At 41.0% G+C, this 72,089-nt stretch overlaps 1 protein-coding gene across 2 annotated transcripts; it reads right to left on the bottom strand.

Moving 5' to 3' along the window:
- Nucleotides 1-23,496: 23,496 nt before the first annotated feature.
- On the bottom strand, nucleotides 23,497-70,207 carry LOC124795043 (peptidyl-prolyl cis-trans isomerase-like 3). Of its 2 annotated transcripts, none has more exons than XM_047258827.1 (5): nucleotides 70,013-70,207; nucleotides 69,835-69,909; nucleotides 49,446-49,607; nucleotides 23,798-23,832; nucleotides 23,497-23,696 (listed from the first exon to the last, which is right to left on the bottom strand). In XM_047258827.1, exons 1-5 carry the CDS (start codon nucleotides 70,013-70,015, stop codon nucleotides 23,570-23,572), a joined length of 402 nt encoding a protein of 133 aa, XP_047114783.1. In that variant the 5' UTR covers nucleotides 70,016-70,207; the 3' UTR covers nucleotides 23,497-23,569. The 2 variants fall into 2 exon arrangements, with proteins under 2 accessions (XP_047114783.1, XP_047114782.1); XM_047258826.1 differs by having other exon boundaries at nucleotides 23,798-23,916; nucleotides 70,013-70,204.
- Nucleotides 70,208-72,089: the final 1,882 nt, after the last annotated feature.

Below are 72,089 nucleotides of genomic sequence, written 5' to 3'. Positions count from 1 at the left end.
TCTTTATTATTACATTCAGAGTGTCTATGCTTACCACAACAAATGGTTCTTGGTTCTGTAAATATTTATGAATCTGCCACATCTCAATGAATCATTGAAGAGTAATACTTTGCCATGTGCCTTAAATTTTTTCAAGTTCTGTTTAAGTTCACATGCACCTCTTACCTGTATTTGATATATTTTAAGGTCCCACTATGTCCATTTAACACTCTTCACATATTACCATAGCTGTCTCATGATTTCTAAAGACATGTTTGGCTTGTGTGTACTTATCATTCTGACGGGATGGACACTTTTCCATATACTGCTCTGTATCATGCTTCCTTCTGTGCCATTGTTTGTAGGGTTTAATTATCTCAGACATCCTACACATGCCTTGGCACTCTCTCGAAGGATAATCATGCTTTACTTTTAATATATCCTCCTTCTCTTGGAAACTAATTCCCTTGTCACTGTTTGCTTCCATTCCTACCTTTGGGTTTGCTTACACTTGTTGCAAATTCAGGGGAGGGGAGCAGGAGGGGGGGGGGGGAGGGGGGGGGGGCTGTGTTACTCTCTACACCTTCTATCGTTATAGGGCTCTCCTCCGTTCCTGTATTGTTACTTTTTCAGGCCATCTGTTTCTCGTGGGTATGGTTCGACCACATTCTAAGTGTATCCACATTACTGGTCAAACTGCCTGCTTTGCAGATTAACTGGTAATCATATGTGGGTCATTTCAAGAGCCCTGCACACTGCGCACGCACGACCTTTATAGTGGTGTGATGGTCATATGTGTGTGTGCTGGTTTGCATGGCTCTGCTGTGAGTGATTTGGTTTTAAAGTGGAAGCTGAAAACAAGGCAGGTCACATTACTCGTAGTGACCAGCATTCTTACATCAAAATCAAATCCCTATGTGGAAAGAGCCCAATGGAAATTTACACTTTGAGGGAGGTGTGTGGGAATAGTGTAGTGGATTGTAGCTAGTATTACAGTGGTCTGCTTGTTTCCATAATGGTCACGTAATCACTATGGACAACCCAAGAAGTGAAAGACCATCTCCTGCAGCAGACTGCATCAACTACAATGGACTGCAGCTCTCAGGTTATTGTTAATGAAATTCTGAGAGAGGATCAATGACAAATTTGAAGGAAATGCATATGAGGCCAGAATGCCTTTCACTTCAGTTTACAGAATCATAACTGAGAAGTTAAAGATGAGAAAATTTGCTACGATATGGGTTCCGCATGATCTGAGGGAAGTGCGGAAAACAGGTTGCAGAATAATTGCTTCAATGTTATTGAACAAAAGAAGAATTTTTGCACTTAATAAAACCTGGATACAAGATTTTGAGCCAGAACTGAAGTTTCAGTTGTCACAATGGAAAAGTTCCCACTACACACCTGAAAAAATTCTGCCACCAACAATCAAAAATGAAACTGAAGATGATCTCTGCATATGACATGAATGGAGTCATATCTACAAATAAAGTGCCCCAGTAGACGTATATAACAGGTGTGTTCTACAAGACATTTATCTGCAAAATGTTTTGTACCTGAAATAAGGCCTGACATGCTTGTGATTGGTGTCCTCACTTTGCACAACAATGCGAGACCACATATTGCCCTACCAGTGAGAGAAAATTTTGATAAATATGAACTGCAAATACTTCTCCATCCACCATAAAGTCCTGGTATGAGCCTACCAGATTTTGATTTGTTCCCCAAAATGAAGGAACAACTTTGTGGAAAAAATTTTCATTCAACTGATGGAGCTTCCAGTGAGGTGACCCGAGTAATCAGACAGTTGCAAAAATGTTGGCAAGCTGTCATTAGGAAGAGTGGAAATTATATTGAAGGCCTGTAAAGGTTTTTTGTAAAATAAATTATTGTCTTCAATTCTGTTTTACAGTATGCAGAACTTTTGAATTGAACCTTGAATTCTTCAAGGTTGTCTCCGTTTTAGGTGTCTCGAACTTCGATCCTTCACACTAAAAATCTGTTTTAACGGACTGCACTAGCCATTCCTTTTCTGTCATATTGTTGTTCAAGTCAGCTTTATTCAACAACTGAATTGCATACACAACTGGCACGTCTTCAAGAACTTTCCTTGTGCCAAGACTGCTCAGAGTGCTTTGTTAGATGTGTCGGTCATCATCATGAATGGTTCCTCATAGCCAAAGTACTGAAGTACTGGAGGAATAATCAATATCTCCCTCAGTTTCAAAAGCTCCATTTGCCTTTTAACTCATTTTTATTTCACTCTTTTCTTTAATAGTTCATTAAGTTGCTTAACAATTTTTCTACACTTCCCTGTGTATCTATGATAATATACATTTCAGTTAATTTGTTGTTTTCAGCAGAGGGAAGAACTTTACCTTTACCACTTCTGATGAGATTACCTTGTCTGTAATGGACTGAACTATGAAGATAACTTTTTCTTTAGGAATTCACTCTTACCCGGTTTCAGCTTTACATTATGCTCCCGCAACCATTCAAGGATTTCCTGAAGCCTCTCATATGCTCCTACAGTTTCTTCCACAGCACACTACACACTTTAGAAAAGCAAAACATTTTATTCCTTGCCAAAACTGTGTTCATGAACCGCTGAAAACATCCTGAGGCTCCCTTCAGTCCCATTAGTGTGGGCAATTAGGAATGAATGCAGATTTCTTTCTGTCTTTATCTGTTAATATCTGATGGCATTACTTTGCTTGTCCTATTTAGTCCAAAATATCAGATATATTCAGTAGTGGAAATGCACCACCTACAGCAATATCATCATTTAATTGCCTGTATTCCACTACAACTCTCCATTTCTTTTGCCACTGGAATATCTTTTCCAGAACCAACAATAACAGCAGTGTGCTCCAGAACTACAGTATCCTATGCTTCACTAGAGACATATATGACAAACTGTCACTTAGTAGAACAAATGCATCTCCACATTCAGTGAAAACCCACATGTAAATGTAAATGCCACTTGGGGATTACACGTTAGGCCTGTTCCACTAGGTTGACTGCTGCCTACAAGGCGATATGAAGAGCAATCTATGATAGCAGAACATGTGATCAGCTTGTCGTCAATTCCTCCATCCATTATTGCCAGTAGACGAATCCTGGTGATGCTGTTGCTTCTTTATTCACGCAGCTGCTCATCTGGTCTCAAGGCTGAGTTAACTCCACTCCAGACGTCCCTGCCTCAGAAAAAGTTCTTTCTCTAGTGACCATGTGATTGACAGGATGTTAAACTTTACTCTTCCTTCCTTTTTCAGAGAAATCTGAGGTAGTACCGGGAATGGAACCTAGGTCCTTCAGCAGTGAAGATAACAACGCTAACCATTAGGCTACAGAGCAGTCAACCGAACCAACACAATTGCACTTTTCTCTTCTTCATTTAAATGACTAATTCGCTTGATTCCTACTGGCTCTCTTTCCCTCTCTCTCTCTTCCTTCTATGGCACCTTTAGTGCCTTTTACTTTGCAGACTTTCACTAGTTGTTCTGTTCCTTCCATCACTAACCTGACCCTCTTTATCTGAATTTCATCCTCAAAGACCACTGCACTGACTACACCTTTCATTTTGGATGCTACGAACTGACTCTGGTTATGTACACCCTATGTACAGGGTGATTATCATTAAAGTTAAACTTTCAAACCACTGTATAAATAACACCACTAGTCAGAATGATGTCAAATTCCAATGGAATATTATTTGAAAAAGGGGAAAAAGTATGGCAGAATTAAAAAAAAAAAAAAAGTGTGAAAATTGATCAATAGATGGCGCTCTATGTGTCAGAATATGTAAATGGAAACACCTGTCATGCACACGAACCACTGAAGTTGGTATAAACACGCCGCATACACAGCTTTTCCTCCTTTCATGTCTGCGATGTTCACCATGACTGTCTCAATGCAGGATCACCCTCTGCTTGTAAAGCTGTGTTACAAGAATGATGACTGTGCACATATTGCTCTGCAGAAGTTCCAGACACTGAAGGGTTTGAAAAAAGGCGTTGGTCCGATGACTGCTGTGGGTCTGGAGAAAATGATTCACAAATTTGAAAAGATGGGTTCTTTTGGTGTGCAACCTGGTAGAGGGAGAAAACAAATTGATTTGACATCAGTGAAAGCAGTGGTCACAGCAAGGCAGGAGGAGATGAGTGGTGGTGTGCAAGTGTGCAGTGCACAGAGAATTGCCCAAACATTGCACCTACCTATGAGCACAGTGCGTAAAATCCTACGAAATGTCCTCCTTTGCTGTCCATTCAAAATTACCCATGTGCACGAGTTGCTTCCTGTTGACCTGCCAGCAAGAGAGACCTTTGCTTTAGAATTTCTTGCTCGCATGGAAGTGGACAATGATTGGCTGTGGAAGATTTTGTGGACAGATGAAGCCCACTTCCATTTGACAGGATAAGCCAATTCACAGAATTGTTGAATATGGGCAACGGAAAATCCACACGCAAATCAACCAGTACCACTTCATCCTGAAAAGGTCACTGTGTGGTGCTGGTTTATGGCATCATTTATCATAGCGCCATACTTTTCCAAAGAGACAGGGCTTCTGGTCCTGTTACCTGTACTATCACTCATAAGCACTATGAGTGTCTTTTGTGCAACCATGTCATTCCAGCTCTTCAACAGCGTGGATGGTATCATTTTTATGCAACATGGAACAACTCCGCACATTGAAAGTCCACTTAAGCAGCTGCTGAAGTGCCATTTCAGAAATGCTAGAATTATCAGGCACTATTTCCCTACAGTCTGGTCATCCCAATCACCGGATCTTAATATGTGTGACTTCTGGCTATGGGGCTATCTGAAAGATGTTGTGTTCACTGTTCTGACTGCAAACTTAGCTGCATTGGAGGCAAGCACTGCGCAACACTTCTGAACGTGACCCTGGAAACACTTTGATCAGTTGTGGAACACGTTGTTTCTCAATTTCAACTTGTTGCAGTAAACAGTGGACAGCATATTGAACATGTCTTGCGCCAGTAACACGGAAATTAATACAGTAGAGCATCGATTATGCGAAGTAATTGGGGGACGTGGGTGTTCAGAAAACTGGTTTGTTCGGATAATCGAACTGTACATGTTTATTTGCCAAAAAGAAATACTGTACAGTAAATTTATTCATAAAAACAGGCATCTCTTTCAGTATTACAAAGTAACATACAAAGGCAACTTCAGTAGGAATATATAGCATGTGGCACAGTTTAAAAACAAAAATATATACATTACATACGCATTTTGCATGAACAATACACACAGTATACAAAATTAACGTTTAAAAAAATCTTTTATTTTGGTCTGTCTAAGCAAGCCTACACGCTTACGAGCAGCTAAGTCACGTACTTTTTTCATTACAGATATCTGAAACTGGTCACTTTCATCTTGGGCTTCAAACCATCGCAAGGCAGTATCTAAACAAGTGAACGCCTCAGAAGCTGTTTTATATCCATAATTGTCGACTTCCCCACCTTGTACTCATTGGATAAAGTGGTTGCAGATTCACCTTCTTCTAACCTTTTAATAACCTTGTACTTGTCCCTCATACAAAGGACAACACATTTACGTTTAAGCATTTTGTATCGTCAAGTTCACTTCTTCACGCAGCAGCACACAAGTGGTCGTTACAGAGCACAGAAGGTGACTGTTTGCACCATGAGAAGCTCTTCTTGGGGGCGCGCAATCCTTCAAACTGCGCGGAGTGGCACGCCTCAACTCTAAGCTGGCGCAGCTGTTACTGTGAACGGTTTTGATACTGCCTCTACTTCTACTGCCAGTGCCAAGCTGACAGAAGTGTGCTGATTGTTGAAACACAGCGACTGGCGGCTTGGCCTGTCAGCAGCGCCTTGTGAAGGCCCCATTAGAAGCAATGTTCTGCCAGCGGTGGCCCAGTGCGGCGACTACTGTGGGAAACTTGGTCTGGGAGTGAGGGCGATGATGGACGGTAGGGTGGGAGAGTAACAGGTGCGAGCGAGTACACAGTTCGGTTAAGTGGTCGTTCGGTTAACCGACGTTCGGATAATCGGCGCTCTACTGTAATCCAATCTGATTTTGATTGATGCTTTTTATGCAGTTTTTGGCATCAGGACAATTAAAAACCAATGTGATCGATGCTTTTTATGAGGTTTGTGGCCTCAGGACAATTAAAAACTGATTTTTCCCCATGTGATGTGATACGACCTTGTCATGGTGGATGGGCTTACATAACTAACAGTATCACACCTGAACACCCATGTGCACTGAGTAGTACAGTTTGTTTAGTGTCAAATGTATACCTTACACATCGTTGTATGATTCATTTGTCATTTGCAGTTGACCACTATCAAATTATGATGCTTACAGAACCATTTATTGCTGCATTTTGTAACTATTTATTGTTCTTCTGCCATACGTTTTCCCTTCTCCAGTAATATTCCATTGCAATTTGATGTCATTCTGACCAGTGGTGTTACTTTTACACCGATTTGAAAGTTTAACTTTAATTATAATCACCCTATACACTCTCCCTTTCACTGCCCAGTACATGATTGTCCACTTTTAATAACATTACCTTTTTCTCTTGTGGTTCAATCTGCCTGTCAAATTGCCTTCTGCTTTGTTTACTCTAACATTAAAAGTAACAGGAATATTTGTTCTCTTTCGCAAGCATAGCTGTGCCTGTGACTTTTGAGTGCTTCCTTCATTCTACACAATATGTTGTTAACACGTCTTTCACTGTGGCACAGCCTATTACTCAGACTGTGGGTGTAATTAATGAAACAATGCCCAATTAAAAAATGTGCAGCTTTGTCACATCTTTAATTTTGTGATTCTTTTCATTTCAGCTTGGCACTGAAATCCTTATTTCTCTAAATGTGTGTCATGCACCTTTGTTGCAGTCCTTTGTGTAGTGCTCTGCTTGCTTACATTTAAAGCACATAAGATGTTTTATCCTCATACACAGCCACTGTGACTTATTAGTGTATACTGGGAGCATCTCCTTGCCTGTAAACATTCAGTCTCCCTGCAGTTCCCTTTGGAAATGATGAGATCAATATCAGTCAGCTCCATTAATCCAACTTACCTCTCTGCATCTGTGACCTTTCTCATCACACCAATAACAAAAATTTCAAAACTCTCTGGCTGTCATTGAACGAACTCAGCCCTCTAGCTTATTGCTTCAACAGTTACTGGCGACATGACATGGTATGTACAACATTTAATATCTCATGTATCTCTGATCACTCTTACTGTCTCATTTGGAAGCCCAAGTTCTATTCACAGGACTATTCTGCTTTCACTCGTTGACATTAACACAACTTTTTCATGTAGTGCTATTTCTAGTACAGCTGACAACTCAGTCTCATCTCCTTGGCTTCTCACAGCTGTTTGGACTCTATCATTACATACTTATATCTGAAACAGGCTCTACCTAGATAATGAACTAACAGAACTGCCCCTTTGAAAACATTGACTGCCTCACACTTAGTAATGGGTGTTTCACCACTAAACCAGGCCATGTTCATGGCGTCATGTGTAAGGTTCTGCTGTGATAATTGGCAGCCACATGGCATCAGGTATGCGGTGCTACTGTCAGACACATTTAGCAGTCTATGTGTTAGTTTCCCCACCTGTTACTCTATTAACAGCTTCTCTATAAATCTCTCTGCAACTTGTTACAGTCAGATCCCCTTGCCTGGCTTGGAACATTTAACATGCATACTAATTTTTTCCCGAAGGCATGCAGATTTATTGTATGGATAAATGATGAGGGTGTCCTCTTGGGTAAAATATTCCGGAGGTAAAATAGTCCCCCATTCGGATCTCTGGGCGGGGACTACTCAGGAGGACGTCGTTATCAGGAGAAAGAAAACTGGCGTTCTACGGATCCGAGCGTGGAATGTCAAATCCCTTAATCGAGCAGGTAGGTTAGAAAATTTAAAAAGGGAAATGGATAGGTTAAAGTTAGATATAGTGGCAATTAGTGAAGTTCGGTGGCAGGAGGAACCAGACTTTTGTTCAGGTGAATATAGGGTTATAAATACAAAATCAAATAGTGGTAATGCAGTAGTAGGTTTAATAATGAATAAAGCAATAGGAATGCGGGTAAGCTACTACAAACAGCACAGCGAATGCATTGTTGTGGCCAAGATGGACACAAAGCCCATGCCTACGACACTAGTACAAGTCTATATGCCTACTAGCTCTGCAGATGACGAAGAAATTGAAGAAATGTATGATGAGATATAAGAAATTATTCAGATAGTGAAGGGAGACGAAAATTTAATAGTCATGGGTGACTGGAATTCGATACTAGGAAAAGGAAGAGAAGGAAATGTAGTAGGTGAATATCGATTGGAGTTAAGAAATGAAAGAGGAAGCCGACTGGTGGAATTTTGCACAGAGCACAACTTAATCATAGCTAACACTTGGTTTAAGAATCACGAAAGAAGGTTGTATACATGGAAGAAGCCTGGAGATACTGACAGGTTTCAGATTGATTATATAACGGTAAGACAGAGATTTAGAAATCAGGTTTTACATTGTAAGACATTTCCAGGGACAGATGTGGACTCTGACCACAATCTATTGGTTATAAACTGCAGATTGAAACTGAAGAAACTGCAAAAAGGTGGGAATCTAAGGAGATGGGACCTGGATAAACTGACTAAACCAGAGGTTGAACAGAGTTTCAGGGAGAGCATAAGGGAACAATTGACAGGAATGGGGGAAAGAAATACAGTAGAAGAAGAATGGGTAGCTCTGAGGGATGAAGTAGTGAAGGCAGCAGAGCATCAAGTAGGTAAAAAGAAGAGGGCTATTAGAAATCCTTGGGTAACAGAAGAAATATTGAATTTAATTGATGAAAGGAGAAAATATGAAAATGCAGTAAATGAAGCAGGCAAAAAGGAATACAAATGTCTCAAAAATGAGATTGACAGGAAATGCAAAATGGCTAAGTAGGGATGGCTAGAGTACAAATGTAAGGATGTAGAGGCTTGTCTCACTAGGGGTAAGATAGATACTGCCTACAGGAAAATTAAAGAGGCCTTTGGAGAGAAGAGAACCACTTGTATGAATATCAAGAGCTCAGATGGCAACCCAGTTCTGAGCAAAGAAAGGAAGGCAGAAAGGTGGAAGAAGTATATAGAGGGTTTATACAAGGGCGATGTACTTGAGGACAATATTATGGAAATGGAAGAGGATGTAGATGAAGATGAAATGGGAGATAAGATACTGCGTGAAGAGTTTGACAGAGCACTGAAAGACCTGAGTCGAAACAAGGCCCCGGGAGTAGACAACATTCCATTAGAACTACTGATGGCCTTGGGAGAGCCAGTCCTGACAAAACTCTACCATCTGGTGAGCAACATGTATGAGACAGGCGAAATACCCACAGACTTCAAGAAGAATATAATAATTCCAATCCCAAAGAAAGCAGGTGTTGACAGATGTGAAAATTACAGAACTATCAGTTTAATAAGTCACAGCTGCAAAATACTAACGCAAATTCTTTACAGTCGAATGGAAAAACTGGTAGAAGCGGACCTCGGGGAGGATCAGTTTGGATTCCGTAGAAATGTTGGAACACGTGAGGCAATACTAACCTTACGACTTATCTTAGAAGAAAGATTAAGAAAAGGCAAACCTACGTTTCTAGCATTTGTAGACTTAGAGAAAGCTTTTGACAACGTTAAGTGGAATACTCTCTTTCAAATTCTGAAGGTGGCAGGGGTAAAATACAGGGAGCGAAAGGCTATTTACAATTTGTACAGAAACCAGATGGCAGTTATAAGAGTCACGGGGTATGAAAGAGAAGCAGTGGTTGGGAAGGGAGTGAGACAGGGTTGTAGCCTCTCCCCGATGTTGTTCAATCTGTATATTGAGCAAGCAGTAAAAGAAACAAAAGAAAAATTCAGAGTAGGTATTAAGATCCATGGAGAAGAAATAAAAACTTTGAGGTTTGCCGATGACATTGTAATTCTGTCAGAGACAAGCAAAGGACTTGGAAGAGCAGTTGAACGGAATGGACAGTGTCATGAAAGGAGGATATAAGATGAACATCAACAAAAGCAAAACAATGATAATTGAATGTAGTCGAATTAAGTCGGGCGATGATCAGGGAATTAGATTGGGAAATGAGACACTTAAAGTAGTAAAGGAGTTTTGCTATTTGGGGGAGCAAAATAACTGATGATGGTCGAAGTAGAGAGGATATCAAATGTAGACTGGCAATGACAAGCAAAGCGTTTCTGAAGAAGAGAAATTTGTTAACATCGAGTATTGATTTAAGTGTCAGGAATTCGTTTCTGAAAGTATTTGCATGGAGTGTAGCCATGTATAGAAGTGAAACATGGACGATAAATAGTTTGGACAAGAAGAAAATAGAAGCTTTCGAAATGTGGTGCTACAGAAGAATGCTGAAGATTAGATGGATAGATCACATAACTAATGAGGAGGTACTGAATAGAATTGGGGAGAAGAGGAGTTTGTGGCGCAACATGACTAGAAGAAGGGATCGGTTGGTAGGACATGTTCTGAGGCATCAAGGGATCACCAATTTAGTATTGGAGGGCAGAGTGGAGGGTAAAAATCGTAGAGGGAGACCAAGAGATGAATACACTAAGCAGATTCAGAAGGATGTAGGCTGCAGTAGGTACTGGGAGATGATGAAGCTTGCACAGGATAGAGTAGCATGGAGAGCTGCATCAAACCAGTCTCAGGACTGAAGACCACAACAACAACAACAACTAATTGATTATTCTGTTTCTGGAATAATTTTTCTCAAGGACTGCTTAAAGTTCCTGTCCTTTCCTGTGCTTTATGAATTTGATCAAAATTCCATGTGCCATCAGCTTCAGTAGGTTGAATGTAGAATCAACATTCTAACAAATTCGCTGCGATACATATTCCTATTGAAAACAGATTTCACTATGATACACAACAAATTAAGCTTGTTTATGGATCCATTAAAAGTGTTACCCACATCCTTCATCACAAAAGTGTACATGAATTTGTAACTTTCACATTTTGTAAAGGATTTCATATTATTATTATTATTACTACTACTATTATTATTACTATTATTACAGATCAACTATATCCAACAAGTAAAATGGTGGTATAACTGTTGTCATTTAAAGTTAATTGATTCAGTGGATACCAGGATATGAAAATATTGTAATTTCATTACGGTGCAAAAAATGTGTGTGTAAACTGAAATCTAAGAACCAACATACAATCTGTTCATTATTCCAAGAAGTAAGTAGTTTAGTTTAAATGTTTGTAATTGAAAAGTTATTAATTAATTAAGATACAATTTCAGCCCACCAACAATTTTTGTACCTTGTAATATTTCAAAATTTTGTTCTGATAATACCGTGACAAAAATTTCTTCGCAAACTGTGATGTTCCAAGACTTTCATATTTTGATTTTTAAAGGAAATATTCAGAGTTTCAACTTCTGTTAAATAAACTATATGTGGTGGTTCTCTTAGACGGCAGGGAATTTTTACTAAACATGGGGGTATGGTATGATCAGTATTTCGGAATGTAGTGCATTTAGTTTCTGTAGAACACAAAGATACAAAACATTGGTACATGAAGTAAATGATTCTAAAAGTTGGGATGGTCACCCTTACAATTTATTTCTTTTGTATCAATAATTATTGTAGGGATTCTACTGTAAATCATCAAAAACCATGATGTGAGGAACACCCGCCAAAAGGCAAGATTATAAATAGCTGGGAGAAGTGAATAGCACTCAAGTTGCAAATGAGTAAGAGTCAGAATGCAGTAAGAGCATGGACTAAAACCTGTGCGAAGTGTACCACACAGATATACTGTCTGAATTGTTGATAACTATGTTAATGCAATAACAATGGCAGGCAAGCAAAATTATGTACTTAACCTTTCAACTGTGCACTGATATGTAAATGAGCTGTGAACAATTATTATGGTGTTTGTATTAAGAGATTGTGTTAGCGATTAACCTCTGTCATCATCAAGGATTGTGGGAATACACTGCCCATAAAAACAAATGCTATGTGCGTTTATTAATACGCCCCCCCCCCCCTTCCCCCCAATTTCATATTTCAATGCTCTTCCACTTTTGAGAACTACGGATTCACAGCTCATGGCCAACCAAGAGGTGTAGAAACTTGACACACTACAAATGAGATTGTTCCAAGTTTACAACATGTGTTCACTATTAACATTCCCTCTTGTGACAAGCAGTGATACACTGGAGGATGTCACCACATAGCACTATTATTCGATATTCTTATTGCAGCTGCAGCAAAAAATGCAGTTAAGGTAATGAAGTCCAATTCCTCTGAGTGTTGGAGCAACCTGGCCTATTCAGGGCTGCTACATGTCAGGACAGGTGAGAGGCAGGGTGCAGGTGAAGGCTGATTTACAATGGGATGCCAAATGAAACAGTGGCAGCATTGTTGTTGTTGTTGTTGTTGTTGTTGTTGTTGCGGCGGCGGCGATGGTGGTGGTGGTGGTCTTCAATCCAGAGACTGGTTTGATGCAGCTCTCCATGCTACTCTGTCCTGTGCAAGATTCTTCATCTCCAAGTGCCTACTGCAACCTACATCCTTCTGAATCTGCTTAGTGTATTCATCTCTTGGTCTCCCTTCTAGATTTTTACCCTCCAATTCTAAATTGGTGATCCCTCGATGCCTCAGAACATGTTCTACCAACCAATCCCATCTTCTAGTCAAGTTGTGCTACAAATTCCTCTTCTCCCCAACTCGCTTCAGTACCTCCTCATTAGTTGCATGATGTACCCATCTAATCTACAGCATTCTTATGTAGCACCACATTTCAAAAGCTTCTATTCTCTTCTTGTCCAAACTATTTATTATCCTTGTTTCACTTCCATACATGGCTACACTCCATGCAGTTACTTTCAGAAAAGACTTCCTGACACTTAAATCTATACTCGATGTCAACAAATTTCTCTTCAGAAATGTTTTCCTTGTCATTGCCTGTCTACATTTTACAACCTCTCTACTTCGACCATCATCAGTTATTTTGCACCCCAAATAGTAAAAATGATCTACTACTTTAAGTGTTTTGTTTCCTAAACTAATTCCCTCAGCATCACCTGATTTAATTCGACTACATTCCATTATCCTCATTTTGCTTTTGTTGATATTCATCTTATATCCTCCTTTCAAGACACCGTCTATTCCTTTAAGCTGTTTTTCCAGGTCCATTGCCATCTCTGACAGAATTACAATGTCATCGGCGAACCTCAAAGTTTTTATTTCTTCTCCATGGATTTTAATACCTACTCCGAATTTTTCTTTTTTTTTTCCTTTACTGCTTGCTCAATAAATAGATTGAATAACATCAGGGACAGGCCACAACCCTGTCTCACTCCCTTCCCAACCATTGCTTCTCTTTCATACCCCGTGACTCTTATAACTGCCATCTGGTTTCTGTGCAAATTGTAAATAGCATTTTGATCCCTGTATTTGACCCCAGCCACCTTCAGAATTTGAAAGAGAGTATTCCAGTTACCATTTTCGAAAGCTTCCTCTAATTCTACAAATGCTAGAAACATAGGTTTTCCTTTCCTTAATCTACTTTCTAAGATAAGTTGTAGGGTTAGTATTGCCTCATGTGTTCCAACATTTCTATGGAATCCAAACTGATCTTCCCCAAGGTCGGCTTCTAACAGTTTTTCCATTCTTCTGTGAAGAATTCGTGTCAGTATTTTGCAGCCGTTACTTATTAAACTGATAGTTCGGTAATTTTCACACCTGTCAACACCTGCTTTCTTTGGGATTGGAATTATTATACTCTTCTTGAAGTCTGAGGATATTTTGCCTGTCTCATGTACCTTGCTTACCTAATGGTAGAGTTTTGACATAGCTGGCTCTCCCAAGGTTATCAGCTGTTCTAATGGAATGTTGTCTACTCCTAGGGCCTTGTTTTGACTTAGGTCTTTCAGTGCTCTGTCAAATTCTTCACACAGTATCATATCTCCTATTTTGTCTTCATCTATGTCCTCTTCCATTTCCATAATATTTCCCTCAAGTACACTGCCCTTGTATAGGCCCTTTCACCTTTCTGCCTTCCCTTCTTTGCTTAGAACTGGTTTTCTGAGTTCTTCATATTCATACAAACAGTTCTATTATCTCCGAAGGTCTCTTTGATTTTCCTGTATGCAGTATTTATCTTACATTTGACCTCTAGCCATCGCTGCTTTGCCATTTTGCATTTGCTGTCACTCTCATTTTTGAGACGTTTGTACTCCTTTTCGCTTGCTTAATTTACAACATTTTTATATTTTCTCCTTTCATCAATTAAATTCAATGTCTCTTCTGTTACCCAAGGATTTCCACTAGCTCTCGTCTTTTTACCTACTTGATCCTCTGCTGCCTTCACTATTAAGTCTCTCAAAGCTACCTGTTCTTCTTCTACTGTATTTCTTTCCCCCATTCTTGTCAATCGTTCCCTAATGCTCTCTCTGAAACTCACTACAACCTCTGGTTCTTTCAGTTTATCCAGGTCCCATCTCCTTAAATTCCCACCTTTTTGCAGTTTCTTCAGTTTTAATCTACAGTTCATAACCAAAAGATTGTGGTCAGTGTCCACCTCTGCCCCTGGAAATGTCTTACAATTTAAAACCTGGTTCCTGAATCTCTGTCTTGTTGTGTTGTTGTTGTTGTTGTGGTCTTCAGTCCTGAGACTGGTTTGATGCAGCTCTCCATGCTACTCTATCCTGTGCAAGCTTCTTCATCTCCCAGTACCTACTGCAACCTACATCCTTCTGAATCTGCTTAGTGTATTGATCTCTTGGTCTCCCTCTACGATTTTTACCCTCCACGCTGCCCTCCAATGCTAAATTTGTGATCTCTTGATGCCTCAAAACATGTCCTACCAACCAATCCCTTCTTCTAGTCAAGTTGTGCCACAAACTTCTCTTCTCCCCAATCCTATTCAATACCTCCTCATTAGTTACGTGATCTACCCACCTTATCTTCAGCATTCTTCCGTAGCACCACATTTCGAAAGCTTCTATTCTCTTCTTGTCCAAACTGGTTATCGTCCATGTTTCACTTCCATACATGGCTACACTCCATACAAATACTTTCAGAAACGACTTCCTGACACTTAAATCTATACTCGATGTTAACAAATTTCTCTTCTTCAGAAACGATTTCCTTGCCATTGCCAGTCTACATTTGATATCCTCTCTACTTCGACCATCATCAGTTATTTTACTCCCTAAATAGCAAAACTCCTTTACTACTTTAAGTGTCTCATTTCCTAATCTAATCCCCTCAGCATCACCCGATTTAATTTGACTACATTCCATTATCCTCGTTTTGCTTTTGTTGATGTTCATCTTATATCCTCCTTTCAAGACACTGTCCATTCCGTTCAACTGCTCTTCCAAGTCCTTTGCTGTCTCTGACAGAATTACAATGTCATTGGCAAACCTCAAAGTTTTTACTTCTTCTCCATGAATTTTAATACCTACTCCGAATTTTTCGTTTGTTTCCTTTACTGCTTGCTCAATATACAGATTGAATAACATCAGGGACAGGCCACAACCCTGTCTCACTCCCTTCCCAACCACTGCTTCTCTTTCATACCCCGTGACTCTTATAACTGCCATCTGGTTTCTGTACAAATTGTAAATAGCCTTTCGCTCCCTGTATTTTACCCCTGCCACCTTCAGAATTTGAAAGAGAGTATTCCACTTAACGTTGTCAAAAGCTTTCTCTAAGTCTACAAATGCTAGAAACGTAGGTTTGCCTTTTCTTAATCTTTCTTCTAAGATAAGTCGTAAGGTTAGTATTGCCTCACGTGTTCCAACATTTCTACGGAATCCAAACTGATCCTCCCCGAGGTCCGCTTCTACCAGTTTTTCCATTCGACTGTAAAGAATTTGCGTTAGTATTTTGCAGCTGTGACTTATTAAACTGATAGTTCTGTAATTTTCACATCTGTCAACACCTGCTTTCTTTGGGATTGGAATTATTATATTCTTCTTGAAGTCTGTGGGTATTTCGCCTGTCTCATACATGTTGCTCACCAGATGGTAGAGTTTTGTCAGGACTGGCTCTCCCAAGGCCATCAGTAGTTCTAATGGAATGTTGTCTACTCCCGGGGCCTTGTTTCGACTCAGGTCTTTCAGTGCTCTGTCAAACTCTTCACGCAGTATCTTATCTCCCATTTCATCTTCATCTACATCCTCTTCCATTTCCATAATATTGTCCTCAAGTACATCGCCCTTGTATAAACCCTCTATATACTTCTTCCACCTTTCTGCCTTCCTTTCTTTGCTCAGAACTGGGTTGCCATCTGAGCTCTTGATATTCATACAAGTGGTTCTCTTCTCTCCAAAGGCCTCTTTAATTTTCCTGTAGGCAGTATCTATCTTACCCCTAGTGAGACAAGCCTCTACATCCTTACATTTGTACTCTAGCCATCCCTACTTAGCCATTTTGCATTTCCTGTCAATCTCATTTTTGAGACATTTGTATTCCTTTTTGCCTGCTTCATTTACTGCATTTTCATATTTTCTCCTTTCATCAATTAAATTCAATATTTCTTCTGTTACCCAAGGATTTCTAATAGCCCTCTTCTTTTTACCTACTTGATGCTCTGCTGCCTTCACTACTTCATCCCTCAGAGCTACCCATTCTTCTTCTACTGTATTTCTTTCCCCCATTCCTGTCAATTGTTCCCTTATGCTCTCCCTGAAACGCTCTACAACCTCTGGTTCTTTCAGTTTATCCAAGTCCCATCTCCTTAAATTCCCGCCTTTTTGCAGTTTCTTCAGTTTCAATCTGCAGTTCATAACCAATAGATTGTGGTCAGAATCCACATCTGCCCCTGGAAATGTCTTACAATTTAAAACCTGGTTTCTAAATCTCTGTCTTACCATTATGTAATCTATCTGATACCTTTTAGTATCTCCAGGATTCTTCCAGGTATACAACCTTCTTTCATGATTCTTGAACCAAGTGTTAGCTATGATTAAGTTATGCTCTGTGCAAAATTCTACAAGGCGGCTTCCTCTTTCATTTCTTCCCCCAAATCCATATTCACCTACTATGTTTCCTTCTCTCCCTTTTGCTACTGACGAATTCCAGTCACCCACGACTATTAAATTTTCGTCTCCCTTCACTACCTGAATAATTTCTTTTATCTCGTCATACATTTCATCAATTTCTTCATCATCTGCAGAGCTAGTTGGCATATAAACTTGCACTACTGTAGTAGGCATGGGCTTTGTGTCTATCTTGGCCACAATAATGAGTTCACTATGCTGTTTGTAGTAGCTAACCTGCACTCCTATTTTTTTATTCGTTATTACACTTACTCCTGCATTACCCTTATTTGATTTTGTATTTATAACCCTGTAATCACCTGACCAAAAGTCTTGTTCCTCCTGCCACCGAACTTCACTAAATCCCACTATATCTAACTTTAACCTATACATTTCCCTTTTTAATTTTTCTAACCTACCTGCCCGATTAAGGGATCTGACATTCCACACTCCGATCCGTAGAATGGCAGTTTTCTTTCTCCTGATAACTACGTCCTCTTGAGTAGTCCCCGCCCGGAGATCCGAATGGGGGACTATTTTACCTCCGGAATATTTTACCCAAGAGGACGCCATCATCATTTAATCATACAGTAAAGCTGCATGTCCTCGGGAAAAATTACGGCTGTAGTTTCCCCTTGCTTTCAGCCATTCGCAGTACCAGCACAGCAAGGCCGTTTTGGTTAATGTTACAAGGCCAGATCAGTCAATCATCCAGACTGTTGCCCCTACAACTACTGAAAAGGCTGCTGCCCCTCTTCAGGAACCACATGTTTGTCTGGCGTCTCAACAGATACCCCTCCGTTGTGGTTGCACCTACGGTACGGCCATCTGTATCGCTGAGGCACGCAAGCCTCCCCACCAACGGCAAGGTCCATGGTTCATGGGGGGATCTCTGTCTTACCAATATATAATCTATCTGAAACCTTCCAGTGTCTCCAGGCCTCTTCCACGTATACAACCTTATTTCATGATTCTTAAACCAAGTGTTAGCTATGATCAAGTTATGCTCTGTGAAAAATTCTACTAGGGTGCAGGTGAGGGCTGATTTACAATGGGGTGCACAATGAAACAGTGGCAGCATTAATAAGTGTATTTCCATTGGTAATGTACAGTATTACAGCCGACTTCAAGGCTGTCCAGTCCACATGCCAGTGCAACCAATTGCAGAATTTACTGATACCCTTGGTGGTGCCCATGATGTGTTTACCCTAGGTCATGGGCAGCTACCTCCGCGGTGCCATGTGTCTTGTGAGCCAGGGATAAACCAGGAGTACGGCCCATTCAGGGCCTCCAGAGTTTGGCAGGCTACACATCCCTGCGTCATGCACTTGGGTGCAATAGCTGACACTAGACGTTTGACGCCGAGCAGCAAGTTCCCAGTCACCCATAAGGGATTGACCAGGACGGTGGCTGATGACATCTAGGTAGCTAGGAGGCTGAAACAGCATGCCTTCCTCAGTTGGACTGTAGACAACTTGCAGTCCGTCGGCCAAAGTGTCTCAGAGGATGGAGGGTGGCTACACACAGCCACTTGAAATGGTGAAGTTCCCCAAATCCAGCAGCTGCAACAATATTGGTGTGGCATACCTCAAGCCAGAACCTGACAAATTCGTCAGCGCCCAGTCAGCCAGCAGATCTTCACTACCCAAGTGTTAGTCACGGTGCCTCTGGAACTCAACAGGCTGTCGTTCTTTACACTTCCAATATAGTCCTACGTGGGATGAGTGGATCTGTTCCATATTCCTTGTCTCATCAGCTTTTCCTAGCTCTGCATCGAGTACACCTCAGTCATATTTGCAATGTGTGATTTTACAGCAGCACGCAAGTGCTCCAAGTTACAAGAAGTTACTTCAACCTTGATCTCATAGCATTGGGAGGTTTAGGTGTTCTACGTGCTTCACCCACGACTGGTGTCACAAACTGGTCCAGTCTGAGGGTTTGACATAATGTCAACATTGCTGCCCAGTGGCCTACTTGATTAGCACTTCAGTAGAGCTAGCATTTATTGCCTTGGCAGGGGCCAGAAAAATTTTACAATTTGTGCGCCAAACTTTTTCATTGCATAGCACACCTCCCCTCTATCAAAAGATTTGTCCTGAATCTTCCAAGGTAAGTCCTTTACTACATTTATTACTGTGCTGATGGGAACACCTGGCCTGCACGATGAGCTGTCCCCCAAGGGTCATTCCATGTAATCTCACAGGTGGTGACAAGGTGACCATTTCAGAATTTAGTCATATATGGCACATGGATACAGTACAATGAGTTCCAGGAACATGATATAACCATGCATTTTCAGTCACTGCTACTTTCTAATGAAGAGAATTCCAACAGACAAAAATGGGAGCACTGCTGCTATGGAAGCTCATAAAAATGCCTTGTGGGAACAGCTGCAGGTCAGACAGAATGTGGCTTTCATTTACCATGAGATTGGATACACAAGGCGTATTTCCCTGGCATCAACTGGATTTAAAGATGTTGAGATTAACTGCATGCCTACTGCTAATCACAATTTCTTTCAGGCCCAATAGGAATGGTGCTGTTTGGGGGCCCTTCTCCAATGTTATATGTAAAATGGACATCCCATCCTTACGCAGACGCAGTCCACAGCTGTATAAACTTGACAATAAATGCTATGAAGAAAAATCATACCTCTCACCTTTAAGTGAACTAATTTCATTTTTGCACCAAGATATCAAGAAAAACATAGTTATATGCAAGGTAAAAGAATTTTAAAAATACATTTTCCTTCTTTATATTTGAATTTGTTTATGAAACTGTTCTTTGCAGAGTTTTTATACCTGTATATACCAGTACACATTTAAAAAGTTATTATTGTCTCTCACTATTGCTTGCACCTTTTCTGTTTCACTGAAGTTATCTTTTTAAGTTATAGTGAGTGAGGGATGACTGTGCACCGAAGCTGACTAATTCATTCCACAGAAAAGACAATTAGTAAATGCATTGCGAAAAATGATTGGTAACTGTTTTCACCTCTCACCTGTTTACTGTTTTGACCACAGGTCAACCACAAATATTTTAGAAACAATTTTTCCAGGAATACAAATGGTAGACACACATACACACACGCGCACACTCATGCAAATGCAACTTGCACACACATCTGCAGTCTCAGAGAACTGAAAACACACTCAGTTTCAGTTCTGCCAAAAGCTATAATTGTGCGAATCTTTTTGTTGTGCCTATCGCGACTCAGCATCTCCGCTATATGGTGAGTAGCAACTTTCCTTCTCTGGTATTGTTACATTCTTGGAAAATGATTCGCGTACTGTCATTATATCATACCTGCACTAGTAACATACAGAGGAGAGAGCTCTCAACTGATGTCCATTTGCCTTGAAATATTCTGTAGCTCTTCAACTGGAACATCATGTGCATTGTATTTCAGCTTTTGAAACTAATATATAGGGAACAAATATACCATTGCACATTATTTTCCACAATACCCCTGAAATATTTTTGTGCCCATGACGGTCTCTTCATTGCCATCAATATTCACTAGCAGTACTGCATTCTGTACAGCTCAAATGAAATGACCAAATTTTTGCTACATTTTGTTTCGTGTTGCAGGTCTATCAATTGCACAAATGCAGGGTTTACTCTATGGCTCAGCCTTTTGACCCCTTCTGCCAGATGTTGACCTTGGACTGAATCCCACAAAATCAATGTCTGAAGTGTGTTTACATATGTCTGTTGAAGCATGCTTTGTGTAAGGTATTACGATGTTTTTCAGATGTCCTCTTTCATATCTCCTCCCTACTGTCAGGTCCATGGCACAGTTTACATTCCTCTTGCAATGAAATTTTTATCAATGCTATCTATGTCATTTCTGCTTATTTCTCCAGGTATTAAAATTGTAATATAAATGGTGCTCCAATATAAACTTACTTACTTAAAGCATAAACTATAATATTCAAAATGTTCCAGATCTGTATACTATATGCTCAGCTTTGTAGAGTCAGTAGACTTCTGACAACTAAACAGTTGGGGGTCTTGTATCCAGCCATTGCCACTTCAGTGAATGAATTGTACTGTGTACACTAATACCATTGCACTCAGGTTGTTCCTACTAAAATAAGTGCTTAAGCAGTTACTGATGCAGTATTGGCACCATCTACAACCCCTCCTTTGCAAGGAGAGCTCAATATATGGAGTTTGTGTAAATACTCAGTACAAACTATAGGTACAGTGGCTGCATTGTGGAAGAAATAGGCAATTACGATATCTCCTGTGTTCTTTGTTACATGGTAGTCCATGCCGGGCACAGCATCCTTCATCATTTTCACCACATCTCCATTCATTAATGAAGAAGAAAAAGTTTATGGACTACTTATATTACTGTGGAGGAAGGTTTTTCCTTTTTGCCTAAGTACTTTTAAAGTGTGACTGCCAACACAATAGAAGCATACTGTAAGTTGTGACACATGCTGTAATAATAAAAAGGCAGACAATTACAAATGAGTTTTCTTGGCTATCTCTATTTTGTAATGTGTGGCATGATACAAATATTAACTATCCAAAAGAAATAGACAGTTTTATGAAAATCATTTTCAGTCTACCAACACTGTGCAGTTTGGCATATTGCACATAACAGCATGGCTTTCATTTTAAGGTTCATATTGTCATATAACCACAACCAAATCCAAAAGGAGAGTCATCAATGAAGTACAAAGCATAACACTGAAAGCATATACGTTTCACACATCAACATCCAGACAGAACAGAACTGCCTCCTAGTTGGAGAGTGCTGCTATTCATGCATTATAATATTCCTGAATAATACAAACACAAGAAATTTCGAGAACCTTGCAGACAAGATGAATACTGAATATTTGTTGATAATCAAGACTTGATCTGGCAACCCGCAGCAATCCAGCAAGTGGCACAAAACACTACTCCACACAGCATGCAGCACAGCTAGCGACAATATTGTGGTAATTCAGTTGTTTTACAGACATTGCACACTTGTTGATATGTAAACAACTTGTGTTTACATAACCATATTGTAAAGTGGATTATCAAATTTGCAACAAATGAAGTGATACCAAATAATTGTGAGTTTATGTAAAGTTTTTATCTTTTAAATGTTGTTTTCTTCTTATTTGTCATACCTTTTAATCTTCTCTGAATACCAGCATCTTGGCAAACATGCATAGCACAAAAACCTCTTGAAGCTTATCAAGAAATTTAAAACCAATTACAGGTCAATAAAATGTCAGAAGATAAAATGTTTGAAGTGTGGTATGTTGCAAGATCACAAATATGCATGGACTCTGCTTGTAAGACAGTACTATGGTTCTTCTGCATGTCCCCAAGAAACAAAATTGCCACATGGGGGTCTGGAGAAGATATTCACCAGTACTGACAGTCTCGCAGAAATTGGACAGGAGCATATGATCTGTGCATGTAAGCTGCCAGCTCGGAGAGTTGTCACTAGTTTCACTGCTTCTCAAAATGTACGATTCCTAATACATTGTCAATTGAAAGCATTTCTGCAATTTCTGATGCATACAATACACAGCCCATGGTCTTTGAATGCAAAGCACATGGATGACAGCCTGGTGAAAACAACAAACCTCACCTGACATGTTCACCTTTACTGTAGATATCATGCTAATTATAGGATTTACTCTCTCTTCCAGAGCAACACAATATATTAAGTCAAGAACCAACATGTTGTAACAGAAGAATCTGTTTATAAGCTATTTACATTACCATGTCACTTTTTCGGCACTCTGTGTTTCTTCTGCAATCTTCTACATATGCCTATTGCTTGAGCGAACTTTGTTCAGCTTATCTGGCTGCAATTTTATAAAGTTTCCCTATCTAACTCCACATTTTACCTAATTGAAAACTTCCTCTTTCTACACTGGATTCTTAATATAGGTTTTGAATTCAATTTTGTTGTTCTATGCCTTTTCTTGTTCCAATGTAGACATCAGTTCACAATGGGTCAAGTTCAACTGATACGCACCCCCCCCCCCCCCCCCCCACGAGGGCACATTTAATTGCATTTAATCATTTTCTCAAAGTTTATTGTGGTGTAGCGAATTCCAGAACTCCACCTCGAGTAAAAAATTGAAAGCAGTACCCGCCTGCCTTTATCAATAACGGGCACTACTTGGATAAAGAAAAGTGTGAAGTTTCAGCTGAGAAGAAAGTGCTTTGAATTATATTGAGATACGAAAATATCTCTTGCAACTCAAAACTAAATGTTATGTACAATAATTTGTATCATCAATAGTCGTCTGTTCAACACTTCAGGTACCTACACTGTATACAACATTCGGGAAGTACCGAAGATTAAAATATAAATTGGAAAAGAATGATAACAAATCAATTAAATTTTTATTCACCTTTTATTCTAAGAAATTTTAGGAGTGATGGGTGCTTGGTTTCATAAAAGCTAAAGCCTTTAAAACTTCTGTAAAACTTGCAGTAAATTTATTATTTTTTTATTTCACATGTATTATCCAATTAATTTATTGCAGGCAATTATCCTGCCAAGGGGTTGGCATGTATTGTAACTCTGTTTATCCTTGTTTCTGTTAAAGGTTTGTAATTTTTAGGGTTTACTGGCAACTTCTCTAATTCATCCAGTGTCTCAAATCCATCAATAACCCTACAACAAAAAAACATAGAATTCTCATAGTGAAATGGGGAAGAAAAACAAAATTTGGTTTATTGGTTACAAATTGTGGTATAGAAGGCAATGGAACTTACTTTCCAAAGATGGTGTACTTCAAATCCAGGTGCGGCTGGGCAGCATATGTAATAAAAAATTGGCTTGCATTTGTGTTTGGACCATTATTTGCCATAGATACAATACCTCTAGTGTTATGCTGTTCAACAAAAAATACAGTGACTGTGTAATTGCAAAAGTAAAGAAATAACAGTCGATGTATTACAATTAGAAAAATCTGCAACAATTTTATGACGGCAGAAAGACATCAAAGTACCTGTTTCAATGCACTAAGTCTTAAAAAGATTGTAATTGCTTTTCATTAAATATACTGCACAAATAAGAAAATCAATGAGGTACCAGATAAGTTCTGCTACAAGGTAAATCTCTCTCTCTCTCAAATGGCATGAATTAAGATTTGTTTTAAGCAGAAAAAAAAACTTCACTTGGAACCCACCGAATGACCAAGGGAGGTTTTTGCACGAGAACATCCACAACATTTGAATGGTCGTCGATTTAATATTCATTATCCAAAATCTAGAAAATAATTTTCCAAGTTAATGAAATGATACACAATGACAAAGAAACAGGCCCTCCATGATGTTAGTATAATAGGACAGCCATAGACCACAGCAACAAATTCTAGCAAGTCTATATGTGTACAGTTGTGACTGATATTGAACATCAAACCACACAGTAATCAAACAATGGAAAAGCCAGGATTGAATGTAACAATATTACGAGAAGGAAAGTTGTTACTCACCATATAGTGGAGATGCTGAGTTGTAGATACACACACAACTGCAGTCTCAGGCAACTAGAACCACACTGCGAGCAGCAGCACCGGTGCACGATGGGAGTGGCGACTGGGTCGGGGAAAGGAGGAGGCTGTGGCGGAGAGGGGCAAGGATAGTACGGTGGGGATGGCAGACAGTGAAGTCCTGCAGGTTAGGTGGCTGGCAAGGGAGAGGGGGGAGCAGCGTTAAAGGAGAGAATTGGCCGAAAGCTTTAAATGTGAAAATATTTGTTGTGCCTATCTGTGACTCACCATCTCTGCTATATAGTGAGTAGAAACTTTTCTTCTCATAATATTGTTACAAACCCCACAGTAAATAACACCATCCCTTTGTTGGCAAAAAGATGACATGTTTTAAGCAAAATCCAGTGATTATAGTATACTCTGTTGCCATCAAAGTGTATATATGGAATTCACTCCACTGAGGCCATCACAGTGAAGTTCTATTTGGCATGTTTATGAGACTACAGTAAAATGTGAGAGACAAAAGCCTGAGTGAAATAAAAACTAAAATGGGTTGGTTATCTCTACAATGAGCCTCCATATAACTCACTTTTTGTTCAATGAGAATATGGAACTCCCTCACTCTGACTTAGCAGTTTGTGATTTCTCTCTTTACACCAAATGTAATTCTTATTGAATGTGTGGCTATTTCCACTGAAAACACAAATGTAAACAACAGTTATTACACATGCTACAAATAATGTACTTTTAAAAGTGCTTTCAACCAAACGAAAAACAGTCTCATAGTTGTAGACTATTCTGAAGCGATTGTTTTGAAAATGTCGAGTATTTAAAGGAGTTCCCCTATTTTTGCTACAAAGCGCAAGTTTTGGGTATCTACATCTACTACTATACCCTGCAAACCACAGAGGGTACATCCCATTGTACCAGTTATTAGGGTTTCTTCCCATTCCATTCCATTCACATGTGGAGTGTGAGAAGAATGACTTGTTCAATATCTCTCTGTGTGCATTAAATGTTCTAATCTTATCCGCATGATTCCTATTTGAATATAATAGAGGGAAACATTCCACGTGGGAAAAATATATCTAAAAAGAAAGATGATGAAACTTACCAAACAAAAGCGCTGGCAGGTCGATAGACACACAAGCAAACACAAACATACACACAAAATTCTAGCTTTCGCAACCAATGGTTGCCTCGTCAGGAAAGAGGGAAGGAGAAGGAAAGACAAAAGGATATGGGTTTTAAGGGAGAGGGTAAGGAGTCATTCCAATCCCGGGAGCGGAAAGACTTACCTTAGGGGGAAAAAAGGACAGGTATACACTCGCACACACACACATATCCATCCACACATACACAGACACAAGCTTGTGTCTGTGTATGTGTGGATGGATATGTGTGTGTGTGCGAGTGTATACCTGTCCTTTTTTCCCCCTAAGGTAAGTCTTTCCGCTCCCGGGATTGGAATGACTCCTTACCCTCTCCCTTAAAACCCATATCCTTTTGTCTTTCCTTCTCCTTCCCTCTTTCCTGACGAGGCAACCATTGGTTGCGAAAGCTAGAATTTTGTGTGTATGTTTGTGTTTGCTTGTGTGTCTATCGACCTGCCAGCGCTTTTGTTTGGTAAGTTTCATCATCTTTCTTTTTAGATATATGATTCCTATTTGAGACGCATAGGGGTGGTTGTATGTTCCTAGAGCAACCATTTAAAGCCAGTTCTTGAAACTTTGTTAATAGATTTTCTTGTGATACTTTATGTCTATCTTCAAGTGTCTACCACATGTTCCTTCAGTATCTCTGTAACACTCTCCCATGGATTAAACAAATGTGGAACTATTCAAGCTGCCCTTCTCTGTACAAGATGAATATCCTCTGTTAGTCCTATCTGATATGGGTCCCACATACTTGCATAATATTCTAGAACCAGTCCAACAAATGATTTGTAAGCAATCTACTTTGTAGACTGATTGCAGTTCCCCAGTAATCTACCAATAAAATGGAGTCTACCACCTGCTTTACCCATGACAGAACCTATGCGATCATTCCATTTCGTATCCCTACAAAGTGTTACACACAGGTATTTGTACAAGTTGGCCGATGCCAATAGCGACTCATTGATTTTAGAGTAGTCTAAAATTTTACATTTATGAACATTTAGAATACACTGCCAATCTCTGCACCATACTGATAACTTATCAAGATCAGACTGAATATTTATGCAGATTCTTTCAGACATAATTTATGGTACCTTTCCTCAACAGGCTCTACAGTCAGTCAGTCAGTGAAATATATTTGTTGTGCTATGTATGTTTGCAAAAAGGCAGATAAAATGGAATTTACCAACCCCTCAGCACATACAAAAAGTGCCTGAATACCATTTGCAACAGCACCTGAGTAAACTGGACTACAGACAATCATTCCCATGTTGTACTTGTGTACTTAACGTTCATATTCTTATGTGACAATTACAATAACAAAATTACATTTCTAATTTGCTCAAGATGTTCAATTTTTACTGCGAGAACGTAGTATGAACTCTGCCTACCACACCCTCCCTGCCTCTTCCAACGCACAATTCCTCTGTTCAGCAAAGCTGTAAAGTTTAATTTTGTTTATAAATGAAAGAGACTAGATTGATGTGCTTACCTCGCACTATTTTAGGTATATGTGTGCTCTTTTTTGTCATTATTCATGGCAGTTTTTTGTTCATTGGTTGGGTGGAGGTTAAGTGACTAAACAGTGAGGTCATCAGTCACTTGGTCCATGGGTTATTCATTTGCAGTTAGTGATGTCTGCCAGGGAAGTGTTATGATGAAAGTGTGTATGGGCAGTAAAACTGAGGCACTTAAAGCAATAAAGATGCCAGATAAAAGAAGAAGAAGAAGACGGAGAAGTATATGGGTATAAGTCAGAGCAGATGATGATCTCGCAGAGCTCATCCACAGTGAGAGAAACCCCATCCACAGCTGACTCCTGCCAAATCGATTAAGGAAGAAGGCAGTTACAGAGTAAAGAATGCCTTCTAGTTGGGAAGTTCTGAATGTAAAAAGAGAGAAGGCTAAAAATGTAATGAGCACCAGATGTATAATCAATAATGACAACAAAATAAGAGAAATATGTTATGCAGCAGGTGGGTTTCCACTACACTCTACATATGACAGGATCTGTCCCATCAAGAACTGTTCCACCCCTGATACATTATAGACTAGATGTTAAAGAGTACCCACAATTCCACAGTGTTACCCCTGAAATGGAAAACAGAGTGAAGAAGAAAGACTCAGGCTACACCTAAAAGCCATTAAAACAGGCTAAAAGAGGGATGAAAGAGGCAGCATGCAAAGGAGGCAGGTTAGAGGATCCTCCAGACCCAGCATGCAGTGGGAGTTGACCCAACCCCGAGTGCCCCACCCCCTGCCATGAATATAGTTTAAAATTTTAAACTATCTAATAATAACTGAGAACCAGTTCATCTGTCCATGGATTGGCTGCCAATATTAGTGGCACAGAATCTGCCAGGTGGTGGCAACATTCCACCAAGCTATGAGGTACTGTCTGTAATGCTCCGCAACCCCAATATTGGGGGGGGGGGGGGGGGAGATTGGCTCATTATTTAAAATAAAACTATGAGTTAGGCTGGTACAATCGATGTAGGAGGGAGATAGGATAGGGGATTCCTTCCAGGAGGAATGGAAGGAGAAACACCATGCAGCAGTAGTTGAATAGAGGGGGCAGTAGCCGACCATTTATTATTTCATCTCCGAATGAGCAGAGGCTTTACGTGCACCCACAAATCTGCATCTAGGAATATTAAAGCATATACATAAAAAGACAACTGTGCAGGTAGTAGAAGTAAGGTCAGAGAGAAGGTAGTGAAGAGCAGATATCACAGTGTGACAAGAGTAACTGTGACCAATGGCTTAGAGGCTGTTCACTGAAATTTAAAATGCAGTCAAGGGAGGCTTGTTTTATAAAATGTGGATCTTTGTTAATGCTAATCAGTTTTTGCAAAAACTCCATGTTTCCGGCTATAAGTGTTGTTCTTGATTGGCAGGTGATGTAAACACATATTCCACCTATCCATGGTTTAAGTGGTCAGTAAAATGAGACAGTAGCACATTGATACTCTAGGAAAACTGAAAGGAAAAGACACTGTCTTCTGGTAGGTCTAATCCATGATGTGGAAGAATCCCATCTGCAGCTATCGAGCATGCAGCGTGCAGTCATCTGCGGGTGTGGCTCACATCAGTACCAATGACGTTTGTCACTTGGGTTCTGAGGCCATGCTGAGCTCATATGAGTGGCTGGCAGAAGTGGTGAAGATTGCTGGCCTTGTGTGGGGGGTGCAAGCAGAGTAAACAGTGTGCAGCATAGTTCCCAGAATTGATTGGTGTCCTTTGTTCTGGATTCAAGTGGAGTGCCTCAACCAAAGGCTCCACTGATTCTCCATCAAGTCTATGCTGCAGATTTCTGGATCTGTGTTATGGGGTGGAGAATTGTACAACTTGGCTTGACACGTCAGACTGCATTACACAAAGGAAGCAGCTACTTGGGTAGCAGAGTACTTGTGAAATGCACAAGGGGTAATTCTGGCTAGGTGGTAATTTGAGATCCTCTGGTTGATATGCAGAGAGTAAAATCAAAATCACACCAAAATATGGAAAGTGGAGACTGCTGCACTCTAAGTTCAAAAAAAGAATGTGTATGTGATGACAGGCGAAAGTTAGTAGACATCTGATCGACTGTAAAAAGATTGATGCATAAAGTATACAACTACCACTGTCGTAACTCAGTGAAAGATCCTGCCAAGATCCAGAGAAAATTCTGGTCCTACATAAAATCGCTATGTGGAACGAAAGCTTCTATTTGGGCACTCTATCAGTCTGGGAAGGCAATAGAAGAAAGCAAAAGAAAAGCCCAAGCTTTAAATCTTGCATTTAAGAAAACATTCATGCAGGAGGATTGTACAAACAAAGTTCTGGAAACATAAAGTATGAAGGACATACACTCCTGGAAATTGAAATAAGAACACCGTGAATTCATTGTCCCAGGAAGGGGAAACTTTACTGACACATTCCTGGGGTCAGATACATCACATGATCACACTGACAGAACCACAGGCAACAGAGCATGCACAATGTCGGCACTAGTACAGTGTATATCCACCTTTCGCAGCAATGCAGGCTGCTATTCTCCCATGGAGACGATCGTAGAGATGCTGGATGTAGTCCTGTGGAACGGCTTGCCATGCCATTTCCACCTGGCGCCTCAGCTGGACCTGTGTTAAGAAGAGTACAAAAACAGATCCGCAAAATTACAGACCAATATTCTTAATGTCAGTTTGCTGAAAATGTGTTTAACATATCCTCAGTTCAAATATAAAAATTTTCTTCAGATAGAGGAGCTTCTGTCCACAAATCAGCATGGGTTTAGAAAGCACAAATCATGTGAAAATCAGCTTGCCCTTTGTGAACCATAGATGAAAGGCAACAGGCAGAATCCATAGTCCTATATTTCCGAAATGTGTTTGACAAAGTGCCCCAATAGAGACTGTTAATGAAGGTACGAGCATGCGGAGTTGGTTCCCAGATATTTGAGTGGTCTAAAGACTTCATAAGTAACAGATTTCAGTAAGCTGTCCTTAGGGGTTCGCCAGAGAAAAGGGTACTGCATATACAACAATAGTGCAACCCATTCTTCAGTACTGCCAGAGTATTTGGGATTCCCTCCAGGTCAGATTAAAGGAAGACATCAAAGCCATACCAAGGTGAGATACTAGATTTTTACCAGTAGGTTTGATCAACATGAGTATTATGGAGCTGCTTTGTAAACTCAAGTGGGAATCTCTGGAGGGATGACAACATTCTTTCGTGGAGCATTATTGAGAAAATTTGGAGAACAGGCTGCTGGGAGTCCCAATTCCCTAGGAAGATGGAGTTTACTCAGCATATGTGGGCAGCTAGCAGCACTGTGACAGCTACTTTGAAAAAGCCTCATGCTGTTATGTAATACTTCAAACAAAGCATTTATGCAACATTAGACAGACCACTATAGGCTTTCTATATAGCCTAATGGCAAACTCAGGATACCTCTAATACAAATATCAGACTTATGAGGAATTTATTGACAGGAAGTGCAAAATGGCTAAGCAGGGATGGCTAGAGGACAAATGTAAGGATGTAGAGGCTTATCTCACTAGGGGTAAGATACATACTGCCTAAAGGAAAATTAAAGAGACCTTTGGAGAAAAGAGAGCCACTTGTATGAATATCAACAACTCAGATGGAAACCCAGTTCTAAGCAAAGAAGGGAAAGCAGAAAGTGGGGGGGGGGGGGGGGGGGGGAGTGTATATAGAGGACCTATACAAGGGCAATGTACTTGAGGACAATATTATGGAAATGGAAGAGGAGGTAGATAAAGATGAAATGGGAGATACGATACTGCGTGAAGAGTTTGACAGAGCACTGAAAGACCTGAGTCGAAACAAGGCCCCGGGAGTAGACAACATTCCATTAGAACTACTGACGGCCTTGGGAGAGCCAGTCCTGACAAAACTCTACCATCTGGTGAACAACATGTATGAGACAGGCGAAATGACTTCAAGAAGAATATAATAATTCCGATCCCAAAGAAAGCAGGTGCTGACAGATGCGAAAATTACCGAACTATCAGTTTATATTAAGTCACGGATGCAAAATACTAACGCGTATTCTCTACAGACGAATGGAAAAACTGGTAGAAGCTGACCTCGGGGAAGATCAGTTTGGATTCCGTAGAAATATTGGAACACGTGAGGCAATACTGACCCTACGACTTATTTTAGAAGCTAGATGAAGAAAAGGCAAACCTACATTTCTAGCATTTGTAGACTTACACAAAGCTTTTGACAATGCTGACTGGAATACTCTCTTTCAAATTCTGAAGGTGGCAGGTGTAAAATACAGGGAGCGAAAGGCTATTTACAATTTGTACAGAAACCAGATGGCAGTTATAAGAGTCGAGGGACATGAGAGGGAAGCAGTGGTTGGGAAGGGAGTGAGACAGGGTTGTAGCCTCTCCCCGATGTTGTTCAATCTGTATATTGAGCAAGCAGTAAAAGAAACAAAAGAAAAATTCGGAGTAGGTATTAAGATCCATGGAGAAGAAATAAAAACTTTGAGGTTTGCCGATGACATTGTAAATCTGTCAGAGACAGCAAAGGACTTGGAAGAGCAGTTGAAGGGAATGGACAGTGTCATGAAAGGAGGATATAAGATGAACATCAAGAACAGCAAAAAGAGGATAATGGAATGTAGTCTAATTAAGTCGGGCGATGCTCAGGGAATTAGATTGGGAAATGAGACACTTAAAGTAGTAAAGGAGTTTTGCTATTTGGGGGAGCAAAATAACTGATGATGGTCGAAGTAGAGAGGATATCAAATGTAGACTGGCAATGGCAAGGAAAGCATTTCTGAAGAAGATAAATATCTTAACATCGAGTATTGATTTAAGTGTCAGGAAGTCGTTTCTGAAAGTATTTGTATGTAGCGTAGCTATGTATGGAACTGAAACATGGATGATAACTAGTTTGGACAAGAAGAGAATAGAAGCTTTCGAAATGTGGTGCTACAGAAGAATGCTGAAGATTAGATGGGTAGATCACATAACTAATGAGGTGCTATTGAATAGAATTGGGGAGAAGAGGAGTTTGTGGCACAACTTGACTAGAAGAAGGGATCGGTTGGTAGTACATGTTCTGAGGCATCAAGGGATCACCAATTTAGTACTGGAGGGCAGTGTGGAGGTTAAAAATTGTAGAGGGAGACCAAGAGATGAATACACTAAATAGATTCGGAAGGATGTAGGTTGCAGTAGGTACTGGGAGATGATGAAGCTTGCACAGGATAGAGTAGCATGGAGAGCTGCATCAAACCAGTCTGAGGACTGAAGACCACAACAACAACAACAACAACAACAACATGAGGAATTTATATTCTTGAGTCCAAGAATTGGTTGGTTAGTAGTTGGAGTTTAAAGGTACCAAACTGTGAGGTCATCAGTCCCTTCAACCTATATGAATTTAACCATGAAAAATCCTCAGAAGAATGATAGAGAAAGCAAATCCTGAGAAGCCAGATTAGATGCATGATGCAATAAGACAGAGATAAAATCAAGGAGAAGCAGGAGGGGAATGAGAGGGGGCAAGGTGCAGGAGGGGAATGAGAGGGGGTAAGGTGGGCGAGCCGCTGACCCAAAATGCAGTTAAGAGGTCCCCAGATCATGGTATGCTGTGGGAGAGAGACCCTCTGGATCTTACCAACACCACTTCACTGTCCTTTACTGCAAGAAAAAGAGCACCACAGATAAGATGAAGTACTTTTAGAAAAGATAAAAAATTAAAAATGGTAAACTTAAAGGAACAAGGAGAATAAAAAAGTGGGAAGGGTAGGGGCCAGGCCACACCACTGAGCAAGGGCTACCATGGGAACCCTGGCCCAGAGCAGGCGAGGGGTGCCCCTCCAAACCCTCAGGGGGTCAATGAGCCTGAAGTGCCCAACTCACAGATATGAGTAGAAACCACCTTCATGGGTGAAACCTAAAACCAGGTCAGCTGCTTTGGAGCTGTCCGCTAGCACAAGAGAGTGTGTCAGGAATGTTTAAAGGCTGCCACAAAGTAACCAAATTTGGGCAGTCTCATAGGATTTGGGCCACCGTAAGGTGGGCACCACATTGATTGTAAGATGGGTTCTCACATTGGAGAATGGGACTCTGCATCAGCCGAGTGTGGCCAATGCACAGCTGACGGAGGACAGTGGATTCCTTACAAAAAGTGCGAAGGGACGACGGCCATATGGCCGTGGTTTCCTTTATTGCCCTCAGTTTGGAGAGTCCAGGGTGAACCATTCCGAGTTCCAGACATCCAAACAATTGATGGCATAGGGTTGATCGAAGGTCTAGTTTTGGGAACTCCATTTCCAATATTGGCTTCCTGGTAGCCAACTTTGTCAAGTGGTTGGCATGTTCATTCCTTGAGATCCCAAAATGTCCAGGGGTCCAAACAAAGACGACTGGCCATCCAGCTTGATGGAGGACAGAAAGAAGATCATAGATAGTCATGACCAATGGACAACGAGGGCAGCACTGGTCTATAGCACAAAGGTGACTCAGGGGTCACTGCAGATTAGAAGCATCCTATCAGTGCAAGAATGAGTACAGCAAAGGGCTCGTTTGATGGCCACCAATTCAGCAATGAAGACACTGTATCCATTTGGCACGGGGTGTAGTTCACTGCACACTGTGTGTGTGTGTGTGTGTGTGTGTGTGTGTGTGTGTGTGTGTGTGTGTGTTTTGCACAAGCTCACGTGTGAAAAGCAGGAAGCAGGTTTGTCCAACGACCGTTGAGATGTTGTGTATGCCACCTCCAAACCAGGAAATTCATCAAGGACAGCCAGGAACAGGTGGCAAAACACAGTGGGGTCAAATGAATTTTTGAGTTCAAAGGGTAAATTGAGACAGATTCAAGGTCGGGGTACATGCCGCAGGGGCGTACACAACTGATCACTGACAAGATGTGATGGAGGGAGAATTGGAGTTCAGAGTAGAGACACTGACAGTTTGAATGCTTAGGGGAGATGAAAACATTATAACATAACTGAGTAGCTCTTGTTGTCACCTGATCCATAGTGGATGGACCCCAGACTCCGTGAGTAGGTTGTTCATAGAACTAGTTTGAAAGGCTCCTGTTTCAAGTCAGACCCCACAGTAGTTCACTGCGTACACCGAGCACAATGCTGAGAACGATTCCAAACAATACGCCAGACTCCTGTAATCAAAATGGGACAGTATCAGGCCTTAATAAAGCTGCAGAAAAGTAGTGCAGTCTACATAATGGCTGGTGTTACTGAGGCAGCAAAATGTACTAAGGTGTAGCCAGCGCCTCTGCTTAAATGGCGAAGATGGGGGAGCCACGTAAGCTGGGTGTCAAAGACCAGTCCCAAAAAGAAGTAAGCCTCCACCGCATTGAGTAATTGGTTGTCGAGGTAAAGTCCTGGTTGGGGATGAACAGTAAGACAGTGACAGAAATGTATGATGTCAGTCTTGGCAGCAGAAAACTGGAAGCCATGGTTGAGGGGCCATGACTGCACCTTTCATATTGTGCCATGCAGTTGGTGTTCTGCAACACCTACACTAGAGGAGCAAAAATCATCAGCATACAAGGAGGGTGACACTCAAGGCCCCACAGTCACTGCTAGATCATTAATCACCACAAAGAAGAGAGGGACACTTAATACAGAGCCCTGCAGAACCCCCATTCTCTTGGATATGGGGGATACTGTGGGTAGCACCAATTTGAACCTGGGAAGCACAGTGCGACAAGTTCTGGAAAAAAATTGGACTGTGAGGGTTCTCTGATTTAGTTTCGGCAACTGATGGAGATCTTTAAGCCTTATGACCAGCAGCCTGGCACAAGAAGTGGGACAAGTGTGATGTGTGTCTGGGTGGGTGAACAGTATCAGCGTCCCTGGTGGGTGGGGAGTCATTGCTCCCAAAGTAGGTGTGGGGGAAGCAGCAGAAGATGGCCCTCAACCATCAGGGGGGACACGTACAGCTGTGCAGCCCTGAGGGCTTGCTGTAGGAGCTATGACATGCAAAAGTACTGTCTGCAGAGAGGGCGTCATCATCATAGTAGTTGTGTATGATACTGTCATGCAGGCAGGATGTAGATGCTCATACTTTTCCTTGGCCTCTTCGTATGTCATTCTGTCCTGAGTCTTATTTTTGTATTTTTTTCTCTCTGGAAGACAGTGCAGTTTGGTGAGCAAGGACAATGGTGCTCTTCACAACTGACATATATATGGGGAGGGGGGGACCACAAGGCACATTGGTGTGCAACAGTCGCCCACAATCCCTACAGACTGGGCTGGCATTGCAACACAAAGACATGTGTCCGAATTTCATTCATTCAATGCATTGCAAGGGGGGGGAGGGTGCACACAGTTTCACACTACGTCGATGTACCATCAATTTGACCTAATCAGGCAATGAATCGCCCTCAAACGCTAAGATGAAGGCCCTAATAGCAATCTTATTATCCTTTGGCTCCCTATGGACACACAACAGACGAAGTGCACACCTTGTTGCTGCAAGTTGGTGCATAGTTCATCACCACACTGCAAGAGGAGGTCACAATGGAAAATGATGCCTTGAATCATGTTTAGATTATCAGGGGGAGTGAGAGTCAGCTTGTCACAAGCAAGCAACACCTGAGACTGGGCAGGGGATGCTGCTTTAATCAAAATTGACCCACTTTTCATTTTGAGAAGACTGCAACTTCCCTAAAGTTGTCCTATATTGTCTCTACAAAGAATAAAGGCTTTGTAGCCAAAAAAGAATACTTATCTGTTGTACAAACCTGGTATGGAGGGGAGTATTTCTCTGCTTGTTGCTTTGCCATACGTTCCTCCCATGACGTAGCCAGGGAAGGAAACATTTTGGGGTCGTATCTCTCTGCGTTGAATGAGTTCTTTCCTTCTGAAGAGATTGCTGGGACCAAGTGACCACCACCAAGAGAAAGCTTCATCTGCTTCATACGTGAGTCATGTGCCATGGTGCCAGCCACTCCAAATGTGGGCTGGTGCCACCCAGCCTCAGCAGCGGCTACCTGGCCAGTAATCCATTTCTCATAAACCCCATGACCCAGTCATGATGGGCACATACTCCATGGCATACATGGGGATGTTTCAACTTAGACCTCAACAGTGCAATCTGTGTGGGGTCAGGGGGCTACAATCGTGCAGGAACTTGACAGCCTCCCCCACAACTGGATGGCTACCGAGCCAGGTCTTGGGCATGCTGCCTTATTGGAAAAGAAGGGTACTAAGATGGAAAGGCAAAAAGGTGGAAAAGACACCACACTGGAGGACCTTTCCTGCATGATCTGCACTCCTGAAAAATTTGTAAAAGTGGTGGCATGTCAAACCTAACAATGGGGACTATGTATCTATTAATGAAAAGGTGTAGAGAGCGTTAGAAGTGAAATGGAAAACTAGGGTCCTAAATCATGTACAAGGTCCAAGTGGAGTCTACACCAGAAAGACCACCCAATGGAAAGGCAGAAAGGGAAAGGGATAGTGGAAGTACAGGAGTGCAGCACAGAAAGAAAAGTGGAGCTGCAAAGGCTGGGGCCCCATAGTAGCCAAGCGTGTACTGACAAAAAGAGTTATGAGCCCTGTGGGAACATTCCAAAATTTCTAGTAAATTGTTGGAAGAGTGGTTATATGAGGTGGTTTTTTTTAAGTATTCCCTGTCTGATGTCAACTGGCAACCTGTTATAGATTTCAGCACCACAATATGAAACACCATTCTGAACCCTAAGAGGGATGAGTACTCTATATGGAAATAATTTCTACTTCTAGTATTGAGGTTATAGATTGCCGAGTTCATCCTAAATTCACTTGTTATTAACCAAAAGTACCATTAGGAAGTATATGAGGTGTGGCGGGTTAAAGTATCAAGAATTTTCATTTCTCGGAAATAATTTTGTTTATTCATCCACATTAATGTTATCTCCTTCAAAGTAGTCCCCATTAGATATTATACACTTATCCCAGCACCTATTCCAATACCTGAAACACATTTGGAACCCAGTCTTTTGATAGTACTTAGCTCTTTCAGAATTGCATTTTTAACCTCCTAACTGATTATCCCAAGATAACTCAGGTTAAACTGTTTTACTGAGAAATACTGGCCCGAGGTAACTCAGGCCTCCAAATTTCATGCACCCCTGCACAAATATCCTGATTATAAAAACTAGTTTCTTTCACTGTTGCTAGTTAGTATCAGCATCCAGATATGATTGTTTTGCTTCATTCTGTTACCACTACTTAGCATTTTTTTTTGCAGTTTTTTGCCACAGTGTAGTACTACTGGCTTGTGCTTGTGAATTTGCTGCAGCAGTACCACATTGTTTCGCAGCATTTTGGTGCAGTTGTTGCAGTATTACGTCTGCTTGCAGTTTTCTATAATGAATATTGATTGTTCCAGTCCAGAAGAGCAGTGGGAAGACATCCCTGTTTTGGAATCTGGTAATGTCTCTTTTGAACTTTCATCAAGTGAGGGGGAATGTGAGGGAGGCACAGATACAGATTGGTGTCAGATGAGATTGTGATGTGGTTAATCAAAATAATGATAGTGGTCCACCACAATTTCCATTTATTGCTAATCCTGGCTGTATGATTCCTTCTGCAAATGAAGGACTTGAAATACCTGACCACTTTTTTTTTTATAGGGGTTTGATGGAAATGATACAGGAGGAAACAGCTAAATACACGCTGAAGAGCCAAAAAGACTGGTATACCTGCCTAATATCATGTAGGGCTCCCGCGAGCATGCAGAAGTGCTGGAACACGACATGGCATGGACTCGACTAATGTCTGAAGTAGTGCTGGAGGGAATTTACACCAATAATCCTGCAGGGCTGTCCATAAATCCATAAGAGTACGAGGGGGTGGAACAGCACATTGCAAGGCATCCCAGATATGCTCAATAATGTATGGCGGACAGTGGAAGTGTTTAAATTCAGAAGAGTGTTCCTGGAGCCACTCTGTAGCAACTCTAGTTGTGTGGGGCAACACATTTTCTGGCTGGAATTGCCAGAAGTCCGTCAGAATGTGCAATGGACATGAATGGATGCAGGTGATCAGACAGGATGCTTATGTACATGTCACATCAAGACACATCACATCAGGGTCCCATATCAATTCAACGGCACACACCTCACACCATTACAGAGCCTCCACCAGCTTGAACAGTACCCTGCTGACATGAAAGGTCCATGGATTCATGAGGTTCTTTCCATACACGTATACGTCCATCCGCTCAATATAATTTGAAACGAGTCTCATCCGACCAGGCAACATATTTCCAGTCATCAACAGTCCAATGTCAGTGTTGATGGCCCCAGGTGAGGCATAAGGCTTAGTGTCATGCAGTCATCAAGGGTTCCTTCGATTCCAAAAGCCCATATTGACGATGTTTCGCATGCTGAGACTTGTCGATGGCCCAGCCTTGAAATCTGCAGCAATTTGTGGAAGGATTGCACTTCTGTCACACTGAACAGTTCTCTTCAGTCGTCGTTTTTGCAAGATCTTTATCCAGCCGCAGCAATGTCAGAGATCTGATGTTTTATCGGATTCCTTACATTCGAGATACACTCATGAAATGGTTGTACGAGAAAATCCCCACTTCATCGCTATTTCGGAGATGCTGTGTCCCATCACTCATGCACTGAATGTAAAACACGTTCAAACTCACTTAAATCTTGGTAACCTGCCATTGTAGCAGCAGTAACCGATCTAGCAACTGTGCCATACACTTGTTGGCTCAGGCGTAACCAAATGCAGCTCTATATTCTGCCCATTTACATATCTGTGTCTGAATACGCATGCCTATACCAATTTCTTGGGCGCTTCAGTGTATTAGCCAATTTGTTTCAACCACCATCATGTGAAGAGCTTCGAATGTTCCTTGCTCTAACCATTTTGCGAAGTGTTGTTCAGAAACCTGAACCGCAGATATACTGGATTCAGCAGCAAGCATATCAACTCCGTTTTTTAATAACATAATGTCTTACAAGAGGCTTTGCCAATCAAAAAGTATCTTCATTTTTCTGATAACAAAATCTGTGATGCTGCAAAACACCCAAAGGCTAAGCTGAAAAAAATTTGCCCAGTTTATCAACATCTTGAAACTAAATTCAAAACTTCTTATGTTCCTGAATGAGACATTACAGTGATGAAAGTCTACTTTTGTGTAAGTGCTGACTGGGTCCGGTACAGTATAGTCCAATGAAAAAACCAAGATTTGGAATAAAATTCTACATTCTGTGTGAATCTTAGCATATATGCGTGGCTCATGACTATAGACACAGCGAAAGGGGAAAAGATGGATGCAGAATTTGTAGATTTTCCAATGTCATCGCAAGCTGTTTTGACACTTGTAAAACCACTCCTGAAGCAAGGTTTCTGTCTAATGACAAATACCTTTTACATATTCCCACCGTTAGCCGATTTCCTAACTCTGAAGTCCACAGGCATTTATGGAACAGTAACAATGACCCAGAAAGAGATGCCACAACTTCTCTGAAATAAAAAATTATGAAGGGGGGTGGGGTCTAGCATTGCATTGAAAAGACACGAAAGAAGTGGTGGTTCTTTCAACTATCCACTTTATGGATATGGTGGAGACTGAAAAAAGGTCATAGGAAATAATGAAGACAAAGCTCATGCTTGATGACAGCAACACCATGGGATAGGTGGATCAAGCCGATCGGAGAGTGGCATTGTATCCAATACTCAGAAAGCAAGGCAAGAAATATTATACGAAAATCTTTATCCGTTTGCTGGAAATTTCTGTGTGGAATTCTTTTATCTCGTACGGCAAAGGTGGGGGGAAAAAGAACTCCCAGCAATTTATGTTGACCCTCTTGGAAAAAAAACAGTTGAGAAGTACAAAGGGAGCATCATTTCTCCTACACCAAGATGACCATGACAAATGCCCTACCCTCTTCGGTAGACAAAGACATTTCCCAGAAGCCATCAAACCAACAGAAAAGAAGAGCAATCTGACATGAGTATGCACAGTTTGCTCCAAGAAGCAGGATACACGTGGGAAGTGTGTCTAGAGAGACACACAATACTACTGCCCCAAGTGGTACGTCTCCATGTGCATCACACCATGCTTCGGAATCTACAATACAAAAACAGATTTCTGACATTGGTCTAGTGTGATATATAATGCTTATGTTATCTACATTCTGATACGTATCTTTAAATTTTCACCTTTGTAATAAACCATGTGTTGTAATTAGTATTTGTAGGAATTTGTGATGAGCCTGAGTTATCTGGGAATAATACCTTTTGTCCATTTCCACCTACAACACCCCTAGATTTTCAAGATAACCATAGGAATGAGTCACCAAAGATATGTATTTTTAAAATAGTGTTAAATTACATTGGAAAAAAAAATAGGTAAGGTTTTGAAAGTTTTGTGGCAGGCATCTATGCTTGTAAAATGATACCCCTTTAGAGTTCTTTTTATTTTTAGAAATAAAGAAAGTCAAAGTCTAGTGAATGTGGAGGCTGGGATATTACTATAGTGTTGTTTTTCGTCAAAAATTCATGAACAATCAATGAAGTGTGAGAAGATGCATTACCGTGGTGCAAAATCCATGAATCGTTTCACGTGTTTCATACCCAAAACATCCAAAAAGATCTCGTGGTATAAGGCAATTGTTATGCCAACACCATCAGCAACTTATCTGATTGAGATTTGGCAACTGTTTTCACTTTTTCCATGTTTTAGACCGTTGTTGATGTGCTGGGATGTCCAGAATGATCGTCATCTTCAACATCTTCACGGACATCTAGGAATCATTTATATCACTCGTAAGTCCTAGTTTTATTGATAGCAGACTTACCAAAAACAATACTCAACATTTCTGAAACTTTGTTACATTTTATTCCATTTTTATAGCAATATTTACTGCAAATTCTCTGAACTATTTTTAAAAAACAATAATCATCACACGTAAGCATACACATGCAACCTTCTTGAGAACTGGCAACAGACTATACATCCAATAGGCTATCAGTATACAGATACGTTTCAGACATGTTTACCAACACTATGAAAAACTGCATGAATTGGACAAATGCAACCTGTGAAATTATAAAATTCCAGATACTTTTTGAACACAACTCGTATGTATTGGCATGTAAATGTAAGAATGCCTAGGTGACTGAAGAGGCTCATACAAGATGCTCAGTTATCAACTTTACAGAATATTCTTATTGCACACTTCTCTAGAATAAACATTTTTTTCATTTTAGCTGGAATGCGCCATAACATTATGCCATACGACATAACTGACTGAAAGAAGGTAATGTATGCTAGCAGTTCTCTCTGCAGGTCGACACTGTGAGAGATGTTTCAGAGTGTAAAACAGGCAGAACTGAGCTTTCTGTCTACTAATTCACATATTGGTACCTCCTTAGTAGATTATGTATTTGGATACACAGGAGCTCAATACACAGAGCCTCATTCAGTGCATGCCCATTGATCTCAACTTCTGGACAAGTAACTTATTTATTTGGAATTGTATAATATGAGTTTTAATAAGATTAACAGTTAAGCTGTTGTCTGGGAACAACTTTTAAATCTGTTCCATTATTCCCAGGGCTGTCTCTGGTATGGATGTGTTTGGATCTTTTATCAATATGAGGTGTGATCAAAAATTAACAGGAATTTTATTTCAAGGGCTTTATACATTCAATTTTGAAAGATTAAAAAAATCTTGTTTGTACACATGTTCCTAATGTATGTTTGCATTTTCAGCTATTTTGTATATTTAATTTATTGTTGAAAGTCAAAAAAAATTTACATGTTCTAGAGTATTCGGCAAATTTGTACTTTCGAAAAATATGGACCAAAGAATTTGCAGTAAATTTTGCATGAAAAATGGAATAAAGTGCAGCACCGCATTCGAAATGTTGACTGTGGCTTTTAGCATACCTACTATGAGTAAGACAAGAGTTTACGAGTGGTAAAAATGTTACAAAGAGCATTGAAAAGACACTGAAGCTGACAATTGCCCTTGATGCCCTAGACCAAGAAAATGGACAAATCACCATCAGAGAGGTTGCTGCTGCTGTCAGCATTTCCTTTGGCTCACGCCAAAAAATTTTTGGAAAGTTTGTTCTGAAATTATTCAATTTTGACCAAAAACAATGTCCCTTAAGAATTGCGGTATGTAGTCCACAATATCCAGAACTTAGAAAGAATGTTATAATAGGTGACAAAATGTGGGTATACGGGTGGGATATCAAAACCAAATCCCAATCGTGCCAATGGAAACTGCCTGAAGGGCCAAGACCACAAAAAAAATTTCAAGAATTTTGATCAGGTATGGAGGTTCTTCTCACTGTTTTCTTTGATTACCATGAAAGAGTGCATAATGAGTTCCTGCCTTATGGTTGTACGGTCAATAAAAAATACTACCTGGATGTTACCCACCATTTGCGTGAAGCAATCCAAAGAAAATAACCAAAACTGTGGTAAAACCACTCATGGAGATGGCTTCGTGATAATGCTCCCGTTCACATCTCTACGCTTGTTCATGATTTTTTGGGAATAAACAAAACAGTTACATTTCCTCAGCCACTATTCACTGGATTTGGCTCCATGAGACTTTTTTCTGATCCTGAGGTAGAAGAGAACCATGAAAGGACATTGTCTTTCCACCACTGATGAGATACAAATGAAATCACTGAAGGAGCTGAACACCACAATGAAAAGTGAGTTCCAGAAGTGATTCCAAGATTGGAAAAAATGCTGACAAGTGTATTATATCTCAGAGAGATTACTTTGAAGGGAAAAAAGTTGATATTGATGATGAATAAATAAAGCTTCTTTAAGGAAAACAAAAATTCCTGTTACCTATTGATCACACCTTGTAGACAATGATGTACAAAACATAAGGACAAAAGTAGCTTTCACACAATGTGTCACTGCCTAGTAACATAGCTCGATGAAATGTGGCTACACATGGAAAGAACTGCTACAGTAGTAGTACAGTAGGTAACAAAGAAACACACAATGAGACGAACAGAAATAATACTTTTTTTTTTTCTTCAGAGACAACAATTACACTGTAGTCACCGCAATTTATGATGGTCCATTGGACATGATGAAAGGAGGGTCATGGTTCTTAACAGGTGTATGATCACTATGGTCAGCAATGCTTCCTCTGCAATATGCGCTCCCATGCTAACTACAATGTTGGTAAGGAGTTCTTATGGAAGGGCTTTCCATTCCTCCACCAGCGCAATTGACAACTGCTGGATGGTACTTGCTGCATGTGGACATGCTGCAATACACATCCCACATATGCTCAGTCACATTTAAGTCAGGGGGACGAGCAGAAGCCAGTTCATTCACCAAATGTCCCCTCGTTCCGAGAGCTGCCCCACCTGCACTGTTTGATATGGTTGAACACTGTCACCTATAAAAATGAAGTCAGAGCCGAACGCACACTGAAAAAGCATACATGAGGAAACACTAAAGTGTCAAAATAATGATGACCAGTGAGTCTACAGTGTTTAAAGATTTGGAGGTCAGTACACTCATACAATAATAAGCCTCCCCACACACAACAAGACCAGAACCACCAAACAACCATGTTTGACAATGGTCCTGGGTACCTTACGTGTTTCTACATCTTGCCATTTGAGGATACATCCACCATTATCGAACATGATTGTGTTGGTGGTCCAGACGTTATGGTGTGGGAAGGCAAGGTACACTCAACAGTGAACAACATTGTGACACTGTACTCCTTTCCCAGCTGCATCTTTTCAAGAGTGCTTTCGGCCCTGACTTCAGTTTTACGGATGACAATGCATGGCTGCATCAAACAGTGCAAATGGAGGAGCTCCTGGAATGTGAGGATATTTGGAAAATGGACTTGTGTGCCATTCCCCCAACTTAATCCAACGAACGTAAGTGGAATGTGGCGAGGTATGTTACAACAAGTCAACATGCACTAACAACCATGCAGCACTTGTCAACCGTGCTAGTGGAGGAACAGAACAGCCTACTACAAGAACTGCTTACCAACCTTGTAGCCAGAATGGATGAACATTGCACAACACGTATTGAGCTACATTACTTGTCAGTGACACGTTTCTTTCTACATACCACCAGTGAGCAATAGTTTTTGAAGAGTCTTCCAATGTTCCCAGTAAATCATTTATGCAGACAAGTTTCCTTCTCAAAAAAATTTTGAGATCAAAGTAAAGAAGACGATAGGTGCATTATCAGAAGTCATCGGCCTATCTCCATTGTGGTGGAATGTTACTGCATACTTCAGTCTTCCAGGAAACCCCTTGACTCAACTGATTACATAGGTAACTCAGAAGTGTTGCTACCAAGCCAGCATAAGATTTTAGTGCTTTGGCTGAGATACCATCAGGGCCACAAGAGTTGCTACTTTTAGTGAACTAATGATTTTTGTGATCTCCCTAACAGATTAGTTGGCAAAACTCATGTCTTTTGGTGATGGAGTATGTGTAAGCTATATAAGAAATAAGTTGACTGGATCTCCTTCAGATGGCAGATTTTTTTGTCCCCATGTTTTCAGCTACAGTTAAGGAAGAATTCATTTATTTTCATTTATGTCTAAAGAAATCCACAGCTCATGGTCTCGCGATAGCTTTCTCGCTTCCCAAGCATGGGGTCCCGGGTTTGATCCCCAGTCAGGTCAGGGATTTTCACCTGCCCAAAAATGACTGGGTGGTGGTGTGTCGAAATGACTGGGTGTTGTGTCACAATCATCATCATTACAGTTGGAGGAAGGCAATGGCAAAGCACCTCCATTAGGACCTTGCCTAGGTGCATGTCTCCTGCATTGTTCCCCTATGCTCTGTCAAGATGCATGGGACTTCATTTCCATTTCCATTTCAGTTTCCATGTATAAAGAAACAGGTATTGGTGAAGATCTTTCAGCTGAACTAAATTTATGAAATTTATTCGCAATTTCAGAATCTTAGGTATGATGGTATTACCCATTAGTGACACATGAAAGCGTGTGATAGATCGGGGCTCGAACCTAGATTTTCCACTTGCTCGGATAACCAAATTAATCGAGGCAAATCTGCTGGATTCTAGTCACGGTGTGGCACAAACTTTCGTGTGTCACCAATAGGTAATATGTTCATACCTAATGCAGCTAATGTGAGAAAGATTCCGCAATTGCAAATAAATTTCATGTCATTTGTCTCACTGCTGCTGCCATCTGGGAGATCAATATCATTTGTTTTCCTGGGTTTAATTGTTTCATGCCTTATAATGCTCCAAACTGTTCTTGCCTTGTTTTTGGAACTTTCAATTTTTTTTGTGTGGTGTATGGTTTTTGCCTTTTTTGATGATATACTTAACCATTCTTCGTGCTGCTTGCAGTGCATTTTTAGATCTTGATTAGAGCAACTCCGTTTCCATTTAATAAAACTCTTTTTCATGGTACAAGATAATCTGAACCTAGATATTAGCCAGCCTTTCCCTTGGCATCCACTGAAAATGTCTCCGACTTCTCATAAAGGAAAATGGAATTCATAAATTAAGAATATTTTTAGGAAAGAAACTTCTTGTCTGCTATGTGCCCTTTGGTAACTTCTTCCCCCTTCTCATCCTGTAAATTCTCTCTGCTTAATTTAACTGAGTCAGCATTTCCAAGTCTGTGAAATTTCCTTTTCCTCTCTTAGTTGAACCAGAGTGATGGAAATGTTTTATAGCTGTCATTTATCCATAATGGGCAGCTAAACCATTTATTATGGAACTCACATCTATTTCATTAACACTTTGGCGACCAAGCCAGAGCACAAGTCGTTTAAGTGACTGCACCTGAGTATATCTTGGGCCAATGTTCACGATGTACGAACCATCTCTTGCTCAAAAACTGGGCAAATTAGATAGGAGAACTAAGTATGGACATCTCGCCATCCAACCTTTGACAAGTGCACCCTCCAATGTCAATTTCTAGAATAACTTTAAAGCAGCATTAGCAAACTTAACAGTTGTTATCAAGACTTGACAGAGACACTGTGCACCTGCTTTGTTACGAAATTCGTGCATTTATTTGTTACGATTTTCTTGTTTGCTGTAATCCTGCTACAAATGTGTCACATTTGTTGAGTGAGAAAGATATTTTGGGAGCTTTAGAGGAAGAATTCAGTGATTTTAGATCATACAGAGAAATATCTGAGTGGGAAGAGTATGCAGAAAATTCATATTCAAGTAAACTACAGTCTGATACAATGTTTCCATTGCTAATAGTGTTGCTATAATTATAATTTAGTTCTGTTTTATTTATCTTCATCTCATCTTTTTTTATATATGTATCTCATGAAAAAGCAGCATTCAATGCAGGTTTTCAAGATTTGTTCGGAGAAGACAAAACAATCTACTGGCAAAGCAAGCACGAAATACACAAGCTGGAACAGTTCCAAATGTAACATACCTCTCTGTATGCATGAATGCTTCAGACTTTTTCATACAAAAGCCAAGTATTCGTGAAATTGCTCAAGAATGCATCTCCCATTCTGTTTACATGTGCAATGATTTCAAAATATGATTTTTGTTGCATGATGTACAATTTCTTGGATGGTAATAGTCATTTACACATTTAAATCACAAATTTTTATTGCACTATGGACAACATAGGTGAAAATTTAAATGAAAGAAGGGATTATAAATAAAATTAAATTAAAGCAAAATGATAAATAGTTATAATGAATAACAAATACAATAAACTGGACAAAAATATAGGATGATGAAACAAAAGAAATTAAATCAATGTTAATGCATGGAAATAATTAAAATCACATGCTCAAAGATTCCAAGTGGTAAAAGAGTTACAGGAAAAAAATGAGAGCAACTGAAAAAGTTGATATGGTGATTAAAATGGCATGACAAAGGAACAGAAATAGATAAATTACTTATAAACCTATTAACTGAATTAAAAAAGTGACCAAAGTTGTTTTGACAAGGACATAAAAACAAAAAATTTCAAAGCAGCTAATGAGATTGAAACACCCATAACCACTTGCATACGAGGCTTGTACTATAATCATTATGTTACAAAACAAGTCTGATTTAATTAACTTATTTAAAGCTGTACAGCACCACATAAAATTTCAAATTTTGTTTGTAGATTGTCAGCAAACAAGGGCTCACCAGGGTGAATGGTTGCAAGTTGTGATACTTGGGACATTAACCTACAGTACCTTATAGATAGTTTCAAAAAGTCGATTCTACCGCTTGGGGCATCTCTTTGTTAGAAATGTTCACAGAGTCAGTGAAACGCTGTAGTTTCTTCCCGCGTAACTCTAAAACATTCAAGTTGATGATTGTGGAAGCTCAACACTAATTCAACATCATCAGTTTGCAGTAAAGCAAATATAAACAACTACGCCACAGTATGCATAACAGTTCTATGTTTTACGAGCTGTGTATGCATCGATACAAAAATCAATGTTATCTCTATCTGGCAACACTGGATTCATCTGGCAGCAGCAGTGCACTGATGCAACAAATGTGAGTTGCGGGGATTCACAAGCTAGCTAACAATGTCTCCCTCCCGTCCCACCATCACAAACCCAGAACACTGTCTAGGATATGATGCATCATTGCAGGCTACGATGCTAGTTAGCTCGAACTGAGAGAGATTTGTGGTATCAGTAACAGTACAATTTCTGTTAGGAGCTAGTTTCTTAAAGGAAGAAATAAAAGGTATTCATATGATGCAGGCTATGAATCTAAAGTAACAGCATATGCAGAAGAACATGGAAACAAAGCAGCTGAGTGGCATTTTGGCCCTCCACCAACAGAGAAAGCCATTCACGATTGGTGGACTAGTAAAGAAGAACTGAAGAAAATGAGGAAGACTAAGCATGCAAATAAGAGTACGGAATGCAAAATGGTCAAAACTATAAGATGACATATTGAAATGGATTCAAGGACACCAGCAAAATTTCACTGAAATTAATACAAATATGATTCAAATACATGCTCTTAACCTATTGCTACAGTGGAACTTAACAGACTTTAAGGGTGGTGTTTGTTGGTGCTACTGGTTTATGAAGTGTCATATACTAAGTATGCGAACCAAAACCAAAACATCTCAGAAAATGCCACAAGAGTATGATGAGAAAATATTATCTTTCCATCGCTTTATTATTAAACATCAAAATAAAACCAATAGGGAGTCGACACAAATAGCAAATATGGGTGAAACTCCTCTGATATTTGATGTGCCGAGTAACTGAAGTATAACTAGAAAAACAAGCGGACTTGGAAAAATGCACTACACTGTTGTCCTTTCATGCTGTGCTGGAGGTACTACAGCCAATGATCATTTTCAAGCACAAAACAATGCCAAAACTTTCCGAAATACTGCCAGCAGGTGTTTTTCACATACATGACAAGGCTTGAATGGACAAAACCGATATGAAATTATGGATGAACAGAATGTGGAAGAGAAGGAAAGGTGCTTTCTTGAATAAGAGGTCTCTCCTTGTGCTAGATCAATTTAGTAGCCATCTGAAAAATTCTGTAAAAGAGAAGTTGAGACAGGGAAATACAGGACTTGCTGTTACTCCTGGAGGACTTCTCAGCGGCAACCTCTTGAATATCAATAAATAACCCATTTGAAGTGTATATGAGTGAGGAATGGAAAAAATGGATGACAAATGAAACCCAAAATGAATTCACACAGAAGGGAGCTTTACAATGACCTACAATCAAACAAGTGTCTCAGTGGATAAAACAGTCATGGTCTAGAGTGAGACAAGACATTATCGATAAATCTTTCAAGAAGTGAGGCACAAGTAACGCTCCCGATGGCAGTGAAAACTATCTTATATATGAAGAGGACAATGATGATGAAGAGGAAGAAGAAAAAGAAGAAGGAGAACAACAAAGTTCAGATGATGATTTTTACACATTTTAAAGGTCAATTCTGTTTTATAAACAAATAATTTGTTCAGTCTGGCTTTACAGTCTAATAATAAAGATGGTAAAGGTTTTGTTTTGAAAAAAATTGCATCTTATAGCCCGTAGCGTTTACAGTCTGTAAAATATGGTAAATGAATGATTAGATGGATTATGTATTGCACTGTAATTAATGGACTGAAGAGAAATAGCTGTTCCAGAATTTCTTGAGAGGTCACTTAAGAAATTACTTCTGTTTTTGTAAGTAGAGAAAAATAAAGATGTTTTGCCGAATGAAGAAAGAAGGGGATTTAGTTATTTATAAAGAGTTAGTGCAGTAACATAGAACTTAATTTACACAGAAATAATAGTCTGATAACAGCAAATAGTGGATATTTTTTGTTACCTTCAAGTCTTCCTTATATTCATCTTCGAATTTCCGGCCCCATATGGAATTTCCTCCCTTCCCTGTCTGTGTAGGATCTCCAGTCTGAACAATGAAGCCTTTAATGTTCCGATGAAATAAACAGCCATTGTAATAATCACTTGCACACAGTGCTAAGAAGTTCTGAAAACAGAAGATAAATATAACACATTTTGTAAAAATTTTGAAAAACAGTTAACATAACAATTTCATTTGTGGTATCAAGCAGTCACTGTATATTCTTTGAACTGTGAACTCTGGCAATTTTTCAACTCATTCCTGTTATTTCACCCATTTCATTCATTTCCTACTCTATATAGTGTGGTAGAAACTCTCGTTCTGGAATTACTGTTTGAAACTTTTGTTCATGTTTAAGTTTGATATCACTGGTTAAGTAGAAGTTACTGCCTAAAGAAATTTATGAAAGTATTATTGACACAGCAATAAAAGTTCTGGGAGAATTACAGGGTTGTCACCAGGCACACAATAAAGAATGAGAACTTGCTAGATTTTGGAAAAATCCTTTTAATGACACACACACACACACACAACACACACACACACACACACACACACACACACACGTCCATCAACATTGTGCCGACTAAATACACAATGCCAGAACTTCAGTACAGCAGGCAGACTGGGGAGAGAGTTTGTGTTCTGTGAGGTGAGCAGAGAGAGAAAGAGGTGAGCAGCTTGGAGGGAAGCAGCTAGTGTGAGGAATAGTAATGCAGGCGGCTGAGACAGCAGTTGTATGAATAAGAATGCAACATGTGGGCACTAGAGATGGTGAGCTGTGCAACACACAATGACATCAATGTCACTAGACACTGAGCACAAGCTCATATCAAGTGAAGGATGGGGAAGGAAATTGGCCGGCATGGATTGGGGAGTGTGACAGGATAGAGGAGGAGGAGATTGTTGGGTAGGAGTGTGTGCAGTGGCTTTGCACAGATTTAGGCCAAGAGTATTACAGGAGAAAAGGCTGTAATCCTATTGCAAGGATAACTGCCACCTGCGTAGTTCAGGAAAGCTGAAACTTGGGAGAACAATCCAGGTAGCACACATAGTGAAGCAGCCGTTGAACTGGAGCATATTATGCTCGTAGCATGTTCCGCCACTGGGTCGTCAACTCTTTCCTTGGTCTGTTTGGTCGTGGCCATTCGTTACGGCGAACAGCTGGTTGTTGGTCATGCTTACATAAAATCCTGTGCAGAAACTGCAGCAGAGCTGGTATGTGACATGGTTGCTTTCACAGGTGCACTGTCTCTGATGGGACAGAACGAGCCTGTAACAGGACTGCAGTATTATCTGGTGGATGGGTCAATCTGGCAGATCTTGCATATGGGTCTTCCACAGGAATAGGACCCCTGTGGCAAAATGTCGAGAGTGGCAAAAGGATGGACCAGGATGCTGAGCATGTTGGAATGGCAGCAGAGTAGCACTTTAGGAGAGGTGGAAGGGCTCTAGTAGGAAATTCCTCATTTCTGGGCATGATGACAGATAGTCAAAGACCTGGTGAAGGTCAAGGTTCAGTTGCTCCAGAGCAGGGGCACCACCTTGCAGCTGGTTCTTGGAAATGGTGAGATGATAAGAAGTGTGTGAGAATATGACATAGGAAATCTGTTTGTGGACTAGGTCTTAGGAATAGTGCCTGTCTGTGAAGGCCTTTGTGAAACCTTCAGCATATTGGGCAAGTGACTTCTTGTTATTGCACAAACACCATATGTGGTGGCCAGGCCAAATGGGAGTGATTTTTGGTGTGGAAAGGGTGATAGCGGTCAAAATACATGTACTGTTTGTAGTTTGTGGGTTTTATATGGACAGAGGTATGGATAGAACCATCAGGGATGGAGATCAACACCCAGGAAGGTGACATGTGGGGTTGAGGAGGACCAGGTGAAGCAAATGCAGAGAATGTGTTGAGGTTGTAGAGGAATGACAGGGCTTCTTCGCCTGGGCCCAGATCACAAAGATATCATCAATGAGTATGAACCAGATAAGGGGTTTGGGAGACTAGGAAGGTTTCCTCTAGATGGCCCATAAACATGTTGACATATGATGGTGCCATACAAGTGCTCCAGCTGTGCTACAGATTTGTGTATATCTTCCCCTCAAAGGAGCAGCAGTTATAAGGGAGGATATAATTGGTAAGGTGTGTAAGTAATGAAGTAGGAAATTTGGAGTCAAAATGATGGTGGGAGAGGTAGTGTTTGTTAGAGGTAAGGCCACAGTCATTAGAGATGTTGATGTACAGAGAGGTGGCACCAACAGTTGGCATCCATAAGGCAATGGGGTGGAAATGGTCAAGAGGTGGTGAAGGAAGTGGTTTGTATCTTTGATATGGGAGGCTAGGCTACACGTAATTAGTTGGAAGTGTTGGGTTGACAAGAGAAGGTATTCTTTCAGTGGAAGCACAGTAACTAGCTACAATGAGGTGTCTACAAATGCTGCATTTATTAATTTTTTAAAGCAAGTAGAAGGTGGGTGTGTAGAGGATCACTGGGGTGAGGAGGTTATGGATTCATGGGAGAGATTCTGGGATGGGCATATGGACCTGAACAGGGATTAGACTTCTGGTATGGGATTACTATGGCTGGGCTTGTAGGGTGACATGTCAGATAACTGGTGGAAGCTTTCTGTCTTGTAGTCACTGCAGTTCATCACAATAGTTTACAAACAGGATTATTTAATCTGTCTTCAGAATGTGAATGGCTGTTCTTTCTTCTATTGAGAGGGTTTTGTTCTGTGAAAGAATGGTAAGGCCAAGTTCAAGGTAAGGAATTCCTAGAAGATGAGCAAGGAATGGTTAGCTGGGAGGGAGGGCCACAGTTGGTTAGAGGTATGAAATGGGATAGGCAAGGTTCAAATTCTGGGATAATACTGGTTTTGTTTGAGCGATTGGTGGCAAAGAAGTGTTTCCACAGTGTGGTTGGTTTGTTGATTGATTGGGGTTGAAGGGACCAAACAGCAAGGTCATCAGTCCCTTGTTTCAAATGTGGTCCATTCCGATAGTGTGACATCTCAGAAAAGTCAGAACGATAAAAGGGAAAAGGCTATAAAACGTAAAAGTGCAGTCATGTCGTCAATGGTAAAAACAAAATGAGGTAAATCAGCAAGAGAGCAAACCCAATGCGATGCTAGAGGCAGGAAATACCCCACCCCTGAAGCAGTAGAGGCAAGACCACCTGCAACTTAAAAGAGTGCAACTGCTAGAATGTAGAAGTGTGTATGGGAAAAGGAGACTAACCAATCCTAAAAAGTGATAAAAACAGAGTAAAAGGGGAAGAAAAGAGGACCTCGGCCAGGGAGGGGAGTCTGGGATCTCCAAACACGGCTTACAGTGGGAGATACCCCAACACTCACTGCCCTGCTCCAACACCAGAGAGAGATGAAAAACCTTAAACCAGAATAAAAACCGCTTTCCCGGAGGAAACCGAGAACCAATTCGACCACCCGGGAATCGTCAGCCAACATCAAAGATAAAGTACGGGAGAGTCTGTACTTAGCACACCGAGCCAAAGAAGGGTGCATTCAACCAAAATGTGCGCTACTGACTGGAAGGCTCCACAACCACAAATTGGGGGTGGCTCAACACGCAAAAGAAAACCATGGGTCAGCCTGGTATGGCCAAAGTGGAGACAACACGGTGCGGTCGAGTCATTTCGGGAGAGGCGAAAGAAAGAACGCCGCGGGCCTGGTGTCATCTTAATCGCATGAAGTTTATTAGACAGGGAGGTAGCCTCCCAAGAGTTGGCCCACGATTGTGCGAAGTGGGATTTGATATGAAGCCGTGAATCTGCTGCAGGAGGGGTTACAGAAAATGGGGTAAGTGACTGCTCCCCCCACCAAATGATCAGTGAGCTCATTACCTGGGATCCCCACATGGCCAGGGACTCAAAGGAAGTCAATGGTACAAGCAGCACGGTGAATATCAGCGAGATGGTCATGTATGGCAGAGACTGAGGGATGGCGCGAAAAACACCGGTCAATAGCCAGAAGGCCACTCATTGAGTCCGTACATAACAAAACGTGGTTGTGTTGGGACTGTTTAATAAAGGTAAGGGCCTGGAAAATTGCCATCAACTCCGCAGTAAACACCCCACATGTAGGTGGCAGCAGATGATTTTCCGTTCGAACACAAGATGTGAAGGCATATCCCACATGATCAGTAGATTTAGAGCCATCAGTCTAAAAAAACAACAGCATCCCGAAACTCCCATAGAATTCAGCGGAAAAAGGAATGGAACACCATCGGGGGGATGCAATCTTTCGGACCTCGGCGGAGATCCATCCGAATTCGGGGCCGTGGAACTAACCAAGGGAGGGTGGAGGGGAGGTAGTGTGGAAGACAGGACAAAGAAGGAAGCTGAAAATCAGGGCAAAGAGACACAAGACGGAGCCCAACCGGTAAACCCGCCTGAGCGCAGGAATCAGGTGGGTAACGTCCATGGTCTTGGAACAGGATAGAATAGGAAGGATGAGTGGGAGAGGAACGGACAGCGATTGCATAAGACACCAGAAGCTGTGACCGCCGAACAGAAAGAGAGAGGGGGAGGGGGGGGGGGGGGAGGATCCCAGCTTCAACCAGGAGACTATCAACAGAGCTAGTTGGGAAGGCACCAGTGGCCAAACTGATACCACACTGGTGGACTGGATCCAGCACGTGCAATGTGGAAGGAGCAGCCGAACCATAAACTTAACAACCATAGTCCAAGCGAGACAGACCTAAAGCACAATAAAGGTGGAGAAGGAGAGAGTGGTCCGCACCCCAAGAGGTGTGGGCAAGGAAGCGAAGAACATTGAGTTTACGGAAACATACTACCTTCAGAAGTCTGATAGGGGGCAGCCAAGTGAGCTTGTTGTCAAAAAGAAGATCCAGGAAATGAAACTGTGGACCACAGGCAATCGTTGTGCATAGAGAGAGAGCTCTGGATCAGGGTGGATCGTAGTACAGCGACAGAAGTGGACCACCCGCGATTTTAAAAGAGAAAATTGAAACCCGTGTGAGAGGGTCCATGCAGAGGCACGCCGTATAACTCCCTGTAGCTGCCGCTCTGCATAGGCCATCGAATAGGAACTAACCAAATGCAGAAATCATCCACATACAGAGCAGGGGCGACCAAAGGACCGACAGAGACCACAAGTCCATCGATAGCAATGAGGAAAAGAAGTACACTCACTACAGAACCCTGTGGGATGCCCATTTCCTGGGTCCGTGGAGAACTAAAGACAGTACCAAACCGAACCTCGAATGACCGATGGAACAGGAACTGGCGCATAAAAATAGGGAGTGGGCCCCGAAGACCCTACTGATGAAGTGTAAGTATGATGTGATGGCGCCAAGTCGTGTCATAGGCCTTGCGAAGGTCAATAAATACTACAACCAAATGGCGGCACTGGGAAAAAGCCTGCCAAACTGTGGATTCCAAGCGAAGTAAATGATCGATCGGAGACCGTCCCTCTCGGAAGCCACACTGGTAAGGGGACAATAGATCCTGAGATTTGAGGACCCAATTGAGCCAACGGGCTACCATCTGTTCAAGTAACTTGCAAACAACATTTGTCAGACTAATTGGCCGATAGCTTTCAACAAATAGGGGGTTCTTACCAGTCTTAAGAACAGGAACCATGATGCTATCCGTCCGCTGAGAAGGGAAGGCACCCTGGAGCCAAATACAGTTAAACACCCAGAGAAGATGCCGTTGTGGAGCACTGAAATGTTGAAGCAGTTGGTTATGAATGGAGTTTGGGCCATGGGCCGTATCATGAGAAGAAGAAAGTGTGGAAAGAAATTCCCATTAAGTAAAAGCAGAAGCTTCGGCCTGCTGTTTCCGGTGAAGGAATGCAGCCGGATATGAGGCTGATGCCGTTGCAAAATGGGTAGCAAGATTTTCCGCAAGAATCAACGGGTCCATACAAAGGCCATCTGGGAGGTGAAGGCCTGGGAGGGTGGACTGCCGATGGCAACCTTGGAGAGAGCGAAGTGTAGCCCATACCCATGACATAGGGACAGTAGAACCGAGGGAAGAAACAAATCATTCCCAACATATCCGTTTGCTCTGTTTGATTAAATAATGGGCTTTAGTGCGAAGGCGTTTAAAGGTAATAAGGTAATAAGGTTGGCAACGGATTGGTGCCTCTCAAGGTGCTGCAAAGCTCGACGGCGATCACAGATGGCAATGGCAATGGCTGTACTCCACCACGGGACTTGCCGGTGACGAAATGGTCCAGATGAGTGCGGTACAGCAAGGCTAGCAGCACGAACAATTGTGCCAGACACGTCACATAGGACGTCATCAATACAACCCGACAAAGAAGGAGAAATACGACCTGTGCAGTGTATAGAGGCCAATCGGCGCGTTGGAAAGACCAATGAGGTAATCTGTCCATTGGGGAGCGGGAAGGGGGCGACAGAATCAATGGGAAATGGTCACTATTACAAAGGTTGTCGTGTGGTGACCAGTGCAATGAAGGGAGGAGGGAGGGAGAAGAAAGAGAAAGATCAATGGCAGAAAAGGTACCATGACCGGCACTGAAATGAGTAGGGGAGCCATCATTAAGAAGGCACAAGTTGTGGTTTGTAATAAACTGGTCTATGAGAAGACCTCGTCTAGATGGAAATGCACTGCCGCACAAGGGATGATGAGCATTAAAATCCCCGAGGAGGAGGAAGGGAGGAGGAAGTTGCTGAAGAAGGGCAGTTAAGGCAGCAGGTGTAAGAGTCCTGTCAGGAGGGAGATAAAGATTGCAAACCATGACCTCAAGAGTCCAGGTAGACCCTAACAGCATCCGCTTCCAATGTAGTTTGAAGAAGAATCCATGTGCTAGCAATGTCTGTACAGGCCAACGTACAAACGCCACCAGAAGGCTGCAGGGGGCTGACCCGATTTTGACAGAAAACACGGAACCCACAGAGGGTTGGTGAGTGATCATCAGTAAAATGAGATTCCTGTAGAACCACACAAGCTGCAGAGTAAGACAAAATAAGGGATTTCAATTCCAGAAGGTGATGGTAGTATCCATTACAATTCCATTAAATAACCACAGAACGATGATTCAAATGGGGGTTGAACAGGCTAAAGCCAGTCATACCACCGGGTCACCACCTGTCACCGAAAAGGAGGGGGGCGACATCCATGAACAACAGGTCAAAATCTGGTTGTGAAGCCGGGTATGGGACCTCTAGTGACACCAAAGGCTCCTTGTCCCCGGACTTCTTCTTTTCTGTTTGAGATCGAGGAGGGCTGTGTGGCATAAAGGAGCCAGCTGCAGCACGATTGGGAACAGAACGAGATTGGGCGACCTGGGGGCCGACAGACCATGGTTCTCGCAGTCGTACGTGGCAGCAGACCTTTGGCCTGGAAGGTGCCGGGAAGGGGCATCCCAGGAGGGACGTCCTTGACCGGCAGACACCGAATAAGTGGGACACTTCTCCGGCTGGGGAGGGAGAGCAGTGCCTGGAGGAGAAGATGTGGGAGCCACAGGGGAGGGGGGGGGGGGAGGAGAGGAGGTCCAGGACTGGGGTAAGGAAGGGGTGAAGATGTAATGAAAGCATAACAAGACATCATGGACACAGGGTGAAGACGTGCATACTTCTTACGAGCCTCAGTGTAGGTTAAACAATCAAGGGACTTGTACTCCTGTACCTTCTTTTCCTTCTGATATACTGGGCAATCTGGTGTATGTGGAGCATGATTGCCAAGACAATTAACACACACAAGAGGGGGAACACAGGAACTCCCCTCATGGAGTGGATGTCCACAGTCACCACAGAGAGGGGCCTGCAAACAGCGGGAAGACGTGTCCAAAACGCAAGCACTTAAAACACCTCATAACAGGTGGGATGTACGGCTTCACATCACATCGATAAACCATAATCATTACTTTCTCAGGGAGGGTATCCCCTTCAAAGGCCAGGATAAAGGCACCAGTATCAATGCGATTGTCCTTCGGACCCTTCTGAACATGCCGAACAAAGTGAACACCCTGCCGTCCGAGATTGTTCCAAAGTTCCTCATCAGTTTGAAAGATGAGGCCTCTGTGAAAAATCACATCTTGAACCATATTTAGAGACTGGTGGGGGGTAATGGACACAGGAATTGTGCCAAGATGGCTACAGACACGAAGGGCTGTAGACTGGGCAGCTGAAGCAGTTTCGATCAACAACGAACCCGAACACATCTTGCCAGGGAGTCCACTTCGCCAAACTTTTCTTCAATGTGTTCCATACAGAATAAAGGTTTGTCATTGGTGAAAGTATCCCCATCAATCCTGGTGCAAACCAGATAGCGGGAGAAAGGTTTTGCCCCTAGCCGACGGGCCTGACCCGCCTCCCAGGGGGTAGCCATGGAAGGGAAGGCTGAAGGGGCAGGGGCAGAAGAAGCAGCAATAGAAGAATCAGTTCCATGCAGTGAGACGGCCGCAGAAGAACTGCCAGAGTTCTGGACCCGTATGCATTTCATTTGCATAGCGTCCGCCCTGATTACGCAACAAAAATAAATTGCAAAACCAACATAAGCAGGAGGATAGCGGGGCCAACATAAGCAAGGACACCAAGAGAGGAAGAGCGGAGGGCGAAGGGGAAGGAGCAAGGAGAGGAAAGGAGGGGAAGGGCAAGGAAATGCAGCCCTGGAAAGAAGGAAGGCTGCAATAGCTTGGGGACCCGTGCTTGCCACGCACGTACTCACGAAAGAACCGTGAGCCCCCTGGGGGGTCCACAGTGTGAATCAGGGGGAGAATAAGTCTCAGTATTCTGGGTTTATTAGGAGTGAGTTTTAGAGGATGTGGTAAATGGAAAAGGCCACAAATGCAGGGCCTGCATGCTTTATAGGATTGATGAGGGTGTTCACAGTGAATCAGGATAGATGTTGATGAGTACCGGTACTCTAATGCAGGAATGGTATAACAGTACCTTCATTAATTTTTGGAGGCTGTCTCTGGAATGTTCTTCCTGGTGATGGAGGACAAGGATTTCAGTGTGGTAGATGTGGCATACGTACTTGGGATTGCACAGTAACAAAACCTCACAGCATCTATGCTATGGAAATTTGTTTCTGTAGTACCAGGTTTGTGAGGGAAAGGGACTGGCAGAATTTAAAAATATGAAGGTCATTGGGATGGGGATTCCAGGGTGTGTGCAGTATTTAAGGAACAAGATGTGAGACTGTGTTTTAGATAGGGAGAAGGGGGCTTATGGACTCAACAGCAAGGTTATCAGCAGCAGTATGGAAGTTGGTAGGAACGGAGGTGGTTAAAACAAGTAAAATGTCATAAACCAAGTAAGGGTAAGTCTGGCACATTACATCCACTTTCTCCCAACTCCAATCTTGGTCACCTGCATAGGTGCACTATGTCACATCCTTTAAGTTAGTGTAAAATTGGGGCATCGTGGATATTCTGGGCTACTTTATCTGTTGTGTACAAATGTTGTAGAGAGTCTGAACTAGAGGTGGGTTGTTCATGAATGAATGGGTCCAAAGGAACGGTTCACTAAAGTGAATGAAAAGACCAAGGAACGACTTCTAAGGAAAAGTTGTTCACCATTCACTTCGCTCACGGTTGGTGTCATTCCTGGGAATGGTCATAGTTCACTGTTGTCATGGTCGGTCTTATTCCTGGTCATTCACAGTTCACTTCAGTGATCTCATTCCCATCTTTGTCTATTTTGTGTGGTCCTCATTCCCTCCTCAGTCTTACTCAGCCGGTTTCATTCTTTTTTGGTAGTTGCTTATTCCAGTTCAACTTACATAATTGTAAAAAGTATATAAAAATTAAGTTGTATGTAGCACACACATTTTTCAGCAACAGAAAGTGAAATCTGCCTATCTCTTCATTATTTTGATCAACAATCAACTGTAGGGCATTTATTTATCACAAGGGAAGTTATTTTTGTTTGTTTGACCAATTAAAAAAGCAGCTATTGTTTTGTCCACAGTTTAAGTTTCATCTGCTTGGTATAATGACTACGTTTTAAGACAGCTTTTATTAATTTCTTAATTGTAGTGTATGAAAGTTTACATAAAATCTGTAATTTTCGCATTTCTTTCAAAAATAAAACATGGCATTTAGGCAGGCTCTTATTTTTCAAGTTTGGTTGTTTTTGTGGTACCCCCAGTTTACAAAAAAAAGTGAGTTGTGCACGATTTCGACTCATTGAGGAAAGGGAAAGTGGTGCCTCTCCATTTTTTTAAAAAGAAAAAAAAAAAAAAAAAAATCATAGAGTGGCTCTGGCTCCTGAAGTGGCACAAGATCATGCTTCAACTTACATGCTGCTAAGAAAAATACAAACAGAACATAATGCAGTCCTTCTTGTGGTCATAATTCAACACAGAACAAACTTTTTCAAAACATATATGGCTCTCGCCATCCACTTTGCATGATGGATCACCTTGAACATGGGAAGACAGATCAAGGGATGGTTCTTTGAGAAGAGCATTTGCAGTTAATTCCAAAACTATCAACATAATCACCTCATACATCTCATAATTCCAAGGTAAATACAAGAGATCTTTTTCCAAAAGATTTTCAATCCAACCACATACACCTCTGAAAGGGCCCACTTCTACACTGCTGTGAAAGAAACTAAGGATTTAACTAAAAATCCACATATATATTTACAAGCACCTAGTTATTAGAGAACTTTAATTTTTATTTTTTTAATATGGTACATCTGTGTGTACAAATTATATTTTAAATACATCAATGTGTATTTAATGAATTGTTGAATTTCATACTCAATTCACTCTCGTCTCTTAATCCTTTGGAGACCGCTCACTTAGAAGAATATTGAGCCTAGGAAACTGGCCATTCATGCCGTTATTTAAAGTACCACTGGCACATGTGCAAATGGTATATCTTCAAGATTAGTACATACTAAAAAAGAACCAAACTTCAACCTTTATTTTCTATATTTACTTTAGATCTTTTATAGACTACACATTTCAAACTAATGATGACAGAAAGTATCTTCCCAAGAAAAAAGTAAAAGGTGAGTTACTGAGCAATTTCTTCCTCTTGAACTTTCAAAATTTCTTGCTCACTCAACAAACATAGTATGTTTGCAGCAGAATCACAGCAAACTGCAAAATCTAATGAGTACATCAGTGCAATCATATTGGCTCAGTTATTCATGACAGGAACAGTTACACTCACTAATGTTTTTATCGAAATAATTCTATAAATTTGCAACAGAAAGGAGCACCAGTCAAGGGACATGTCGCAAGATGTTGGTACATTATTGTCATACGAAATAAGTACACTTTTTGAGTGACATGTGGCTCACATGCTGAGAAAATCACTGACCAATCTATACTTGAGCTTGGTCTCCAAAGTGTTAATGGCAGCTCGTGCTTGGTTAGTTCTCTACCTCAAATAACTGATGCTGGATTCCATGCACAAACCTTGGCTCCCCTTTCAACTGGTGACTGATCAAAAACTGATTATCTATTTTGACTGTAAAGATCTTCAAAGCTATTATGTGTACTACGTTGTGAAGGTTTTGGGCCAAAAAGAAGTTTTGATTCTATTTTCCTACGACGTTTTGATGATATACAAGCATATTTATCTAGTTACCTCCATTGCTGATACGCAGCTTCTATGTTTAGTATTTAATTTCTCTGCTCCTATGTCAGAAGTCACGATTTTTCTAATAAACTATCACTCACCACACAGACGATATAGCAATTTGACAGCTACCATTTCTGCAGCAACAGGAAGTCACTTGCCCAATATGCTGAAGGCCTAAAAAATGGCTCTGAGCACTATGGGACTTAACATCTGAGGTCACCAGTCCCCTAGACTTAGAACTACTTAAACCTAACTAACCTAAGGACATCACACACATCCATGCCCGAGGCAGGATTCGAACCTGCGACCGCAGCAGCTGCGTGGTTCTGGACTGAAGCGCCTAGAACCGCTCGGCCACAGTGGCCGGCCTGTTGAAGGTCTCACAAAGGCCCTCAAAAACAGGCACTATCCCCAAAACCTGGCCCACAAACAGGTTTTCCACACCCTTAATTGTCCCACCATTATTCAGAAGAAGCTGCAAGGTGGTGCCTCATGTTCACCCAATATCACCCTGCTCTGGAGCAACTGAACCATATCCTTCACCAGGGCTTTGACTACCTTCATCAAGCCTGCAAATCAGGAACTTCCTACCCACATTTTCCCACCCCTTCTGCCATCCACCCGACATACACAACATTCCGATACATCCCTATGCCACTCCCATCGCCTTGCCACAGGGGTCATATCTGTGTGGAAGACCTGACGCAAGACTTGCTGATTCCCACCGACAGTGCATCCTACCTGACTCAGGCTTGTCCTGTCCCATCAGAGACAGTGCCACCTGTGAAAGCAACCATGTCACACACCAGCTCTGCTGCAACTTCTGCACAGCATTTTATGAGAGCATGACCACCAATCATCACTCTTCCTGAACAAACGGCCATCTCCAAACTGTGGTCAAGATGAGAGCTGATGATCCAGTCACTGTACACACTGTTGAGGACAACACGCTTCAGTTCAATGGCTGCTTTACTATCCATGCCATCTGGATCCTGCCCCCAAGCATCAGCTTTCCTGAATTACACAGCTGGGAGTTATCCTTGCAATACCACTTTTGGCCTGAATCTCCACTAATACAGTACTTTGACACCTTCCTCCCAACAATATCCCCCTCCTCTGTCCTGCCACCCTCTCCCTATGCATGCCTTCACATCATCATCATCGATGTGTGCTGCACAGCTCACTAGCTGCATGCACATGTGACACATTCTTATCATGTACACCTACTACCTCCCCCTCGCACATTCCTAACCTGCATACTGGCTGCCTTCGTTCGAGCCATCAGATACCGCTCCCCAATGCCCCTTTCCTGTTTCCCACATCTATCTCTCTTTACTTAACTCAATGTAGCAATTCATTAGAAATGAACAGTGGACAAAAGTAAACCTCTGAACAAAAGTACGACACACACACACACACACACACACACACACACACACACACACACAAACTGACTGAGGAAAAAATCCTGAAGTTGAAAGGCTATGGTGAAAATCCATGGGCAATAAAAGATCAACCAATAATGTACCGTAGTGTGTGCGTTCAAAATAGCAGCTAATAATTATACTCAGACGAGAATCCCCATGTCGAAAAATTTCTGGAAAGCTGTGGTTTCCAAATAATGAGAATGTTCTACATGGGATTGCCAATGATTGTGGTACCACACATCTGGTTTGACCCATAAAATCATCAAGATGTGGCATACCACTATCTAGATCTTAACCAATATAGCAATACTCCTCTATTAACACAACAAAAACCTGTCTAGTACACCTCCCCACCACACTAAAACCACATCAGAACCAGGGCTGAGAAGAACACGGCTATTTAAAAAAAAAAACGGGGGGTGAGAAAAGGGGGATGGGGAGGAAAACAGAGGGTTTTATTGTTTTTTTTGTGTGTGTGTGGGGGGGGGGGGGGTCATATTGATGATTAAATAGTTCAACTTCAGTTCCTATGAGTAATTTATTCAAAATATTAATCCATTCTTACAGCTACTTTATTAGTGTCTCATTTTTTGCCCTGCCAGCACTGCACCAATCAAGAGAATTTTCTCCACCTACACATGCTTGTTTTGTCAAAATTAAGAAATAATTTAGGAGAGAAAAGACCCTAGAATAGATTGAAGATCTATAAATTTCTATATTTAAACTAAATTGTACTTCACAGTCATTATGTTCTATATAAAGTTAAAAGGCTTTTTTTTCCAGAAGGGTAAATGTTATTTAACTGTATTTCTTTCTGCAAGAAAAGTTAAAACACAATATTAATTAAATAAATTCTTGTGACAGTAAATAGTCGCCTTCAATAAATTTGATGGCTCTTTTTAATTTATGTAAAGCTAACTAACGTAACACACCTGTCACTCTCATGGTCTGTCACATGTGCACAAAACTAAATGGATGAATAATACTGACAGTAACTTAGTAAAACAGTACTCTGTATGGCCAGTCTAGATTGCATGACCCAGGAACCCCTCCAAATATTATCTCAATAGCACTGCCACATGTATTGGTCCCTGGTTCAAGAAGCACCAACTTTCGTCAACATCAATTCCCCGCAGTGGCAACACCTAGCGTACTCACCAATGAGGCCATGTAGCTGTAGGAATTTTATAGTCACAGCCATACCCTCACTCATCACAGTCACTAATTAACAACTGTTAAAAGTAATCATCAGACCCATACTCAGCAACGAAAGACAAACGGGTAAAATTAAATTCTACACATGAGAAAATTTCAAACAACAAACCAACAACTGCAAAACTGAAAACTAACCATAACCAATCACTACTGAAATTAAAACGACCCAATGACAATCCAACAACAGCCTCAGAAAACACCAAGTTCAATGTAGTGATAAGCCCAACCCACACTAACATCAGGCACATTCAAATCAGAAACACAAAAATCCAACACTCGAGTGCACCACTGCTTCCTTCAATACGTCCTCTGTAAACACAATCCATTTCAAAGATGCCGCACCTCAATGATGTCACACAACACAGTTATGTCACGGTTCAAAGCCAATGTATGGTATCGCCAATTTCAATTGACCTTCCTGCACAAGGGTGGTCCCGAATTCATGGTACAAACTTTAATGGTAGGTACAGGACATTGTAACAAGGATTTATTGTATAGGAATGTATAGTCGCAGGTGACGCGGTGAGGCGTAAACAGGGGAAAGAGAAATGGAGTGATCGGTTGGTGTCACTGCCGGTAGAGGGCAGTAGATGAACATGATGTATCGCAGTAGGGACAAGCGCCATTCACAATTGTGCTGCCGTAGACGATGGGTGACTTTACGTATGCAGAAAAAGCAGACATGCATTACATGTACGGCCGTGCAAATGGTAACGCCAGAGCTGCGTTACGAATGTATCGCGCGGAGTATCCTAATCGACGAATGCCGGATCATAGAATTTTTCAACGGTTACATCGTCAACTTTGTGAAACAGGTACGTTCGACGTCAACAGACATGACACTGGTCGATTAAGAGCTGTACGCACTCCAAGACTGGAAGAACGCATCTTGAACATAGTGGCTGATAGACCCGAGTCAAGCACAAGAACTGTTGCGCGTGACGTACATGTGAGTCATCAGACTGTATGCAGAGTGTTAAATGAAAATCGCTTACACCCCTTCCATTTTCAAAAAGTACAAGCATTGAATCCGGCAGATTATCCTCTTCGCGTGAACTTCTGCCAGTGGTTGTTGCAGCAATGTGCGTTGCAGCCGGATTTCGTAGGTCATGTGCTATTTACAGATGAAGCGACATTTTCACGCGAGGGTGTCTTTAATGCGCACAATTCCCATGTGTGGGCAACAGATAATCCACATGCAACGCGTCCACATGCGTATCAACAACGTTTCGGTATTAATGTGTGGGCTGGTATTGTGAACGACTTTTTGATTGGGCCATACTTACTACCCACGCGACTCTGTGGCGAAAGCTATCTTATTTTTCTGCAAGAAGTGTTACCAGAACTGCTGCAAGATGTTCCGCTCGCCATTCGTAACCGCATGTGGTTTCAGCACGATGGAGCGCCAGCACACTTCAGCACTGCTGTACGGAATTACCTGAATGCCACGTTTGGTGCTAGATGGATTGGGCGTGGTGGACCAGTCCCTTGGCCACCCCGATCTCCTGATTTCTCTTGCCTCGATTACTTTTTATGGGGACATCTTAAGAGTCTTGTTTATGAGACTCCAGTTGACTCAGATGAGGATCTCGTTGCTCGCATATCTGTAGCTGCTGCAGGTGTGCGTGAAATACCAGGCATCTTTGAACGTGTACGCCAATCGCTGCACCGACGCTGTCAAGCATGTATCGCTCATGGTGGACGCAATTTTGAACACTTACTGTAAACATGACACTTGTCAACAACGATTTCAATAAAATCTTTCGTTTTCCTTTCGGCCGTTATTTCCCCTGTTTACGCCTCACCGCGTCACCTGGGACTATACATTCCTATACAATATATCCTTGTTACAATGTCCTGCACCTACCATTAAAGTTTGTACCATGAATTCGGGACCACCCTGTATATCATCTTGAGCAACTGAATCACTGGCTGCATGGGAGATATTGTGGACTACTAATTGCTCAATGTGTCATCTTTCCCCACCTGAATACATGATTCAGCTCATTACTACACAGTTTCAAACATGGTCAACTCTACATGGCAAATTGCATGCTATCTCATATATAGGTCTGAACAGTAAGTATATCCTATTATTCTCAATACATTATATACAGCCAGGCTGTGCTATAATTTCCTACTGGACTCCCTTTGCATCTTTTATACTTCATGTGAGTGACGCGCATCAACATACTTGTTTTACAACAAAATGTGTGTTAAATATACAGCAAAAATATGTTAAATTAGGCGCAAACGTAAGCATCAGAAGACAGATCATGCTGTTACCGCAACTTTTATTTTGCATTCACATTCGTTTCCTTCATTAACTCACAATTAAATTATCACCTTCCATTCTAAGTTAGACCTCGAGCTATGCTATAGATCAGTTTCTCATCACAGCCAGGACTACAGGAGATGAGGGCAGTTCCATTATCACACTCTAAAATAGTTGGCTTCTTTTAAAATTACAACTGACTTTAATATTAATCATCCTAATTTAATATTCTTATTACATATTTTAATGCTATTGCATGTATTTTTACAATCATCTCACAGACAGTGAAATAGAAGAAGTTCAGAGACAGAATATTTTAGAGCGTATATGTAATGAACTGAGGACAATTTATGCTGATGAGCAGTTTTTATCACAGACAGATTAATGTAATTCAGTACCGAACACAAGTTTGTATACATTCAATAGACTGTCAGTCAAAAGACTGATGAGGAATGATGAAACACAAAGAGTTAGTATGACATCAGAATAACTTAAACACACTGTTGGAACCCATCAAAGGGCGAAAAATGGATTAAGAGTGAAAAGATAACAGAATATACAAGAACAAAGAAGGCATGTGTGCGCAAATAAAAAGTAGGTTTCTGTGTAAGCTACTAGAAATTAGAGAAAAAAGGGAATGTGGAAGACAGTAGTATGTAGGGGCCTGTACATACTGTATAATCACTTTCCTTAACAATTCATTTCGCTACTGATAATAATAATGACATTTACAGGGATACTCCGCATGCAACCGTAGGGTGTGTGGAGACTGTACCCATTATCGCTACTAACCGTTTACTTTCCTGTTCCATTCGCAAAAAGAGTGAGGGAAAAGTGACTACCTTACATGGTCCCACAGGAGTTTTAATGTCTCATATCTTATCTTCGTGGTCCTGAGGTGCAATGTTGGCAACAGTACAATCGTGTAACAGTCAACTTCAAATGTCAGTTCTCTAAATTTTGTCAATAGTGCTTCTCGAAAAAGGATGTCTTCCCTCCAGAGATTCCCATTAAAGCTCCCGAAGCAACTCCGTGACAATTATGTGCTGTTTGAATCTACCGGTAACAAGTGGGTCATTCCATGTTAAAGAGATTTTGTGACAAAAAAATTAAAACGACAATATTACAAATATACGCTTAAAAATGCCAAGTTAAAAGTACATTTGTTCATTGCAAAATAATCATGAATATGAAAAAATCAAATTTCTACCTTCACTAAGTGTTTAAAGTGCACTACTCTATGGCACCACAGAGAGGTATGTTTTAAGCTATTTCCAGATGAGTATTAGTTGTGTTATCTATGGCTGGTTGTTCTATTGTTGCAAAGGATATTGAAGTCAACATTGTTATAGCTCATAATAATTCGTTTTGTTGAGGTAAGCTAATTGCTTTTCTTTATTTTGTTAGTTTTATAATATATATGTAGCTTTTAACACCCGTAACAAAGAAGATACAAAAGTTTAATTTGTAATCTAGTAAATTTGTTCTGTACAATACCTTTCCGTAAAAGTGAGGTTATGCACATGTTTTACAATATCATACCATTACATGGCATTTTGAAATCTTATTTAACACTCTTAGAGCTGTTACGAGTGTTACTAATTTTTGTTTCGGGTGTTACTTAACACATGCGTAACACCTGTAACTTGAATTGGAAGGTTTAATGCCACCTTCATCTTTAGTAGGCCTAGGCCCTACATTTAAATTATAACCAAAGGGTATTAATATGAATGGAAAAAAGTTTTTTTTTTTTAACTATGTTTATTACATATAAAAACCTGACTCAACTGACGTTCTCCTAAAAAGTTAATTAAGCCCAAAATTCTTTAGATTACATATAGTTTATGTTTTCCATCCTAACTTTTCCAAGAACAACAATATTGCTAACCTCAGTTTTAAATTTAATATAGGCTCAGTAAACTGCTTATTGAGGCAAATTCTAGTCATTCATAAGAGCCTATGTTTAACAATGTACTGTGCTGGGCAGTTCAAAAATAAATATACTTTGTCCAATCTACGTTATTTTGAGAGAGATTTTGGATTGACAGTTGAGTGAAATTTTTTGCCAGTTCACATGGTGAAGGAGCCATGGATGGAATTGGAGGTGCACTGAAGAGGAGTGTGTGGACAGCTGTTAGATCTAGGAAAGTTATTATTAACAACGCAATTGACTTTTATGACTATACTCTGAAGAATTTTTCTAAAATGAAGGTACTATGGGTTGATAAGATAACAGTGGAATGTAACATTCCTATTTTGGATGAAAGGTGGAAAAATTTACAAGCAATTCCTCAAATCCAGGGCTGCCATCACTTTTGGCCTTATAACACAACTGATTTGCTGGTTTCAATAACATCAGAGTCATTAATGACAAGGGTGGCAGTATTTATTACTGAGGAGGCCAAAGTTAAAACATTACATGCAAAAAGATGCATAAACTTCTATGACGTGTGCAGTTCTGATGATTCTGATCACGAGACTGTTTCACTATCCGAATCACAAGACAATATTGGAAGTGCTTGTGAGTTAAGCTAACTAATAAAATTTAAAAGTCTGATTTAAAATATGGGTTATTTCTCTTGGTTGACATTCCAAGTGACAAAAAGAAGCTAACCCTATCCAAAATTCAATACCGTTACTTGGGAATCTGCCAGAGTGAGTGAGGTTGATGAAGAGGAGGATGTGAAAATAATGTTTCTGAACTCAGTAGGAAAAAGTAGAACACTTTTTAAACTAGATGAAACTGATGTTTGTTTTGTGAAATTCAGTCAAGTACTATCTAAGGTAGCAACACCAGAAATCAAACAACAAGGTAACCGTTTGTACTACGAGTTCAATTTTGAGATGGATGTTGCTGAAAAAGAATATTAAATGAAGTTTTTAAACCTATCAATAAGAAGAAAACATTTTTGTCATAAATTTAATAAGCCTACAAAATGAGGAAAATGTAAGTAATGATATCTTGGCCTAGTTGTACTAAAAAATTGTAACAAAATTTTTTGTGTAATAAACAGCTTTATCCTTCAAATATGTTTTCTTAAGTACATACTTTTATTCCAAATAAACTACAAAACTTTTCTTTTCTTTTTATGCAATTGTAAGAGGTAGATTTATTCCTTCAAGAATTTACTGTAACACACATACTGAGTTATGATGTAAAAAAAAAAAAAAAATTATATTTCAAAATAAAATTTGGGGCAATACCTCTTAACAGTTGTTTTACAAGTTTGCAGAAATTAGAGAATTCCCTAACTCATAACAGGGGCCAGGTCTACTTTTGGTAACACCCGTAACTCTACTTTTTTGATTAATAACCGGGAGAACAATAAAACAATTCCAGTATCAACATTTAATATAATTTAATATAACATAAGCTTTAAAGGTTTTCAACATTAAATTCAATAAATATTTTTCCTTACATTATTTTTCCTCATTTTAAGGTGTGTACATGTAACACCTGTAACTATGGAATTGCCCAAATCTAGCAGACCGCCTCTGAACTCCTTCGATATCTACTGCAGTACAACACAATCAAGTATATTTTTCGGTACCCTCCCAGAGCAATAACACAGCTCAGGCAGTACTTTTATGTGGAGAAGAAATTTTAACCAAATATGTTGAAACCACACAATGGTTGCCACAATACTGGCTTACACCAACTACGATTTTAAAGACTGAAAGCTTGCCCTATCAAAGACTGCACTGACATATTCACAGCTATTACATGATTCATCATTTATTACTATGTAGAGCATTCACCCATCAGGTCTTGACACCACGGGGCCAACGGCTACGTCATACACGCAAAATTTAACACTATGCAACACTTACGCACAAGGTATAACCAACCATTTATAAAGTATTCCACTTACTTAATCCATACCTCGCAAGCTTTTGGGCAGTATTCGCAGAAGAGTTCGATTTTCAAATCACCGACGTCCGTATGAATTGTAACCGACTGAAACAGTCCAAAATGGAAAAAACTGCATAACAACACTTCGAATGAAAATAGAGATACATCTGTGCAGCTTCAGTAGATAATGACGAAAAGAAATACATACCATGTTTCAGATAGTGCCAAAATAACAATTATCTCTTATCAAGGTCCTTGGACATCTACACACAACAAAACAATCACACTACACTTTACTGTCCACCACAACGGCGTTCTATTTACTATTTAGTATTTACAATTTTACATTTATAAACTAGCGTTTTTGTCTCTGGTCATTGCCAACCGTAGAGACTAGTGCCAGTAATCACTGACTAGCGCGCAATGGGATCTTTGCAACCCCACCTAGGTGGCGTTGATCTTTGTCACCTTGAAAGAAAATTATCTCTCACTGTCACGATACGTCAAAAAGGTGGTGTGCGCTCACGAAGGATGACTGTCACTAAACTTTTTTTTTTAAGTCCAAGTGTCATTTGTCGATACGGATTCTAAAGAGACAGCCATTAATTCCGAACTCACCGAACTACCATAAAAAAGAGTGGTGGGTACAGCATACCCTTTTTCGAGAGACAGGCTAATGGGCAATACACAGTGTTCGTTACGGCACCGTCGCGTCACCGCACCGTCACGTCAAGGTGTATTCACACCGTCCGTCATGTCACAGCACTTCAAGCCAATTTAAGTCACACGATATCAACTCACATTGCTGTTCTTAACGCTGGAATTGCAATCCTTGCCTGATGATTTTCAATTGTTCTTACGTGCGAAGTGCATATACGCACGCGGTAGCTAGCCATCGACCAACTCGTGTTTACGACAGACGGAATTGAAAGTATGCGTAAACCGAGTTCATACCAAGTTAAACCGAATTGGCAGCGCGGATTACCGTTCAATTCAGTTAACCAACCTGAGCTTCGTGATTACCCAGTCGGTGATTACATAATATAGTCACGACAGTGATGGACGCTAGGTGGGATGCAGTTTTTGGCCTTTTGGCTTGAAATTTTGAAGATAGGCCTGTGAAAGACCTGAAACATGCTGCATAGATTTTGAGGACTATTGAGTGTTTGTAAGACAGCCAAATGACTTTTCACGATTATGAGTGCATATCGCACTACAGACCGCAATATTGTTTTTTTGTTATCTGATGGAAATGGAAATGAAGTCCCATGCTTCTTTTACAGAAGCGTAGGGGAAAGATGCGGGATACCCACACCGCCATACTAGGCAAGGTCCTGACTGGTGTGGGCGGCCCAGGTGGCAATGCGGGCGGTCCTGCAAGGGGTGGGGGAGGGCCCCCCGCGTGCTCCCCATATGTATATTTAAACCGTGATAGCTCGTTTCATAAACCGAGTTAGCAGGAAACGCTGAATTAACATTCGACGTCGATTGCCACATTCACATCCGCTCGAGTTTTTACATCTCTTAAGATATGGTGTCCACAACTCGTGGTCTCACGGTAGCGTTCTCGCTTCCCGAGCAAGTGGTCTCAGGTTCGATTCCCAGTGGGGTCACGGATTTTCACCTGCCCCAAGATGACTAGGAGTTGTTGTGTCATCTTCATCATCATCATTCATCTCCATTAAGGTTGGAGAAAGGCAACGCCAAACCACCTCCATTAGGACCATCCCCAGTAGAGCGGTGTGGGTCTCCTGCATCCTACGCTCTGTCAAGAAGCATGGGACTTCATTTCCATTTCCATAAGATACAGTAACCAGATCGAGTTGCTAGGAAAATTCTAATAGTGCTCATTTCTCTTGCTAGTGTTTGCATAGTTTGTGAACAGATTTGATTGCAATTTTGTTTCATATGAAATCGGCTATCAGATTGGAAACACATTTCTCACTGTCTGACATTCCAGTATCAAAAAGCAATATGTTACACTTATTCCAAATTTTTGTGACAAGCTACATATCAAACACTGTATTATATAAACCCTCTAACATAGACAATTTTTTTCCTTGTGGCCAGTTCGTAATCAGCGATCTAGTAGCCAAATGCTACGACACAAGCATGAATGGCTACTGTGCTGCACATCACAATTACGAGTCTTTTGACATAAAATTTTGAAAATGGTGATACATCCGGAATTTGCTGTAGTGGTATGTTGTCAACGAGGTGATCTTAAGCTAGCCAAATCCCTTGTCACGAGCATTGATAGGTGGAACACTACAGACTGAAATTTG

The sequence above is a fragment of the Schistocerca piceifrons genome, chromosome 4 (assembly GCF_021461385.2).
Source record: "Schistocerca piceifrons isolate TAMUIC-IGC-003096 chromosome 4, iqSchPice1.1, whole genome shotgun sequence".
Taxonomy (NCBI): Eukaryota; Metazoa; Arthropoda; class Insecta; order Orthoptera; family Acrididae; genus Schistocerca; species Schistocerca piceifrons.
Note: the sequence above shows the minus strand (reverse complement) of the source record. Positions and strands in the feature narration are given on the sequence as shown.

Excerpts from the sequence above, each read along its gene's own strand:
- LOC124795043 (XM_047258826.1), bottom strand. Across the intron at positions 49,608-69,834 it reads ACTGCCCAAAAGCTTGCGAG|AACTTCTTAGCACTGTGTGC; the intron begins GTATGGATTAAG and ends TTCTGTTTTCAG. Across the intron at positions 23,697-23,797 it reads AAGTACACCATCTTTGGAAA|GGTTATTGATGGATTTGAGA; the intron begins GTAAGTTCCATT and ends TTTTTGTTGTAG.